The sequence below is a fragment of the Eumetopias jubatus genome, unplaced genomic scaffold, assembly GCF_037043125.1.
Source record: "Eumetopias jubatus isolate StellerSeaLion01/CBP00866 unplaced genomic scaffold, mEumJub1_p1.0 scaffold_14, whole genome shotgun sequence".
NCBI classification, from domain to species: Eukaryota; Metazoa; Chordata; class Mammalia; order Carnivora; family Otariidae; genus Eumetopias; species Eumetopias jubatus.
This window is the reverse complement of record NW_028274820.1, coordinates 31,291,905-31,363,993: the sequence shown is the minus strand read 5'-3', so window position 1 is coordinate 31,363,993 and position 72,089 is coordinate 31,291,905. Positions and strand designations below refer to the sequence as shown.

General features: G+C 36.9%; 1 pseudogene; it reads left to right on the top strand.

Annotated features, from left to right (window-relative positions):
• The first annotated feature begins 20,565 nt into the window (after positions 1-20,565).
• Positions 20,566-46,807, top strand: LOC148162493 (5'-nucleotidase domain-containing protein 2 pseudogene; annotated as a pseudogene).
• The last annotated feature ends 25,282 nt before the right edge of the window (positions 46,808-72,089 follow it).

The following is a 72,089-nucleotide window of genomic DNA, read 5'->3' as shown; positions in this document are numbered from 1 at the left end:
TCTAGTTTGCCTAGGTTTTTATGGAAGTCAGTTGTGATTCTCATCCTTGTTGCCATAGAGGTAATATGTGTTTTTCGTCTGGCTTCTTTTCAGATATTTTATTTGACTTGATTTTCAGCAGTTTGACTATAATAAGATATGCCCAAGACTCTGTGTGTGTGTATGTTTTAGTTTATCCTACTTTGTGTTCATTGAGCTTCTTTCATCTGGCTTCTTTTAAGGTATTTTATTTGACTTGATTTTCAGCAGTTTGACTATAATAAGATATGCTCGAGACTCTGTGTGTGTGTATGTTTTAATTTATCCTACTTTGTGTTCATTGAGCTTCTTGGGTCTGTGGTTCAATATCTGCCATTAATTTTGGAAAATTCTTGGATATTATTTCTTAAAATGTTTCATCCGATCTGCCTCATTTTCTCTCTCTTCTTTTTGAATTTCAACTATGCATATGCAAAACTGGTATTTTCTCGTAGTTCCTAGGTGCTCTCTTCTGTTTTCTTTTGTTCTTTTGTTTCTTTTCTTTTATGCTCTTTGTGTTTCATTCTGAGTGATTTTGCTGACTCTTTCCGTAGCTGTATCAAGTCTACCAATGAACCTCATGGAGGCATTATTTATTTTTTTTAGGTTATTATAAAGTTCTAGCATTTCCATTTTAAACTTTTCTTATAGTGTTCATTACTCTGATGAGATTATCCATCTGATCTTATAGGTTGTCTATCCCTTCCATTAGATTCTTGAACATATTAATCAGGTTAATTATAAAAAAATATTTCTTAGAATTAATCTAAGTCTGGTCTGATAATTGCTTTGTCTCTTGGTTTTGTCTTCTCTTGCCTTTTCATTTGCCTAATTTGTTCAAAACTGACACCTTCACGAGGAGCAAAGTTACTCAGGTACATGTGTTGGATTCTTAGAAAAACTTCTGTTAGGCCTTCTGTGTGTGGCTTTATGTGATTCTAATAGGGAGTTGGACTGGATTTGAAGTTTGTTAGTATGGTCACACTCAGTCACACATGTAGAGGTGTCACCAACTTCAAAGCCCTTACTGATATCTGTTTATCAAGTAGACTGCCAAAGCATTCTTGTCAATGACTATTTCCCCACACTGGTTTTGGATCTTTCCTTTTCCCTGTGCCTGAGGAATGAGGGATCTATCTTGCAGGACTCACAACTGTATTCCACTGTCTTTTATGCTATACTTATTATCTTTAGGATGGGAAGGACTAATGTTCTTCTGGGTTCTGATTAAGCCACAGCCTTAGGATGGTGCTGTGTTCCTGGGTCACAGTAGTATGGCCTTATAATACTAGCTTCTCCTACAACTTTAGAGTAAGGATAGCATGTATCCCTGGTCATTCTAGGAGATAATGCTTTTTTTTTTCCCCTTTTATCTCCTCCCACTGGAATGGTTTTCTACCAGTAACCTAAAGTGGTACTCTTTGCAGGCTAAGGCATTAAGGCTCATTTCCATGAGGGGAGAAGAATGTGTATGGATGGAGTTTTTGCAGTGATGTCTGTAGACCACTCCTGGCCCTCAACCTGGCAGAGCCAACACCTCTATAAAAGCTTTCTCAGGATTCTCCCTGATATTTCCTATGAGTCTGTGGTGGCCTTCGTGGAGGCAAAGCTTAAAACAGTGTACCTGTCCCCAGAGGCTTCATATTCCCGTTACCCTACTCTCAATCTTTAGCAATTACATGAAAAGTTTGAGCTGCATCTTTTTACAGGAAATATGAAGTATGGTGGTGTTTGGAGAATTCAGGTAAGCAAGTGTTCAGGTCCTATTTCTCCCTGCACTGCCTGTCTCTCCCTAGATTTCTGGTTACTTGGTTGCTCTGTGACTTCATTTCCCTAGCAGCCTAAAAATGTTAAGTAACTTTCAGGTCTGTATTTTTCCTGCTTGTAAAGATTGAAGTAGTGCTATTTCTCACCTGAAACACGGGTGATCGTGTTCATTTACTTAAACCCTTCAGGCTAAGACTTCAAGTTTTTTGTTTTTTTCCTAAAATGGGGGATCCCAAATCCCTTCTAAGGAATCATCCAACACTAACATTTTGGAATAGAGGATATTTCCAACAATCTACTTCAGGTTGTTTGAGAAGGCCTTTACTCCCATGTCCCTTCTATAGAAAGAAAATAATCAGGGTTCTGACCTCTTTAACTATTTTTTGTTAAATATGTCATTTCCCCCCCTTCAACATGAGACAAGAACATGTGGTGTGGATGTCCACATTTCCATTTGTTGTACATACACATCTGTACACAAACACATACATGCACAGTCACTGGAATCAGGCATTTAGATTGCACGCCAGGAGAGAACACATGTTAGGGCCATCTGTCATCTGTAAAATGTAATATAAGAAAATGAATGCAGTCATACTTACTGAATAAAAACTATTCTGGCACTTAATCAGATGCATAATGTAAACAGCACATTTTCGGACCATTAAATTAAGTTGCTCCTTATTAACTTATCTGGGATTCCCAAAAGGAATTATATAATTTGACTGGTACCTTCTTAGTCACTTCTATCTGCTACAGAAAGGACCAAGTAGATTAGAGTAATCCTGCAAGTATATTAAGGGTTCATTTTGCTATTAAATATTTTAAGAAACAGATAACAAATGAAGCAGGGAGATATTTCAAATATAGTGGTCAGCCAGGCAGCCTTAAAATATAGGTACATTATGTTGAATAACATGTTTTATCCCCCATGTCCATAAGTTTTTATACCACTTACAGTCCAAGTGATAAAGCAAAACATAAAGGAAGGTAAGAAATACATTAAAAAGCCTCTGATGTTAACTATGTATATATATATATATATATATATACATATACATATACACACACACACACACACACACACACACACACTTCCCACTATGTTTTATTCATAAAGTGTCATAACTTGGACATTTTACTTTTGAAAATAACATGACGAAGCAAATTGAAGACTGGTTTTGAAATTCAAAAATATGAGTGCCATGCAAGTTTCATTGTTCTCTTTCTGATTTGAAGTCTCATATTTTTTTCTGGAAGTATTTTGTGTGGCTTGATTTCTGTTTCTTTAAAAGCCAACTAATAGCATTAGAGTAGGTGGAAGGTATATTAAAATTCCTTGATGAAAACTTGAAACTGATACTTGTAATTATTTGATTTAACTGGCTAAATGAATTTCCTTTTTATAATGTGTTTAAATGGATTGATGGAAAATTCCAACTTTTAAATCTCACAGCCCCATCTAATAATTGAACTCATGCTGTTATTACTGGTCTACGACTTAATAATCAACAATTATATCACCTTTCTCACTCTATCAGTTGTGAAACAGTTTCCCTAGGCTGCAGGTACAAAAAATTACTGTGTGTTTCTCCCACATACATTCTCATCTTTGTCTTGAGTATTAGAATCTCTATTTGTGGTTACTGGCAAATTTTCCAGTGTGAAACTCCATGGGCCAGCCTCCTGGCAATGAGGGTGCCAAGAAAATGTAAGCAGTTCTTGGATGAAATTTTAGGGCAAGCACTTTAAAGACTTGAGACTCAGTTGGGAAGCACCCTTTATTGCTCTGTCCCATCCTAATTCTTGTTGCTTCACATATGGATGGACAGACCTACAGCAGCCATATTAGGACCAGGATGAAAAGGCTAAGGGAAACACAGAACCATAGCCCCTATATCCTGAACTACAGAAAGAATGCTAGTGACTGCCTATTTCTGGGTTTCTTGTTGTATGAGAAAAATACACTCTTTTATGTGTAGACCACTATAATCAGGTGTCTGATAATAGGAGTCACCTGCATTTTTTATCTAAATGTGTGACACTCAGATATGAATGAAAAGAACATACTTCCTCTATGCAATATCAGATGTAAGATTGTGAACAATTCCTGTTACCCAAGTCAACTCTTAAAGTATTTTATATTATTTTTCAGTTTTGTTTTCATTATCTGCATGTCATGTACAAAGCCCTTATATTTTAGTTGTTTATATTTTCTCTTCTTGAATTTAGTCAGGATAACCTATGCTTTATTTCCCAAATTAAAAAAAAAAAAAAAAAAGGCTTCCTTCCTAGATCCATGTCCTATTACTGGCTTTTTTATAGCATACACTGATTTTCTAGTTGGAAAGGGGTAGGAATATCCTGCGTGTATCAAATTGTAAGTAGGGTAGGAATATCTCAATCAAAAGCTGATGGTACTAACTTAGACAAATGATTGAAGGAAAAGTTTGTTTTAATATATCAACCAGGGCTATATTCAGTAGCAATTTCAGGTGTAAAAATTATTTGTAAAACCAGAGAAAATGGTTGATAATGATATTTCTGTATGAGTGGAAAAATATCTTATACATTTTTTGATAAAATTATTTAACATATTCAACCAACCACCGATTTGACATAATATTCCACAGAGAGTAATGTCTGGGGGCATACTGAGTCTTTTATTAATAATTCCCATCAAGAGTAAGTTAGAAGTGGACTCCCTTCTGAAGATGGCAGAGGAGTAGACCTAGATTTCGTCTGGTCTCAGGAATTCAGCTGAATAGGGATCAAACCATTCTGAACACCTACGAACTCAACAGGAGATCGAACAGGAGAGTAGCAACAACTCTCTGAACAGAGAAGCGACCACTTACTGGAAGGTAGGGCGTGCAGAGAAGTGAATCCGAGGCGATATTCGGGAGGATAGACGGCGGGGGAGGGGCCTCCGTCGGCCGCTTCTGGCAAGTGATAGAGCCGCGGAGCACAAAATTGGACCTTTTAGAAGTTGGCTTGTGGGAGGGACGTCGCTGCAGTGGCTAAGCGGGGGGTGGAATCCTCCCGGGACAGTGTGGTCTCAGGACCCATGGGGTCACAGAGAGACCGGGGGTGCCTGAGTGCACCAGAGCTCCCAGGTATCAGAGTGGGGAAGCCGGCTGCAGAGACGGAGCAGAGTCGCGGGCTCTCAGCTCAGGGTTGCCATAAACTGTGATCTGCGGCCCAGTTGGGGCACGGCTCCCCCAGCAGGGACCCAACAAGCAGCAGATCCGGGGAGACTCCCCTTCCTTCCCGGGGAGGAGCGGTGTGGGAACGCACTGCAGGGATCTGCTGGGTTTGGAGACTCCGTGTGGGGTCGGATGCCAGAGATAGCAACGCTCGATCACAGGCCGGGTGAGCACGGAGTGCGGCCGGAGACCGGGGAGACGGGAGTGACTGCTTTTCTCTGCGGGCGCACTGAGGAGCGGGGCCCCGAGTTCTCAGCTCCACTGAGTGGAGATTGGGAGGCCACCATTTCTGCCCTGGTCCTCCAAGGCTCTACCGAGAGCTTGCAGGGAACAAAAGCTCCTGAGAGCAAACCGGAGCAGCTTCCTTAGCCCGGACCGACAAGGGCAGGGCAATTCCGCCTCTGGCGGAGACATTTGGAAACCACAGCAACAGGCCCCTCCCCCAGAAGATCAGCACAAACAGCCAGCAAGCCAAGACCAAGTTGATCGATCAAGGAGAATGGGAGAACTCCAGCGCTAGGGGAATACTGCACATAGATTCATGGCTTTTTTTTTTTTTACCATGATTCATTATTTCATCAAAGTTAATTTTTGTTGACTGTTTTTTTTTTTATTTTTCTTTTTCCCTTTTTCAACCAACATCTTATCAATCCCTTTTTAAAAAAAAAATTTTTTTATTTTTCATTTTTAGAGTCATATTTTATCCCTTCATAGTAGTTACCCTTATTTTTGGCATATATATATAAGTTGTTCTCTCTTTAAAATTTTGAGGTACAGTTTCTTCTAACAGATCAAAATATACCCTAAATCACTAGTGTATGGCTTTGTTCTAGTCTCCTGCCTGATCACATTCTCTCCTTTTTTCCTTTTTTTTTTTTCTTTTTTTCTTAAATCTTCTTTCTTTTTACAAACAACTTATCTTACCAAGTCCTTTTATAAAATCTTTTATAATTTTCATCTTTACAGTCATCTTCCATCCCTTCATTGTATCAACCCTTATTTTGTACATATATGTCTTTTTCCTTTAAAATTTTAGGAGGCACTTTTTTCTAACAGGCCAAAATACGCCCAAAATCTAGTGTGTGGCACTGATCTATGCACTAGCCTGATCATATTTGATCATATTCTGCTTTTTTTGTATTGTTTTGTTTTTGTTTTTATCTTTTTTTTTCGTTTTCTTTTTCTCTTTCTTTTTTCTTTCTTTCCCTTTCTTTTCCCCTGGTTTCAGGTCTTTTCTGATTTGTATACAGTATATTTGCTGGGGACGTTGTAAACCTGTTAGCATTTTGTTCTCTCATTCATCTATTCTCCTCTGGACAAAATGACAAGACGAAAGAAATCACCTCAGCAAAAAGAACAAGAGGTAGTACCGTCAGCCAGGGACCTACTCAATACGGACATTAGTACGATGTCGGACCTAGAGTTCAGAATCATGACTTTAAAGATACTAGCTGGGCTTGAAAAAAGCGTGGAAGTTATTAGAGAAACCCTTTCTGGAGAAATAAAAGAACTAAAATCTAACCAAATCGAAATCAAAAAGGCTATTGATGAGGTGCAATCAAAAATGGGGGCACTAAATGCTAGGATAAATGAGGCAGAAGAGAGAATCAGCGATATAGAAGACCAAATGATGGAAAATAAAGAGGCTGAGAAAAAGAGAGAGAAACCACTACAGGATCACGAGGGCAGAATTCGAGAGATGAGTGATACGATAAGACGAAACAACATTAGAATAATTGGAATCCCAGAAGGAGAAGAGAGAGAGAGAGGGGCAGAAGGTATATTGGAGCAAATTATAGCAGAGAACTTCCCTAATGTGAGGAAGGAAACAGGCATTAAAATCCAGGAGGCACAGAGAACCCCTCTCAAAATCAATAATAATAGGTCAACACCCCGACATCTAATAGTAAAACTTACGAGTCTCAGAGACAAAGAGAAAATCCTGAAAGCAGCTCGGGAGAAGAGATATGTAACCTACAATGGTAGAAACATTAGATTGGCAACAGACCTATCCACAGAGACCTGGCAGGCCAGAAAGGACTGGCAAGATATCTTCAGAGCACTAAACGAGAAAAATATGCAGCCAAGAATACTATATCCAGCTAGGCTATCACTGAAAATAGAAGGAGAGATAAAAAGCTTCCAGGACAAACAAAAACTAAAGGAATTTGTAAACACGAAACCAGCCCTCCAAGAAATATTGAGAGGGGTCCTCTAAGCAAAGAGAGAACCTAAAAGCAGCAAAGAGCAGAAACGAACACAGACAACAGACAGTTAGCAGTCACCTTACAGGTAATACAATGGCACTAAATTCATACCTTTCAATAGTTACCCTGGATGTAAATGGGCTAAATGCCCCAATCAAAAGACACAGGCTATCAGATTGGATTAAAAAACAAGACCCATCAATATGCTGTCTGCAAGAGACTCATTTTAGACCCAAAGACACCCCCAGATTGAAAGTGAGGGGGTGGAAAACCATTTACCATGCTAATGGACACCAAAGGAAAGCTGGGGTGGCCATCCTTATATCAGACAAACTAGATTTTAAAACAAAGACTGTAGTAAGAGATGAGGAAGGACACTATATCCTACTTAAAGGGTCTATCCAACAAGAAGATCTAACAATTGTAAATATCTATGCCCCAAACATGGGAGCAGCCAATTATATAAGGCAATTAATAACAAAAGCAAAGAAACACATTGACAACAATACAATAATAGTGGGGGACTTTAACACCCCCCTGACTGAAATGGGCAGATCATCTAAGCAAAAGATCAACAAGGAAATAAAGACTTTAAATGACACACTGGACCAAATGGACTTCACAGACATATTCAGAACATTCCATCCCAAAGCAACGGAATACACATTCTTCTCTAGTGCCCATGGAACATTCTCCAGAATAGATCACATTCTAGGTCACAAATCAGGTCTCAATCGGTACCAAAAGATTGGGATCATTCCCTGCATATTTTCAGACCACAATGCTTTGAAACTAGAACTCAACCACAAGAGGAAAGTCGGAAAGAACTCAAATACATGGAGGCTAAAGAGCATCCTACTAAAGAATGAATGGGTCAACCAGGAAATTAAAGAAGAATTAAAAAAATTCATGGAAACCAATGAAAATGAAAACACAACTGTTCAAAATCCTTGGGATGCAGCAAAGGCAGTCCTGAGAGGAAAGTATATAGCAATACAAGCCTTTCTCAAGAAACAAGAAAGGTCTCAAATACACAACCTAACCCTACACCTAAAGGAGCTGGAGAAAGAACAGCAAATAAAGCCTAAACCCAGCAGGAGAAGAGAAATCATAAAGATCAGAGCAGAAATCAATGAACTAGAAACCAAAAGAACAGTAGAAAAGATCAACGAAACTAGGAGCTGGTTCTTTGAAAGAATTAACAAGATTGATAAACCCCTGGCCAGACTGATCAAAAAGACAAGAGAAATGACCCAAATCAACAAAATCATGAATGAAAGAGGAGAGATCACAACCAACACCAAAGAAATACAAACAATTATAAGAACATATTATGAGCAACTCTATGCCAGCAAATTAGATAACCTGGAAGAAATGGGTGCATTCCTAGAGATGTATCAACTACCAAAATTGAACCAGGAAGAAATAGAAAACCTGAACAGACCTATAACCACTAAGGAAATTGAAGCAGTCATCAAAAATCTCCCAAGAAACAAAAGCCCAGGGCCAGATGGCTTCCCAGGGGAATTCTATCAGACATTTCAAGAAGAATTAGTACCTATTCTCCTGAAACTGTTCCAAAAAATAGAAATGGAAGGGAAACTTCCAAACTCATTTTATGAGGCCAGCATTACCTTGATCCCAAAACCAGACAAAGACCCCATCAAAAAGGAGAATTACAGACCAATATCCTTGATGAACATGGATGCAAAAATTCTCACCAAAATACTAGCCAATAGGATCCAACAGTACATTAAAAGGATTATTCACCATGACCAAGTGGGATTTATTCCTGGGCTGCAAGGCTGGTTCAACATCCGCAAATCAATCAACGTGATAGAATACATTAACAAAAGAAAGAGCAAGAATCATATGATCCTCTCAATAGATGCAGAAAAAGCATTTGACAAAGTACAACATCCTTTCTTGATCAAAACTCTTCAGAGTATAGGGATAGAGGGTACATACCTCAATATCATAAAAGCCATCTATGAAAAACCTACAGTGAATATCATTCTCAATGGGGAAAGGGTGAGAGCTTTTCCCCTAAGGTCAGGAACGCGGCAGGGATGTCCACTCTCACCACTGCTATTCAACATAGTATTAGAAGTCCTAGCCACAGCAATCAGACGACAAAAAGAAATCAGAGGCATCCAAATCGGCAAAGAGGAAGTCAAACTCTCACTCTTTGCAGATGATATGATACTGTATGTGGAAAACCCAAAAGACTCCACCCCAAAATTGCTAGAACTCATACAGGAATTCAGTAAAGTAGCAGGATATAAAATCAATGCACAGAAATCAGTGGCATTCCTATACACCAACAACAAGACAGAAGAGAGACAAATCAAGGAGTCTATCCCATTTACAATTGCACCCAAAACCATTAGATACCTAGGAATAAATCTAACCAAAGAGGCAAAGGATCTGTACTCAGAAAACTATAAAATACTCATGAAAGAAATTGAAGAAGACACAAAGAAATGGAAATAAGTTCCATGCTCATGGATTGGGAGAATCAACATTGTGAAGATGTCAATGCTACCTAGAGCAATCTACACATTCAATGCAATCCCCATCAAAATACCATCCACTTTTTTCAAAGAAATGGAACAAATAATCCTAAAATTTGTATGGAACCAGAAGAGACCCAGAATAGCCAGAAGAATACTGAAAAAGAAAAGCAAAGCTGGCGGCATCACAATTCCGGACTTCCAGCTCTATTACAAAGCTGTCATCATCAAGACAGTATGGTACTGGCACAAAAACAGACACATAGATCAGTGGAACAGAATCGAGAGCCCAGAAATGGACCCTCAACTCTATGGTCATCTTATTTTTGACAAAGCAGGAAAGAATGTCCAATGGCAAAAAGACAGTCTCTTCAACAAATGGTGTTGGGAAAATTGGACAGCCACATGCAGAAGAATGAAACTGGACCATTTCCTTACACCACACACAAAAATAGACTCCAAATGGTTGAAAGACCTAAACGTGAGACAGGAGTCCATCCAAATCCTAAAGGAGAACACAGGTAGCAACCTTTTCGACCTTAGCCGCAGCAACTTCTTCCTAGAAACATCGCCAAAGGCACGGGAAGCCAGGGCAAAAATGAACTATTGGGATTTCATCAAGATAAAAAGCTTCTGCACAGCAAAAGAAACAGTCCACAAAACCAAAAGACAACTGACAGAATGGGAGAAAATATTTGCAAACGACATATCAGATAAAGGGCTAGTATCCAAAATCTATAAAGAACTTCTCAAACTCAACACCCAAAGAACAAATAATCCAATCAAGAAATGGGCAGAAGACATGAACAGACATTTCTCCAAAGAAGACATCCAAATGACCAACAGGCACATGAAAAAGTGCTCAACATCGCTCAGCATCAGGGAAATCCAAATCAAAACCTCCATGAGATACCACCTCACACCCGTCAGAATGGCTAAAATTAACAAGTCAGGGAACGACAGATGTTGGCGGGGATGTGGAGAAAGGGGAACCCTCCTACACTGTTGGTGGGAATGCAAGCTGGTGCAACCCCTCTGGAAAACAGTATGGAGGTTCCTCAAACAGTTGAAATTAGAGCTACCGTTCGATCCAGCAATTGCACTACTGGGTATTTACCACAAAGATACAAATGTAGGGACCCGAAGGGGTACGTGTACCCCAATGTTTATAGCAGCAATGTCCACAATAGCCAAACTGTGGAAAGAGCCAAGATGCCCATCGACAGATGAATGGATAAAGAAGAAGTGGTATATATACACAATGGAATATTATGCAGCCATCAAAAGGAATGAGATCTTGCCATTTGCAACGACGTGGATGGAACTGGAGGGTGTTATGCTGAGTGAAATAAGTCAATCAGAGAAAGACATGTATCACATGACCTCACTGATATGAGGAATTCTTAATCTCAGGAAACAAACTGAGGGTTACTGGAGTGGTTGGGGGTGGGAGGGATGGGGTGGGTGGGTGATAGACATTGGGGAGGGTATGTGCTACGGTGAGCGCTGTGAATTGTGCAAGACTGTTGAATCACAGATCTGTACTTCTGAAACAAATAATGCAACATATTTTAAGAAAAAAGAAAAAGAAGAAGATAACAGGAGAGGAAGAAAAGGGGAGTATGTCAGAGGGGGAGACGAATCATGAGAGATGATGGACTCTGAAAAACAAACTGAGGGTTCTAGAGGGGAGGGGGTAGGGGGATGGGTTAGCCTGGTGATGGGTATTGAGGAGGGCACGTTCTGCATGGAGCACTGGGTGTTATGAACAAACAATGAATCATGGAACACTGCACCAAAAACTAATGATGTAATATATGATGATTAACATAACAATAAAAAAATTAAAAAAAAAGAGTAAGTTGGAAGCTACTAAAATTACTGAGAACTTCTCTTTTAAAGGTTAGCCCAGACTAGCAGTTTATAGGCATATATGTTAAACATTTTTTCATAGATATGCTAGGCTGCTTTCTGTTAGAAAATGGGAATGCTTAACATGAAATCTCAAAATGTATTTTGAGGGTCTGTACTTTTTTGAGATACTTTATTTCTTGTGTGAAGTAATTTCGTATGACAAGTTTTCAGCTCTCAAAGAACCAAATTATGGAAGAAATATTGTAATGGTGGTTTTGACAACTTGAAAAACAGAAACATAGAAACCCATAGACTTAGTTTGAATTCCAATTCTACCAAAGAAATTTTGAGCACAATACTTATTATGAGATACAAAGTAAATAAATTCCACGTGGTACCTGGAATTTACTAGGTACTCAAAAAACAAGTTTGAATATCATCAGTCCTAGTTTTGAACTCTAGCTCTACTTAATAAACTGCAAGAGCATACACATGCCTGTTTTCTCACTGAAATGAAACTAAAAAGATTACCCAACAGTTTTTTTTAAGTTATTGTTAGTTTTAAATCAGGTAATATATTTAAGAAATTTAGTACTGCGGTTAGTGGCAATTATTCAATTTCCAATCTAGGTTGGTTATCTTTATTTAATTATGAACAATATTTTAGAGCTATAAACAACTGGGTACTTCTTAAAAAGCACTTTCAAGTATGCTACCTATTTTAACCATGTACTTTTTTTTTTAAGATTTTATTTATTTATTTGACAGAGAGAGACACAGTGAGAGAGGGAACACAAGCAGGGGGAGTGGGAGAGGGAGAAGCAGGCTTCCCGCTGAGCAGGGAGCCCGATGTGGGGCTTGATCCCAGGACCCTGGGATCCTGACCTGAGCTGAAGGCAGGTGCTTAATGACTGAGCCACCCGGTGCCTCTAATCATGTACTTCTATAAGATAAAAAGGAAAACTTTTCTCATCTACACACTTATGGAGAAGGAAACTGGGGAGAAGATTAAGTGCACTATCAAGCTAATTACACAAGTGGCAGATGATTTAATTCTAGACTAAGACCTCTTAATTCTCTCAACATTGCCCTCACAGCATTGCTTTCACAAATGTTCTGCCAAACTTATATCCCTTTTCATCCATCTTCTGAATATTATAAAATTCAAGGAGTCAAAATTCTCTGCAGTGCTGTTCAAAGGGTTTTATGTGGTAAACTTGCCCCAGAGTTCATCCGTGACCGTTCCCTGTTCTCGCCCACTGGAACCCCCACCCCTGCTCGTCCCCGTATTGCTTCCATGTGGTTGCTCTGATTTCTGGTACTCTCTGTGAAATTCTGGCTCATTCATTTTTGGGAGATTTAAAAAAAAAAAAAAAAACTTTGTGCTTAAACGTACAAGACCGATCTGAAAAATAGACCAATCAAGTGAAAAATGACCAACATGGCTTTTATATACTTGCCTTTCTTCTTAGTTTTTTGTTGTTGGTGTTACATTTTATGGATATCTATGCGGAATCTTTGAAACTTTTAAAGTACATTTTTATTACCCCAATGGTTAAAAAACAGCCATGTAAAAAATATAAGGAAATGGTCTTGTTTGAAAGACCTGAGTGAAATCAACATGTGTTGCCAATTGAATGTGGTACAAATTTTTAATTCAATGTGTTAATTCAAAAAAATTACTTGAAAGACTGTCTGGATATATATTTTCAATGTTAGTAGAACTTCTATATGGTAGGAAATGAAGGAGTACCTGGCAGGGAAAGAATAAAGCAGGGAGTCACCTTCCATTATAAAAAAGACATTAATTTCTTAATTACTAACTAGATCAGAGTACTTTAGGCTTAAAGAATCCGCAGTGATATTCTACTCCACACCACAACTCATTTTACTAAATCTCCAAAAATAAGTGATTTATACAAAATCAGAACACAGAACTTGAATTTTTTTTTAAACACTGTTTTGCCAATAATTATGATTTCCATGTGTTTGGACTTACTCTCCTAAGGCAGTCTTTTTCCTTAGGGTTACACAAAAGAAACAGTGTAGACAAACAATGCATTTCTTTTAATCTTTCATTATAATAGTTTCACTCAACTGTTTATATAGCGTTAATCAGGAAGTTAACCTAACCTAATGACCATCACCACCACCGCCAGTAACTTTTAGCAAATCTTTTTGAAAACCTTGATACAAATGTTTATAAGACTGCATAGTCTATTTTCTTTGGAAAGTCCTTTCTTCTAACTTTTTATCTACTTTCTAACCTATTTTTCATTAATTTAACTTTGAATCTTACACTACTTAACAATATCCCTAAAAAAAAATCAAAGCACAAGTAAAAGCTTTCGAATGAAAGGAAAGCATTTGTAACATACCAAGATAGTTTTAAAACTCAAACAATTTTGAGCTATTCATCAGGCAAGTCCTTAAAAATCCCTCTTTAAACAACACTGACTATAACCACCCCTATGGGCTCAATTTTCAAAAGGAAAATATCACACGAACACTTCTGGAATGAACTTCGTAAATGGGTTCATCTACCCAATCTAAAAACAGATCTTGGGAAACAAAATTAGAGGGTGTGAAAAACATTTTTAAACTTTATTCTTTGCACCAAAAGGCCAAATCGTGGCACAGTGATTGGAAAAATAACCCCAGCTATAATTAATGCCCTTCATATTAAAAGAAAAAAGCCTGGCATGGGTATAAAGCAATTAGATACTTGTAACTTTCCAGACTCTTCAGTTTGACCTCATTTTTTCTTTCCCTGGTCTAGAATTTCATTCAAAAATCTACCTAGAGGCTGAGAGAGATGATTCAACCAAGGCTCAGAGAACAACAAGAACTATCATTACTCAACATTTTTCTTAAATAAAGACAAAACCTTGCTGTAGCACCTCTCAGATTTACCATTCTACTTTTTTCCCCACTTTCTTTCACAGTTAGGGAGAACAAGATCAAGAACAAGGATTTCCCTGAGCCATCATTTTTTTTTTCTATGAAATGTTGCACCAAACAACTTTGTGCATCTGTGTATGATATTCTAACTAGAAATTTTATTTTGAGTCATTACTTCTTGTTTGCAAATCATTAAAATTTATTTTAATAAGTTTCTAAATGCTGGGATACCAACTTGAGATTTCACTTTACAAGGAAAGAGGGCAGAGAGATTTGAGAACATCTTCCAATTTTCTATTGAAAGATCATTGTGGTTAATAATAATGTGAAAGATCGCTTGCAAGAAAAAGATCACTCAGAAAGCCCTCTAGCCAGTGTAAGAGAGATTCAATGCGCACTTGAGCTAACACACTGGCAAAGCGGATGGAGAGAGAGAAAATGGTCTAAAGCTGTGATTCCTCAAACTTCAGTGGGCAGCAGATTCAGAGTTTCTGATGTTGAGATTGGGCCTGAGAATGTGCATTTCTAATAAGTTCCAAGGTTACATTAATGCTGGTAGTACAGGACCATCCCTTCCAAAACAACTGGGCTAAAACTTTTCTACTCAATGTGTGGTCTTTGAACCAGCAGCACTTATTAGAAACTTATTAGAAACAGAAACTATTAGGCCTAACTCCGGTCCCACTGTATCTAAATCTGCATTTTTACAAAATCCTTAGGTGGTTCCTGTGAAGATTAAGATCTGAGATGTAGTGCACTGGTCTCAAATGAAGAACAGGTAGGATCGATGGAGTTTGGAAAGAATAAAAGAGAGGGTCTAGCATGACCAGAGCTGCCACCTCAAGAATTAAGTAGAGAGTGGTAATGATGTTTAGTAAGCTTCTCCTACTCACGGGTGGAGATCTGACAAAATTTAGTAATTTAACAAAATTTTCACAAACACCAAATTCTAACATAAAAGATAATGCACAAGGCTAGCCCCCAAAATACACAGGTTAAGTGTGTCCTCTTCTGAAAACTGAGAATGAGAACCAAGCTTTCTCTAGCAAGTCCTTGCTCTGCAAATAGGAAAAAAATTCAGTTTCTGGCTCTGATTCTGGACTTAGATTTCCATCAGTTCTGGTAAGAGATCTAGTCTCAGGCCGGATAGCTAAATCATCTCCTTTCTTCCCACAGGTTAGCCAATCTCTTGCTTTTTTTATGTTAACAAAAATGGAAAGTAACCGCACTCATTTTTTTTAATGAGTAAATGGATTATTAAATTAAGCAACGAGGTTCAAACAAAACACAAAAGCAGGGCTGCTCCTCTGCTCTATAAATGTGCTGCTCATCAGAACTTTCTGTCTTGGGAAAAGATGAAATGTTGGCCAACTCATCTGTCTCTGAGAACAGGACTCAGTAAATGATGTCAGGAACCAAGAATTATAGGCAGAAACATTTTTGAAAGATGAGTGGCTAAACATACGCTCTATTCATTGGTGGAGTACGGCAGGCACTGAGCAAACAGCCCACATCCAAATGCAGGCCCCCTGCTAAGTGGCTGTGAGATTTTTGGGAATTCACTTCATGTCTCTAAATTTAAGGCTTTTCATATCAATCTTATATTAACCCTAACACATGGTTTATATGAGAATTAAATGAGATAATATGCAAGAAAGCATAGTACCTGAAAGCTAATTTATCAGTATTTTTAGGTATCTCCTGTTTTTTTCTTATCCATTGGCCATAAGTAAATACAGCATAAATAAATATGCCGTATTTTCCTGGCTATTGCAGAAAATCTGGACTGGATCAGAAGCAGCAGGGCAAAATTGTAAGCTTTATAGTTTTCAACCACTGGGCTGCATACTGAGGTGCCAGGAGATTTTCTTTCACAGATGAGCTTCTCCACTGCTACCAAAAACAACACATAAACGGTTGCTTAATGTGCAAACCTTTATAGTGGTGGTTATAAGACAAAACACTGAAATGAGTGGGCCATGTGATGCGCTAACGCAATTAGTTCTATTTACAAACAAGAGACAAACAACTTTGCAGGATATCAAACTGCCACAAAAGATATGTGAAGTGCTTTTTTCAACATATTAAAACTTTGCTCTGTTAATATTCAACAGAGCACTGTGAGGGGGAAAAAGTTCTTTTCAAACAGTGACATAGCACAGAGTTGACCCAAATATTTTGATTGATGGTGTATTTATACAAACTATCATGTAGTTATTCTGTAATAATCATAGAATGTTAATTTTTGTAGACTTTTGAGCTGTGTTCTGAATCTCTAAATTCTTTAACTGAAAAATCTAGTGTCTGAGAGTTTAAGGGGAAAAAATAGAGAAAGAGAGAGAATGAGAACTCTGTCAAAGTGTCTCTCTGTTGAAGAACAAACCAGAGAAATGATGAGAGCAACTGAGACCAGAATTGCAGAGTGATAATACAGAGATAGATCTGTTCCCCTGTCCACACCCAGAATGCTGCCTTCCCCTTGACCAACTTTAAGACAAGGTGGATTTTGTCTGGTGCTGTGAATATTCAGGGGCCTCTCACCTCAGCAAGGTTAGGGAGGGTGGAGAAAATTAGAGAGACAAGATTGTGCCAAAGCAAATATCCACAGAGAGGACATGCTCTCTTTGACCCACACAGGGAATTAGGTGAAGTAGCTAGGAAATGTACCATTACATGATATGGTGGCAAAGGAATACAGTGCTTTTCCTTTACCATTACATTTCTGGAAATAATTTACCTTGAAATATTCCCTGAAGTGTGGTTCTCTTACCATGTCAGAGGAAAATATAAGGTACAGAGAGTATACCTGAGAACATAAATGACTATTAGAGCCAAGAAATGCAACATTACCTTGGGTTTCTTGTTGCCCTGTAACGTACTTACATTTTCTCCCTCCCAATAAAAATAAATTACCTCTCTAGACTGTAGAGCTCCACTCTGAAATTCTCTCGACCCATCAAAGTAAAACTATTAGGAGAAAAAAAAAAAGAGCTAGAAGTGGATAGACTGCTAGTGGGAAGAATTCTCTAGAGTGTGTGGGTCTGGCCAGAGCCTATCACGTGCATATGACCCTATGTCTGTCGCTATGAGTAAGGTTACAAAGTCACTTGCACTTGTCACTGACTTGGGTATTAGTAACGTCAATCAGAGTATCAAGAGTTTAAGAAATTTCAGCATAGGAAAAATAAAATATGGATTTAATAAATGCTAAAACTTAGGAATGTCAACTTGTATGAGTAAGAAAAACGCTAGATCCCTGTTTCTCTTTTGGGGAGATAAAATATTCTGGAAAGTTGTATGTAATGAAAGCAAAACGCTTTAGGAGCTTGTCCCTATAATTGCTAAGCAGAAGAAAATCAAAATATTTCAGATCATTTAAATTATAAGAGATGTTTGTTTTGTTTTGTTGAAATTCTCATCTCTGGGCATCACTGATTTTTTTCCACACTGTAATAAGAAAGGGGGTATGTATGTATAAATTATAGGTAAAATTCCACTTTTGAACCACAAAATACATATATATTTTAAGTAAGTCTTCAAGTTTTCAAAATCTTTCATTTTCTTTGTCCAGTATGGTAAGGGAAAAGCCAAGTAGACTCTCCTGTCTCTCCTCTACAGTGAATTTCCACCAGCCAACCACAAGTGGAAAGGATTTCTATGTTTGCAGCACTTTGTAACTACACAGGTTTTTGTCCTTCAAAGAATAAGAGCAGAATGAACATTTATTGCTTTGAGATGGTGGTTCCTGGGGATTCAGTGCACAGAGGCATGCATTTTATCACCTTAGAGAATGAGAAGATCACATTAGGTAAATGAAATATTGTCTAGCCACATTTTATTTCTTAGGCACATGTTCTCTATGTGCACTTTTTAAAAAACTGGAACTAATTTTGTCACCAAAAGGCAATTTCAATTTGTACTCTGATTTTTAAATTTTCTTTAAACACCTTTCTGCAAATATTTGGTTTCTATGGATGCTCACCCTCAGTGTTTGCATGAGGGGTTTGTTGCCAGAGATGAATGAAGCAGAAATTTGCTGACTATATTGGCCAAATGGAATGGTGCATTTCATCTTAATCTTTGACAATGCCAGGACATATTTATTTGCACAACACCAAAACATGGCACTATGCCTCATAACAAACTTGTCTACAACAAAATCAATACTGTCTGGTAATATGGAAGAAACGTTTTAACACCAGACTTTCTTTTTTATATAGTTGTGTGGAAAATAGTTTCATAAAACTATCACAGGATGTGGAGTCTGTTGAAGTGAATGGAAAGCAGAAGATGGATCCTTGGCAAAAAAGAAACTGTAAAGTGTTTCTGCTTGGATGGAAAGAGGGCAAAAACTGAGGAATGGGAGAAATAATAAAACATTAGAGAGAATTTAAGGAAAAATTCACGTTTTGCTTTAAGCATCTCTATTGTCAATTATAGAGTCTGTTTAATATTTGATGAAAGACTGAAAAGGAATATATAAACTAGTCTAGGAAGTTTAGAAAATCATTAAAAGTGATTTAACAAATTATGGCTTGTGGGTATATAACAAGGAATTAAGAACATTTAAGATGAATTTCTGGCTTAATAAATGAACTAAGGTGGCCAATATGGGAAGAAAAGATGTGGATATAATGGCTCTCTACTGAGTTTCATGGTCCCAACAAAGAAAAACATAATTATTGCAGAGAAGAAGGAAACACAAATTAGAGGAGAAAAATAAAGGAAGTTTTCTATGTAAAACATCGGGAACACTGCCTTCTCTTTTAAGATTCAAAGAAGTTTGTTTGAGATTCTTAATACCAATCTGTATATGAAATAAAAACTGTTCACCATACTCACTACAAGACTCATTTTTATAAATGTATGAAAGTTCAAGGTAGAAAGTAAAAACAAAAACTGATTCACAATAAATCATATAATTCCTATAAAAATAAAGAATATGGGTTAGTAACAAATAACTAATATTTATTGAGCAATTAGTATGTGCCGGGCATTTATTTAAGCTTCACAGCAATTACATATGGGAGACACAATTACAGCCGCAGTTTACAAAAAGAACTGAAGCCAGAATTGGTTAAGTAAACTGTCCAAGTTACAGATCCAGTAATGTCAGAGTTGCTTGCCTATTTCTGTAACCACTCCGTTAATACCACCCCTGCCTTAACCACTTGCAGTATGTGTAGGATTAAGTAACCGTTTTCTTAAGAAAACCTCACTTCCTTTTTGTAGGCCTTAAAATTTTTTAAATGTGAGTGGTTTGAAGATAGACCAAAAGAAAATTAACACAAGTATTTCATTTTGAGCAACTTGAAAGAGAACGGTTTAATTTTTCTTGGCATTATTAATGTATTAAAAATAACTTGATAATTATTGATTTTTATACTACCTTTATATGTTTCATCTGGTCTTCATCTGGTCTTCTCATGTCAGACCTGAGAATTTGCTCCTAGAACTGCCTCCCTAGAAGGCTTTTCTTTCTCAACTTGATGTAAAAATGACAACAGAACTTTATACACTTCATTACTTCTAAGCAGGTAAAGTGATGTTTTAAGAAACAGACAATAAGAAACTGATTTATACAGAAAGGAAGGAGTTGAAAAAAGAGAAAAGAGAAAAATGAGTATATTTCAGGCACAGTTGGGAAGAAATGTCAATAGCCCCTGGGCTCAATCTGTTGTAGAAACACAAAAAGCAGTAAGATGCTGAGGAGGACCTTGGCTTTTCTTGTTTAGATGTCAGGTGTGAGAAAAATCAGCATAAATACACTCAGGAGTACATAAGCCATCCTTAATTTCAATTTTGTTTTTACTCCTAAATAGCCTAAATAAGAATCTCACGTCTATTTACCTGACGTGACTTCTCTGGAGTACATTACGCTGTTGAACATTTTCCCTTTTAAATCTTTCTCCCCCTCAGCTTCCATGGCATCGTGTCTTTCCATCTCTCTGATTCTTCTCAGGTTCCTGATTTCTATTCCTCTGTAATCTCTGTAAATTTTAGCTTCCCCCAGAATTCCAGCTATATATATATATAAGGAAGAGCAAAAATTTTGAAGTCACTCCAATATGCAATCATATTTCTGCTCCTCCACTCACAATGAACATATGTGGTCTCTTTATAGCCTCTTCATCCTCCTTAAACAGCCTACAAGCTCCTCCAGCGGTGCGGGTTTGGCTCTTGCTTATTGAGCCAACCTCATCCACTTCATCAGTAACATCTTTCCTCATACCTTCAAGTTCAGGTTAGGGCAGCCCCTATATATATATGCCTAATGCTCCTATAGGTAGGATGACTATGTAATTTATCTTCCAAACTTGTACATAATTGAGGGTTAAAAAGAGGTGCTATTATAATTCTGCCAGTGAAACAAATAGAGCTGTGACTACTCTACTTGCTGCAAACTTTGCTTTATCAACCCTAACATTGTTAATTCGCTAATCAATTCTCTGTTTCTAACACAAAATACTCCATGAGGAATGGACACAGTTGCCTTCTTTTTCTTTAAACTTCTAATATTTATCCTAACGATTGGTGCATAGTATGTACCCTACAATAGATATGCATATTTTGTCATATTTCCTATAAGACAGATATTTGTAATATAATTATGTTTCAAAAATTACATTTTCTTTATGTTTGCAGTTTACAGACATGACTTTTTTCTTTTGAATGAATGAAGTGCATCAACAGTACTAATTTTTTATTTAAATTCAGTTAACATAGTGTTATTAGTTTCAGAGGTAGAGTTCAGTGATTCATCAGTTGTATGTAACACCCAGTGCTCATTACATCATGTGCTCTCCTTAATGTCCATCACTCTGTTGCCCCATTCCCCCCCCCCGCCCTCCCCTCCCCTCCAGCAGCCCTCAGTTTGTTTCCTATGGTTAAATGCCTCTTACAGTACACTCTCTGATTATGTCTTGTTTTATTTTTCCCTCCTTTCCTCTATGCTCCTCTGTTTTGTTTCTTAAATTCCACAAATGAGTGAAATCATATGAAAATTATTTTTCTCTGATTGACTTATTTTGCTTAGCATAATACCTTCTAGTTCTATCCACATCCTTGCAAATGGCAAAATTTCATTTTTTTGATGGCTGAGTAATATTCCATTATATATATATATATATATATATATATATATATACACACTTCTTTATCCATTCTTCTGTCAATGGGCATCTCAGCTTTTTCCATAGTTTGACTATTGGGGACATTGCTGCTATAAATATTGGGGTGCAGGTGCCCCTTTGGATTACTACATTTGTATCTTTGGGGTGTATACATAGTAGTGCAATTGCTGGGTCGTCAGATAGGTCTATTTTTAACTTTTTGAGGAAACTCCATACTCTTTTCCAGAGTGGCTGCACCACCTTGCATTCCCACCAGCAGGGTAATAAGGTTTCCCTTTTTCCACATCCTCGCCAACATTTGTTGTTTCCTGACTTGTTAATTTTAGCCAATTCTGACTGGTGTGGGGTGGTATCTCATTGTGGTTTTGATTTGTATTTCCCCGATGCCAAGTGATGTTGGGCATTTTGTGTGTGTGTCTGTTGGCCATTTGTAAGTCTTCTTTGGAGAAAAGTCTGTTCATGTCTTCTGCCCATTTCTTGATTGGATTATTTGTTCTTTGGGTGTTGAGTTTGATAAATTCTTTATAGATTTTAGATACTAACCCTTTATCTGATAAGACATTTACAAAAATCTTCTCTCATTCTGTAGGTCATCTTTTGGTTTTGTTGACTGCTTTCTTTGCTGTGCAAAAGGTTTTTATCTTGATGAAACCCAAAGAGATCATTTTTGCCTTTGTTTCCCTGGCCTTTGGAGATGTGTCTAGCCCGAAGTTGCTGCGGCTGAGGTCGAAGAGGTTGCTGCCTGTGTTCTCCTTTAGGATTTTGATGGACTCCTGTCTCACATTTAGGTCTTTCAACCATTTTGAGTCTGTTTTTGTGTGTGGTGTAAGGAAATGGTCCAGTTTCATTCTTTGCCATGGGGCTGTCCAATTTTCCCAACACCATTTGTTGAAGAGACTGTCTTTTTTCCATTGGCGATTCTTTCCTGCTTTGTCAAAGACTAATTGACCATGGAGTAGTACTGAATTTTAATTAAAATACTTTGGTGGTAGTTCTCTAAAATTTCTATATAGAAAATCACATTTGTGAAAAATAACATTTTTGGTCTTTTCCAATCCTGATGCCTTTTTTTTTTTTAACTTATTGAATTACCTAGCATTTCTAGCACATTAATTAAAAACAATGGTATTGGTAGTCTAGGACCTAATAATATATATATATATATATATATATTAGCAATCATATATATGTATATATATGCTTATAAATAGTATTAAATATATATATTATCAAAAGTTTTGAAAGCTAGTTTCTGCCATGTCTAAATATCATCCATATTTTCTAAATATTTGTCTACTTGTTCTTTTTATTCTGAAAAATAGCAAATACAGAAAAATGCATGAGCCGTACATGCCTAATTTATTAAAAAGCATAGTTATATGCACAATTTAATAAAAATGTAAAATGTACATAACTCAAGAAATGTATATAGCTCAAGAAATAACACATTGACAATATGTCAGTTATCCACATTGCTCTTTCCCCTTTATCATTGCTATTGATTTTGTTCAATGATATGCTTACCACCTATGTTTATCCAAACAAGATATGTATGTTGCCAAAAAGTATAATGTTATTTTGCATGTCTTTGAACCATGCACGTTCCCTCTATAGTTGGTGTTGATTTTGTGTAGATTTATAGGCTTCCCACATATGTGCACCCAAATAAGATATATATGTCGCTAAAAAACAATTTTATTTTGCATGTCCTTGAACCATATAAGTATGGAATAAAGCTTTATATCAATTGTATACTCTTTACTTGAGCTGGATTTTTTTACATTGATGTTTGCTAAACAACTTGGATGTTTTTAGTAAAGCAGTTACAAACTTAGTCCTTTGACACTTTTTATTCAGATACACTCTTGCAACTGGGCAAAATAATTTTCAGTATATCCAATGACTGGCAATGCTGGGTCATAGGTATATTGATATTATCATGTCTAGTAGATTACACCTATTTTTCATGGTTATTCTGATTCACATTCTTGTCAGAATTGTGTGTCAGTGTATGTTGCTACACATTATTTTTAAAACATTTTTAACAGCTGAGGTGCCAGGGTAGCTCAGTCAGTTAAATGTCTGACTCTTGGGTTCAGCTCAGGTCATGATCTCATGGGTGGTAAGATCAAGCCCCCTGTTGGGCTTCGCACTCAGCAGGGAATCTATTTGAAGTTTCTCTCCCTCTGCACCCCCCTACTCTACTCTCTCTCAAATAAATAAATCTTTAAAAAAATTTAAGTTTTATTGAAGTTTAATTTATATAACACAAAATACCCTTGTTTTCAAGTATAAACAAATTAAACATTTTCAGTAAATTTATAGAGTTTAGCAGTACCTATCATCAATATGGTGATATGTACTATCACCATTACACAATTTTAAAACATTTCCTTCACCCTAAGAATATCTGTCATGGCCAACGCTGTTCTTCTCCATTCCCACTTGCAGTCTCAGGCAACAACTTCTGTTTCTATCGCTACAGATGCACTTTTTCTGAACATTCCATATAAATAGAACCATGTAAGTTGCTGCTCCATGTTATTAACAACATTGTCAGACATTGAAACTTTGACAACCTGAAGAATGTGTAATTTATTCTACAAACTTTTTTTGCAATCTACCAATTTTTTTTTGCAATCTTCTGATTATTTATGTGGTTACACAGTTCTTATATCTATTATCTACTTAGTGTAATATTTTGTTAAACTTTATAGTTTTCTTTTCCATAGTTTGTTCTGGAATTCATCTGTAACTAATTTTTTATATATTGTTAGGAAATCATTTGATACCATATTCTTATATAAGTATACCCAATTTTTTCAGCATATTTTTTTGAAAAGACCCTTCTTTTCTGGCTGATATACCATGCCATCTCTGCCATATGTCAGTTGTCCATGTAGGACCGAAGGCATTTTTCACTGTTAAGTATTATAACTACATCACAGAACTGTCAGAATGTACTGTTTCTTTATTGTTTATTCAAAGTATTTTTAAATTTTATTCTGATTTTTCCACAGCCAATGATAATTTGTATATTCCTTAATTTCCAATAGAAAGCTTTTCCTAATTTTGTTTATTGTTACTTTCAGACTTATTTGTACCATTATGAAAGAAGTTGCTCTCCATGACTTAAGTCCACTGGAATTTATACTAATGCAAAATTGATAGACTTTACTGGTAAACTAGGTTTTAATTTTCAATGACGTGACATCCTTTAAACTAGGTTTTTATTTTCAATAATGTGACATCCTTTATCTCAAAAAACAGAACTACACTATATTTCTTCTGGTTGGTGTTTGGTTGGTATACCCTTCCAAGTTTTACTATCAACCTGTTCCCTACTGTGTACCATGTGTCTTTTTTGAATGTTGCATATTTGGAGTTTTTAATCTAAACTGTGTATTTTTTCTTTTGTTTTAACTGAAGGCTTTAGTCTACCTTCATGTACTGAAGTTTTTGATATATTTAGATTTAAATCTTTCCTTTTATTTTATGCTTACTATTGTTCTTGTCCATTCCATGTTTTGCTTTTTTTTCTTTCATGCTGAGTATTTTTTTCTTCACCTGTTTGAAGTCTTACTCATATTCCAACTTTTTCTTCACTCAATAAAAAATACGACACACATAATTACCAATCTAAAATTACCACCTCCACTTCCTCAAACAAAAACCTTAGGACATACCAGCTGCATTTAAACTCTTTTCAAACCATTTGTCATTGTTGTTTTATATTTTCAATTCACTTGCCTTTCTAAAACCTCCACTAGGTGTTGTTATATGTAGTTTATGTTTATTTACATAAACATACATTCTATAATTATCACTTTTTTTTTTGCTTTTTACCATCTCTTACCTCAAATACATTCATTGGAACTTTGTCTAGTAAATGTCTGCTGGTCCCAGACTCTCATTTATGTGTTCTCAAACTATTTCATTTTCATTTGTTGAAGTTATTTCCTTTTAGGACATTAAAGAGCATGTTACTATTCTTTGATCCCACATTTCCTTGTGAGAAGTTGTTAAGGTTAACTTTACTTCCTGTAAGATAGATTTCTTGGTAACTTCTGTATAAGATTTTTTAATTGTTTTGGTTATTAGCAGTATCACCACACTGTATCTGTGAATAATAATTATATATAATTAAAATTTAGTTTTTTGTATTTTTTTTAAGATTTTATTTATTTATTTGACAGAGAAAGACACAGAGAGGGAACGCAATCAGGCGGAGTGGGAGAGGGAGAGGGAGAAGCAGGTTTCCCGCTGAGCAGGGAGCCCGATGGGGGCTCGATCCCAGGACCCTGGAATCATGACCTGAGCCAAAGGCAGACACCCAATGACTGAGCCACCCAGGCGACCCAAAATTTAGTTCTTTTTTAGATCTGCATTGTGATTTTATAGTTTCTGATTCTCTGGAGAAATTTCCCTTTCATTTCTTTAAAAATATTAAATATGTATATATTTTAGCATCCGGTCTAATAACTTCAGTATCTTTTTTTTTTTTTTTTTTTTTGTATTAACTCCTTCTCTTTAACATTTTTGCTCAGGTTCAGTCGTAACTTTTTGCTGTGTGCTTGGTTTTCTTTGCCTGGTGCTCTGTGATGACTTTTCACAATGGCTTCTAGGTGCGTACTAATGTTTAAAATAGGTGTCTTTTCCAGAGATTATTTGCATTTTCATTTGCTTTCACCAAACACCTGAGGTACTACCAAATAAGAAGAGTTTAAATGAATCCAGGCTTGAAGATTCTTTGACCACTCAAACAAGCAAGTTTGAGCTAAAATCAATGTGCTATCTGACCAGGGGTTCAAAATCTCTTGGAGAAAAGATTTAACTTTGCTTTGTTTTGTTTTTGTGCTCAAACTAGGACTACAACTTTTTCTGAATGGACAGCTGTAATCTGTTATTGTCTTCAAGGGTATAGCCCGCATGTCCCCTTGGCTATTTGAGCCTTCACAACCACAGCTCAGTTTTTCAGCTGTATTTCATCATGATTGGCAAATACGTTCAGAGCAAAAACAACTTCTTCAAATTACTTTTTGCCTTGAAATTCTTGCTATCTTCATAGATATTCCTACTTCTAAGAAAATGTTTTGTTTTTCGTATGTTCATCCCACATATTAAGCTATTTTGTTATCAGTACTGGCCTAAAAATGTAGTCTGCTATCAATGTTACCAGAAACAATAATCCTGTATTTAAAATAAGAATGATGAGGGCGCCTGGGTGGCTCAGTCATTAGGCGTCTGCCTTCGGCTCAGGTCATGATCCCAGGGTCCTGAGATCGAGCCCCGCATCGGGCGCTCTGCTCGGCGGGAAGCCTGCTTCTCCCTCTCCCACTCCCCCTGCTTGTGTTCCCTCTCTGGCTGTCTCTCTCTGTCAAAAAATAAATTAAAAAATCTTTAAAAAAATAAGAATGGTGATATGATTCTAAAACATGTTTAGCTATATAGAGAAACCATGAACTAGAGAAATGAATTCAACCAGGGTTGAGATTATCCTAAGGAAGTATCATTAGGTTAGACTGATTAAGAGAGGTGAAGTTGTAAATAAGGGCTGATGAAATCCAAAGAGTAAGTTGATAATGTAAGAAAAGTAGGAAACAATAAAATTTGATTAATTCTATGCTGAATTGAGATTGCTACTGAAAATCAGGAAATTGGGAGAGTGAAACTATACTTTTAGAGAATTAATAGTTATTGGAATGCCAAAGTCTAAGTTTTTAACTTGGCAGTGGTGGCCGAGGTATGGTGGAGAATAAGATCATTAGGAAATTAGGCTAAATGTGCAGAACACAGACTACTTTTTGTAATGGCAAACCATTAAACTAGATGTCCTATTGCTAATAAGTAATGGATCCCACCTCTGCAAAGGTTGTTTACATTATGCGTCCTATTTTGACTCTCCCTTGAGATAATGATGTCTTTCACTGCCATAGAAACCCTAAAACCTAAGCTCCATTTATTGAGGTATAATGATTGAACCTCTACTCCTCAAATATACTATATTATTAATTACAAATAGGAATTGACTGAATGCCCAATTTTAACTTTTGACAAACTGATTAAACAACAGGATATAAATGTCTTAATAAATGATCTATTGAATAAAATGGATTCACATTATGTAGTATGGCCCTATGTTGATGTAAATATAAGAAATTCCTTTTCTTAAAAAGATTCCTCCAACCTTCAATTTTAATGTTTTTCTTCCCTTTCCCTATTATTTAAAATTGACTTATATCATCAATTAGGATTCCTTCCTGCTTATTCTTTCACCACGTTTTACTACTTTTTTTCTTATTTTAATAGTTTCTTTCATTTAAAGATTACAAATAGATGTATTTGAAATATATATATTGAGATAACTATTATTTTTAGTAGATAATTGCTTCTCTATAAAATAATCCTATCTGTTGTCTTTCTGACCATTTAAATGGTCTAGAACTCACTTCCTTCATAAAATTATGGGGAATGGAGAGTTTTTCTTGAACTACATACAAGCAGTGCACAAATGCATGAAGATTTAACTTACATATAAAAGATTCAGAGTCATAGGATTTGATACTGAGTTCATCTCTGCAGAAACCAGACACATGAGCTATGACAAGTCCCTTAAGTTTTCTAAATGTCCTATTTTTCATCTATAAAATGGATGGCTTATTTATTTTATTGCCACTCTCAAAGGACAACATACTAAAATGGGACAAGTGTAGGAGTCAAAACTGTATAAACTAAAAACTATTATGGATGTGAATTGTGCTCCTTATGTATTGTCAGCCATTCACAACTCTGCCTCCTCAATGGGCTATATGAAAAGTCGTTTTACAATAACATGGATGGTTCTTAAATGAGCACAGCACTGGTAACTGGAGCAAGATGGCAGAGGAGTAGGAGACCTAAATTTCATCTGGTCCCAGGAATTCAGCTAGATAGGGATCAAACCATTCTGAACACCTACAAACTCAACAGGAGATCAAAGAAAAGAATAGCAGCAACTCTCTAAACAGAAAAGCGACCAGTTTCTGGAGGGTAGGATGTGCAGAGAAGTGAATCTGGGGCGATATTCGGGAGGATAGACGGCGGGGGAGGAGGCCTCAGTCGGCCGCTACTGGCAACTGATAGAGCCGCGGAGCACAAAATCGGAACTTTTAGAAGTTGGCTCCACTGAGGGACGTTGCTCCAGTGGCTAAGCGGGGGGTGGGGGGGGTGGGGGGGGTGGGACCCTCAGGGTCACAGAAAGACTGGGGGTGCCTGAGTGTGGCAGAGCTCCCAGGTATCAGAGCAGGGAAGCCAGCTGCTGAGACGGAGCCAAGGCACAGGCTCTCAGCTCAGGGTTGCCATAAACCGTGATCTGTGGCACAGTGGGGCCACTGCTCCTCCAGCAGGGACCCGACAAGCGGCAGATCCAGGGAGACTCCCCTTCCTCCTCTGGGAGGAGCGGCGTGGGAGCGCACTGCGGGGATCTGCTGGGTTTGGAGACTCCACACAGGGACGTGCGTCAGAGATAGAAACACTTGGTCACAGGCCGGTTGAGCACGGAGCGCAGCTGGAGACTGGGGAGATGGGAGTGATTGACTGTTTTTCTCTGGGGGCGCACTGAGGATTGGGGCCCCGAGGTCTCGGCTCCTCTGAGGCAGAGATTGGGAGGCCACCATTTAAACTCTTGTCCTCCAAAAGTGTATGGAAAGCTTGCAGGGAACAAAAGCTCCCAAGAGCAAACCGGGGCAGATTACTGAGTCCAGACTGCAAGGGCAGGGCAATTCCGCCTCCGCAAAGACATTTGGGAACCACGGCAACAGGCCCCTCCCCCAGAAGATCAGCAAGAACAGCCAGCCAAGACCAAGTTTACCGATCAATGAGAACAGCAGAACTCCAGCGTTAGGGGAATACTGCATGTAGAATTCATGGCTTTTTTATCAGGTTCTTTAGTCTTTCAAAGTAAATTTTTTTAAACTTTTTTTTTTGAATTTTTCTTTTTCCCTTTTTCAACCAACATCTTATAAATCCCTTTTTTAAAAATATATTTTCTATTTTTCATTTTTAGAGTCATATTCTATCTCTTCAGAGTAGTTAACCTTATTTTTGGTATATATATATAAGTTGTTCTCTCTTTAAAATTTTGGGATACAGTTGCTTCTAACAGACCAAAATATACCCTAAATCTCAGGTGTATGGCTTGGTTCTAGTCTCCTGCCTGATCACATTCTCTCCCCCCCTTTTTTAAATCCTCTTCTTTGTTTTTTCAACCAACTTCCTGTCTTAATTCCTTTTATAAAATTTTTATATTTTCATCTTTACAGTTATATTCCATCCCTTCATTGTATTTACCCTTATTTTTCTACATATACAGGTTTTTCTTTCTTTAAAATTTTAGGAGGCCCTTTCTTCTAACAGACCAAAATATGCCCAAAATCTAGAGTGTAGCACTGATCTATGCACCAGCCTGATCATATTTGATCATATTCTGTTTTTTTTGTTTGTTTGTTTGCTATCTTTTTCTTTTTTTTTCCTCTTTTTTCTCTCTTTCCCTTTCTTTTCCCCCGGTTTCAGGTCTCTTCTGATTTGATCAGTGTATATTTTTGGGGGGGCACTGCTACCCTGTTAGCATTTTGCTCTCATTCATCTATTCTCCTATGCTGTCTGCAAGAGACTCATTTTAGAACCAAAGACACCCCCAGATTGAAAGTGAGGGGGTGGAAAACAATTTACCATGCTAATGGACACCAAAAGAAAGCTGGGGTGGCAATCCTTATATCAGACAAATTAGATTTTAAATCAAAGACTGTAATAAGAGATGAGGAAGGACACTATATCCTACTTAAAGGGTCTATCCAACAAGAAGATCTAACAATTGTAAATATCTATGCCCCTAACAGGGGAGCAGTCAATTATATAAGCCATTAATACCAAAAGCAAAGAAACACATTGATAACAATACAATAATAGTGGGGGACTTTAACACCCCCCTGACTGAAATGGACAGATCATCTAAGCAAAAGATCAACAAGGAAATAAAGACTTTAAATGACACACTGGACCAAATGGACTTCACAGACATATTCAGAACATTCCATCCCAAAGCAACAGAATAAACATTCTTCTCTAGTACCCATGGAACATTCTCCAGAATAGATCACATCCTAGGTCACAAATCAGGCCTCAACTGGTACCAAAAGATTGGGATCATTCCCTGCATATTTTCAGACCACGATGTTCTCGAACTAGAATTCAATCATAAGAGGAAAGTTGGAAAGAACTCAAATACATGGAGTTAGCTAAAGAGCATCCTACTAAAGAATGAATGGATCAGCCAGGAAATTAAAGTAGAATTAAAAAAATTCATGGAACCCAATGAAAATGAAAACAACTGTTCAAAATCTTTGGGATGCAACGCAGGCAGTACTAAGAGGAAAGTATATAGCAATGGAAGCTTTTCTCAAGAAACAAGAAAGGTCTCAAATACACAACCTAACCCTACACCTAAAGGAGCTGGAAAAAGAACAGCAAATAAAGCCTAAACCCAGCAGGAGAAGAGAAATAATAAAGATCAGAACAGAAATCTATGAAATAGAAACCAAAAGAACAGTAGAACATCAACGAAACTAGGAGCTGGTTCTTTGAAAGAATTAACAAGATTGATAAACCCCTGGTCAGACTTATCAAAAAGAAAAGAGAAAGGACCCAAATTAACAAAATCATGAATGAAAGAGGAGAGATCACAACCAACACCAAAGAAATACAAACAATTTTAAGAACATATTATGAGCAACAATATGCCAGCAAATTAGATAATCTGGAAGAAATGGATGCATTCCTAGAGATGTATCAACCACCAAAAGTGAACAAGGAAGAAACAGAAAACCTGAACAGGCCCGCAACCCACTAAGGAAATTGAAGCAGTCATCAAAAATCTCCCAACAAACCAAAGCTCAGGGCCAGATGGCTTCCCAGGGGAATTCTACCAAACATTTAAAGAAGAATTAATACCTATTATTCTGAAACTGTTCCAAAAAATAGAAATGGAAGGAAAACTTCCAAACTTGTTTTTTGAAGCCAGCATTACCTTGATCCCAAAACCAGACAAAGACCCCATCAAAAAGGAGAATCCTTGATAAACATGGATGCAAAAATTCTCACCAACATACTAGCCAAAAGAATCCGTCTATCAAAAGGATTATTCACCACGACCAAGTGGGATTTATCCCTGAGCTGCAAGGTTGGTTCAACATCTGCAAATCAATCAGTGTGATACATTAATAAAAGAAAGAACAAGAACCATATGATCCTCTCAATAGATGCAGAAAAAGCATTTGACAAAGTACAGCATCCTTTCTTGATCAAAACTCTTCAGAGTATAGGCATAGAGGGTACATACCTCAATTCATAAAAGCCTTCTATGAAAAACCCATAGTGAATATCATTCTCAATGGGGAAAAACTGAGAGCTTTCCCCCTGAGGTCAGGAACATGGCAATGATGTCCACTATCACCAGTGTTATTCAACATAGTATTAGAAGTCCTGGCCACAGCAATCAGACAACAAAAAGAAATCAGAGGCATCCAAATTGGCAAAGAAGAAATCAAACTCTCACTCTTTACAGAAGGTATGATACTATATGTGGAAAACCCAAACGACTCCACCCTAAAACTGCTAGAACTCATACAGGAATTCAGTAAAGTGACAGGATATAAAATCAATGCACAGAAATCAGTGGCATTCCTATACACCAACAACAAGACAGAAGAAAGAGAAATTAAGGAGTCGATCCCATTCACAATTGCACCCCAAATCGTAAGATTCCTAGGAATAAATCTAACCAAAGAGGCAAAGAATCTGTACTCAGAAAACTATAAAATACTCATGAAAGGAATTGAGGAAGACACAAAGAAATGGAAAAATGTTCCACGCTCATGGATTGGAGGAACAAATACTGTGAAGATGTCAATGCTACCTAGGGCAATCTACACATTCAGTGTAATCCCCAACAAAATACCATCCACTTTTTTCAAAGAAATGGAACAAATAATCCTAAAATTTGTATGGAACCAGAAAAGACCCCGAATAGCCAGAGGAATGTTGAAAAAGAAAAGCAAAGCTGGCGGCATCACAATTCCGGACTTCCAGCTCTATTACAAAGCTGTCATCATCAAGACAGTATGGTACTGGCACAAAAACAGACACATAGATCAACTGAACAGAGTAGAGAGCCCAGAAATGTACCCTCAACTCTATGGTCAACTCATCTTTGACAAAGCAGGAAAGAATGTCCAATGGAAAAAAGACAGTCTCTTCAACAAATGGAGTTGGGAAAATTGGACAGCCACACGCAGAAGAATGAAACTGGACCATTTCCTTACACCACACACAAAAATAGACTCAAAATGGTTGAAAGACCTAAACATGAGACAGGAGTCCATCAAAATCCTAAAGGAGAACACAGGCAGCAACCTCTTCGACTTCAGCTGCAGCAACTTCTTCCTAGAAACATTGCCAAAGGCAAGGGAAACAAGGGCAAAAATGAACTACTGGGACTTCATCAAGACAAGAAGCTTTTGCACAGCAAAAAAAAAAAAAAAAAAAAAAAAAAAATCAACAAAACCAAAAGACAACTGACAGAATGGGAGAAGATATTTGCAAATGACATATCAGATAAAGGGCTAGTATCCAAAATCTATAAAGAAGTTCTTAAACTCAACACCCAAAGAACAAATGATCCAATCAAGAAATGGGCAGAAGACACGAACAGACATTTTTCCAAAGAAGACATCCAAATGGCCAACAGACATATGAAAAAGTGCTCAACATCGCTCAGCATCAGGGAAATCCAAATCAAAACCTCAATGAGATACCACCTCACACCAGTCAGAATGGCTAGAATTAACAAGTCAGGAAACGACAGATGTTGGCGGGGATGTGGAGAAAGGGGAACCCTCCTACACTTTTGGTGGGAATGCAAGCTGGTGCAGCCACTCTGGAGAACAGTATGGAGGTTCCTCAAAAAGTTGAAAATAGAGCTACCATACGATCCAGCAATTGCACTACTGGGTATTTACCCCAAAGATACAAATGTAGTGATCTGAAGGGGTATGTGCACCCAACTTCTGAATCTTAGTGTAACCAAGGGTTAGCCCTCCAATCCTGCCCTTTTCTACCTACCCATACTCTTTATGCTATGGCTTAACTACCATGAGTGAGATCCAAGGAGAATAGGCAAATGCTTCTTCCCAAAGAGGACAGAGCAGAAGCAAACAAGGTCCAAGCTGCTTCTTGGTGCCAAAAATAGTTTTAGCTCATTCCTTTCATCAATTAACAAGATGTCCTTAAACATTTTTAAAACTCCTTGCTTAGTCACAGCATGCACCTTTTGTGCCCCTTTGTTTTGTGTACAACTTTCCAGATTTAATTCTCTACCTGTCTCACAATACCCTTCCATGTTTAGTAAATTATTCAGGATTTTTTTTTTTTTGATGTAAGTTTGCTTGTGTCACTTTGTTCTTCTGATAATTGTTTTACATAATTTACACAATTATATAAATCACTTCTCATTCTTAGTTCAAAACAATAGGAATATCACTACTAGTCATCTCTGGCTTTCCACATTATTCCTTAAAAACCTATGAAATTAAGCTGATCAAATTTCAAAGTATTTAAATTATTGATACAATTGAAATCTAGATTATTTGTCTTTTTAAACTTTTTTCTTCTTCTTTGTGATTTATAGGATACTAGACCAAGGATATGGACCTAAGAAGTCATGGATATTTTCTCAACTGATTTCCTAGGAATACATATAAATTATGTACATACATTAATTTAATGAAATCAGAGGAGAAACATACTGTTTTAAGATGTTAGAAAAGATCAACTCTTTTTGCAGAGTATCAGGAACATCACCAAAAATATGGCATTAAAAAAAAACTTGATGAAAGCTACCTACAACCCAAAATGTAGTCATTTGGGAGAGTCTTGCAGCAATCATGAAGTTATTTTAGTATCTCTTCCCACATTATTTCTCAATTTCATTTTCAAGCTTAAAATATCTATCTTTCCTTTAGTATTATAAATTTCAACAAAAGTTAAGATTCAAATTCCATGACATTATTGCTCCAGAATGAACAAAATTTCAAGAATATTTGAAAAACTGAATGTCATTTACTTAAAAGTACACCATAAAAAAATTAAAAAAAGAGTAAGTAAAACAACATGTATGATTCATTTCTACCAGTTGTAATTATTATCACTTCCAAAACTCAAATTTTTCTACTTTTAGCATGAACATTCACTTCAAATTAGTTCCTGGTCCTTTTGATGTGACCCTAAAAATCTTTGATATCTTTGTTACAATCCTGTGTGACACCATGTTCCATGCTTAACTTGGACATTTTCTGCTTCAGAATTAGAGTCAGCCATTTCTCTAAGAGATACTCATTTCCCATAGTAGGAAAAATAATGAAGACCCCAATCTGGGAAATAAAAACTCTTAATACTCTTATTAATACTCAGTTGGCCCTTCTTCTTACACCTTTACCGTGAACTAAGTAAAGAAGCTAAGTTGATGATACTTTTTTTTTTAAGATTTATTTTTTTATTTGACTTAGAAGAAGCAGGGGGGTAGTGGCAGGCAAAGGGAGAGGGAGAATCAGGCTCCCCAGTGAGTAGGGACCTGATGTAGGGCTCCATGCCAGGACTCCTGATCATGACCTGAGCTGAAGGCAGATGCTTAACCAAATGAGCCACCCAGGTGCCCTAGACAGACACTTTAAAGAGATCTAAGGCTTCATGAAGTCTTATTGATACCACTTCCATTCAAATTTAGGACTACCAGACTTTTTATAGATCTTCTACATTACATTCCTATCTCCCTTCTTTTGTAACTAGAATCCAAGTTCTCTAGGGCACACAAGATAATAGAGTTTTATCCCACATTATACACATATTCCCAGAAAAATGACATTAATTCTTCCATCACATAAGTAATCACTGAGAACAGTTTAACTTTTTGCATGTGTTTTCCCAATTTCTCACAGTTTCAATAGTTGTATTATATCTACAATGTCTGGTCATGCAATCATTGTTTACTGTTCTCCTTCATGTTTAAGCCTTGCTCAATTTTAATTCTGTGAGTAACTACATGCTTAACTTTCACCACCCTCCTTGTGTCAATGCCTTTAGAGCCATTTGGTTATCTGAAGATTGTTCTCTAGATTTCTCTGGAAGGCTCCAGAAAAAAATAATCCCCGAGTTCTTCCATGTTGATACAAATTTGTTCATGCCTTTATACTAGAAAGTCAGTTTTGGTGGATTTTATGTTGATTCAAATATTTTTGTTATTTTCTTGAATGTATTAATATATTACTCCATTATTTTTGTACAAAAATAACCTTACTGTTGAAAATGTAATGATAATTTAAGATTTGTCTTGATACCCAATTGAGCTTTTGCTTTTAAAAATCTTTTCAAGTGTAATGATTTTAATAAAATATGTCTTGGGGTTAGTCACTCTGGATCTTCTTTAGTATGAATTTACACTATTTTAACTTCAGGGAAATTTTCTTAAGTTATAGTTTGTTTTTGTGTGTTATTTTTCCATGCTTTGGGTTTCTTCTTTAGAAAGTCATATCATGTGTATTTTGATTTTCTTTGCTTGGCTTCGGTAACCAACACTTTTCATTGAAACTTTTTATTTTTGCTTTTTAAAATAGTCAAATTTTAAAGTTCAAATTTTAAAAAAGGCATTTTCTACTTTATTTACTTGTTTTTTAAATTATGCTGTCATTTTTTCTTTTAATTCTTTCCTGAGTAATATCACTTCAATTACGTTTATTCTAATTCTCATTTATGTTATTTTATATCTACTATCGTTTTCAATTGGCTTTTAACTTATCCTAAAATTTTTATTTTCGATAGGGATGTTATTCTCTACCATATTATCTTTTTTTCTTATAATACATATGTATGGAATTTGACCTTGATAATTATGTTGCTTGTCATTATGCAAAATAGTTTTCTGAACTTTTAAAAGGAGACATGGTTCTGAAACTTTTTGAATTTAGTGCTCCATTTTGTTATTTTTTTGAGTGAGGAAAAAAATACTAGCATGTTTTCTGAGATTTACTGGGTCTCTTAACCTTTACCTACTTTTATCTGGACATTTTCTTCTTTCCTCTCTGTTCTTATCTTGCTTAATTTTTATTACTCTCAGCAGTTTCTCTTCAGGGTAGTCAGCTTGCAGAGCTCTTAAAGACTTTAGTGCTTATGGTGGATCCAACGTACTCATCCACAATTTCACTCGGCAGACCTCCTCCCCATGGCAGCTAATGTTCTCAGGTTGACTCACAGCAATTTCTACTGCTCTTGGGTGGGTCAGATGCCTTGCAGCTTCCCTTTGCTTTCAGCCTCACATAGGTGGATGCCATGCAGGTTTGGTGGGGTTTTTTGTTCGTTTTTTTCTTTTTTAATTCAACCTACTTGTATTTTGGGATTCACAGGGGTAACTTGCACCTAGTTATGTTGTAAATACTTTCCATGAGTTTTTGTTTTTGCTAGATAATTTTACTGTTTTTTTTTTTCAAATATGAGAACTGAAAAAGATTAAAGCATTGTCACTACTACCATTTGTCAAGAATCCTCCATAGTTAACATTTCCTCAAACGTTTAATGTATTCCTTATTGGGAATCTTTCTCTGGATATCCAGGCAGCTCTAGTGCTAAATACAAAACTTCTTTCTAGAGATTTAAACTTTCTGAGATTACCTAAATATTTTTCTAGTATTTTTTCTGTTGTCTAATTTTTTATTGGATAATTGTTTTTTTCTGCTTGCTTTATACTTGTTTTGCTACTTGATTTTTTCCTTTTTACATGCTAATTTGAAATTATCATTCTCATTTTCTTTTTTAGAAGTCACTTTAAAGATCTACTGATTTTGTTTACTCTAGAAGTTCTCTTTAATTGCATGGTTGAGATGGTGGGAAAATGAGGAAAAGCCCCAATGTCCCAGAAAGTTAAGAAAATACAAACCCACTTCCACCACACTGCCACACATATAAAATATATATAATTTTTGTAATAATATATAATTGTAATAATATATAATTTTTCCAACTTAGGTTTGTGAGTTTATTTTTTGGTTTTTAAAATTATAACCAAATCAATAGGCATTGTATAAGTTAGGTTAAAGAACCTGTTAAATAAATAATACCCAGAGTAATAATCCTAAGACACGACAGACCACCCATGAAAATCAAAATGGATATTCCAGGTTGGCTGACACTTCCCTCTCTAATCTCAAAAGGTTTTCAAGAATGCCCTGGTTATCACTTCCAAGTAGGCAGAGGAGAGAAGAGGTGGTAGAGAAAAAGCCCAACTTCTTCTAAAACACCTTGGGTCACATTTTATTTTTGAGAACCAGTACTATGCCTGGAGATGGATATGATGGAAAATGTAGTCCCCATCTATTCAGCTCCTTTCTAATATTCTACACTATAGCATGGTACAGTCTTGAATCTCTGTCAAGTGTTTTGGATTACTATCCAAACATTCATGGGCAGTCAAATAAATGTGATTAAAGTGATCATCACTAGGGATGAAAAAAACACAACTAAGCCAAGATAATGTTTGTTTATTCTCACTCTCATTAGCAGCTCAAGGTCTCTTAAATGTCTTTTTAATCTTAAAAAGATTTATTCAATGAAACAAATTTATTTTGTCAAAAGAACTAAAGAACTCTAGCCTAGTTGGACTGTCATTGATCTGACATCAACAGAGTGCCTGGCTTGGCCATTTCCTAGCTTTGTTTCCTTGGACAAATTATTTGATCTTTCTTTGCTGCATTCTCTTGAGCTGTGAAATAGACCTATAAATAGGACTTAACTCACAGAGTATTAGTGAAAAATAGATAAATGATTATTTATAAAGCACAAAGAGACTGGTGCAAAAAAAAAAAAAAACCCACTACCACTAGTTGTTTTTGTTTTATGATTATTATTGTTGGACATTCTCTAATTACCTATAAAAATTTGTGTTGGGAATTAGATGAAATAGCATTTACAAAATATTTTGGAAAATAATAGATTCCCTGCAAATGGAAAGTATTCTTACCACAAGTCAATGCTGTTTAGCTGTGACAAATACCCTGAATTTCCCATTCATTCTTTTCACTCACCCTGATTCTTTAAATTGGTGGCAAGTGGGTGCTCCTGTCTTAATAAATTAATCTTGGACAAGGCTCCATTCCCTGAAGGCATGCACTAGTGTGAGCGTGTTTCTTCTTATAGATCTCACTAAACACATGGATCTTGTTAAGTCCCAGGGTGAAACAGTAACAGAAAGCATTAATATAAAATCTGCATATTTCCTCTGTGAACAATCTATTTCAAGAATGATATCAGCCATTCCTTGAAATAGTCCATGTGGTACATAATAACCCTGCTGTATCTCAGAATAGGATTTCTTTAGTCATTTACATGATAGTTTCGAAGGACATATATCGTGTGAAGCCAGAGCACAATTTTAAGTCTTCAAAGATAACCACTACTTTAGAGGGAGGCATAACAAAGAATTTAACCAAGATGATGACACAGCCCTGCAGGAATAGATCCATACAAAGTTTGTCATAATTTACACCCAATCTCTACAAACTGCTTAAAAAAAAAAAAATCAAAGAAGATACAATAAAATAGTTGCCAAATGGAATAGTCTGCGTGCTTTAGCTTAGTGGTATGGTAAGTGGTTTACAGACTGATTATCTCTGAAAAGCGAAGGCTCTTTTTATATTCTCCAAGGAAATTTAGGCAGTCAGATGTTCTATTATCTCCTATTATATTATTAAAGTCAGGAATTGGAGACGTGGGATGCATGAATTTCCCTATTTTGTAAGAAGTCATGTAAACTTCTAAAATATAGTTCTCAGTAAAAAAAATATTATCTTTGGAATGCCATTAATATTGTATGCTTATTTTTCCAGTACCTTCTAAATATAAGTGTTCCCTATAGAGTTGGCTCTGTTTAAGTGTATGTTCTCCCAATTGCCTATTTCTTATCAAAGAGTTTAGAACTTAGTAGACAGCACACTTCTGGATCAGACTAACTCTTTTCTTTCACTATACTGAGAAACAATCTGTGGTTCAGAGGAGTTAATTACCAAGAGTGCAAAATAATGCCTTAACATATGCTCAAAAGCGATCTTACCAAAAACATGATTGGCTTAGTGTCACCTACTCAATGGAAAAACTGGCATAGAATACATTTTTGCTCTTGATCCTTACTTTCTTGATTAAAAACTTAATGCTCAGGTTCCAGCCTTTTGTCATGATGTAATATGTTTTAAATAGAGGTGTAAAGCCAATCTAAGTGAACAATGATTTGCATATCTTGGTTTGGGCTGTCAGAATGAACTGTGGGAACATAACTTCAGTGCTATGATTTTTCTATATTTTATGTTTCCCCCCTATGGTAAACAATGACATTTATGTTTGCTATTTCCTTTGAACTTTGAAAGAACTTTGTGAGACGTAGACGAGGGCAGTTATTATTATGAGAAAAGTGAGAATCTGGGGTGTTACAAAACCTGCTAGGAATTTTAGGGGGCATTTTCATATAGCCCTGAATAGTTTATTTTTCTTTTACTCATTAGAAAGTCAGAACAATATTTTATGTATAAATGTAAGTATATTACACTTTTATGTATGTATATAAGTTGAGGACAGTGAAGATGTGTGACTCTCTTTTATCATAATCTCTTTACTACTAAGATTCTGCATGTCTAGATGTGTGTATTGGCCTCTTCCAGGAGCTTATCTATGGACAGTCTACAAAGCCTACTGGGATATATCATAATTCAAGAAAACAGAAAAACTATTGAAAATGAAAGTATTAAAAGACTGATAAAGGCATGAAGACAAAATATATTTGTCCAGCTAATCTTTAGTGACTTGTGTCTCAGCGCTCTGAAGAAAATTAACTAAAAAACAAAACAAACAAGACAAAAAAAAAATACTTTTACTATTTTTCCTCCCACCACACAAAAGTCCAGAACCAGATGGCTTCACTGGTGAAATGTACCAAACATTTTAGGAAGAATTAATACCACTACTTCTCAAACTCTACTGAAAAACAGAAGAGGAGGAAACACTTTTTAACTTGTTTTACAAGGTCAGCATTACCTTGAGATGAAAACCAGACAAGGATGCCACAAGAAAACAAAATTATGGGCCAATGTTCCCAATGACAATAGATGCAAAATCTTCAACAAAATAGGAGTAAATTCATTTCAACCATACACTAAAAGATCAAGTGGGATTTATTCCAGGCATGCAAGGAAGGTTCAACATTTCCAAATCAATCCATGTGATACATCACACTAACAAAATGAAGGATCAAAACCAACAAAATGAAACAAAATGAACAATGAAATAAAAAAATCATATGACCATCTCAATAGCAGTAAAATCATTTAATAAAATTAGATGTCCATTTATAATAAATGGACATCTATCAAAAAGTAGGTATAGAGGGAACTACTTAACATAATAAAAAGCATATTGGTCTTACATCTAATGTCATACTCTGTAGTGAAAACCTTAAAGGTTTTCTTCTAAGATTAGAAACAAGACAAGGGGGTGCCTGGGTGGCTCAGTTGGTTGAGGGACTGCCTTCACCTCAGGTCATGATCCTGGAGTCCTGGGATCAAGTCCCACATTGGGCCTTCCCTTGCTCTGCAGGGAGCCTGCTTCTCCCTCTCCTTCTGCCTGCCACTCTCTCTGCTTGTGCTGTCTCTCTGTCAAATAAATAAATAAAATCTTAAAAAAAAAAAAAAGAAGTAAGACAAGGATGTCCATTCTCACCACTTCTATTTAACATAGTAGTGGAAGTCTTAGCCAGAGCAATTAGGCCAGAAAAAGAAATAAATGAATCCAAATCAGAAAGGAAGAAGTAAAACTTTCTCTATTTGTAGATGACATGATATTATATGGGGAAAACTCTAAGGATTCCACCAAAAAACTGTTAGAATAAATGAATTTAATGAAGTTGCAGGACACAAAAATCAATATATAAAAATCAGTTGCATTTTTATAGACCAATGACAAACTATGAGAAAGCAAAATTGAGGGAAAAAAATCTCATTTACAATTACAAGAGAAAGAACCAAGTACCTAGGATTCAATTTAGCTAAGGAGGTAAAAGGCCCATACACAGAAAACCGTAAGACACTGATCGAAGGAACTGAAGATGACACAAATAAATGGAAAGATATTCTGAGCTCATGGATTAGAATTATTATTATTGTTATACTACCTAAAACAATTTATAGATTCAATGCAATCCTTATCATAATTCCAATGGTATTTTTTCATAGAAATAGAACAAAGAATACTAAAATTTGTAATGAAACAAAGAAGATTCCTCACCCCCCAAGTAGCCAAAGTAAACTTGGGAATATTGAAGATGATTTTTTTGGATTTGACAGCAAAAAGCAAAGACATCACAATCAAAAATTTAAAAAGTGGGACAAACTAAAAACCTTCTGCACAACAAAGAAAACCATCAACAAAATAAAAAGACAACTTACCAAATGGGAGAAAATATTTGCAGATTATATACCCAATAAAGAATATCCAAATACATAAAGAACTCATAGAATAAAAACCAAACAATCTAATAAAAAAGAACATCTGAATGGACATTTTTCCCAAAGAAGACATACAGATGGTCAAAAGGTACATGAAGAGATGCTCAACATCACTAATCATCAGGGGAAAAAAAAAAACAAAACAAAACCACAATGAGGTATCACCTCACACGTGTTAGAATGGCTATTATCAAAAAGACAAGAAAGATCAACTGTTGGTGAGGATGTGGAGAAAAAGGAATCTTTTTGCACTGTTGGTGGGAATGTAAATTGGTGCAGCCACAGGGGAAAACAGAAATAAAGGTTCTTCAAAAAACCTCAAAATTGAACTGCCATATGATCCAACAATTCTACTTCTAGATATTTATCCAAAGGAAATAAAAACACTAAGGTGAAATGATTTCTGCATCTCCATGTTCATCGCAGAATTATTTACAATAGCCAAGACAGGGAAACAACCTAAGGTTCCATTGAATGGTTGAATGGATTAAGAGAATTTGACACACACACACACACACACACACACACAACTGGGGTATTATTTAGCCATTAAAAAATGTAGGAAATCCTATCATTTGCAACAATATGGATGAGGGCATTATGCTAACTGAAGGAAGTCAGAGAAAGACAAACGCCTTATGATTTCACTTATATGTGAAATCTAAAAGTCAAAATCACAACAATTAAAAAAAAACCAAACAGGACCTGTCCTGTGACAGCAATGCTATCAAGACTGGCTGGAAGCACCCAGGGATTACCATTAAGTAGTTGGTCTTATTATGGTAGTGTAACAGCAAACTAGAGGTGTCTTGACAGATGGGCACTATTCTGGGCTTTGGGATCAGGGGAAACCTTGCTGACCAGTAGATGGCTCCAAGGTCAGAAAAATTGGGAAAACTTGTCCAAGAAAACACCTCTAAGTAAGAATAATTTTGAAGACAATTTCAGGTCTTACTGAACACAGAGAGTAGAACCAAAAGACTCATGAATATGTAACTCAGGGTATGAATTTAGCCCTGCTATTTCTTGGTACAATTGCCTACAGATAGTTGAGATCAGATAAGAATGGTTATAAAAATAAAATAAAATGCTTTATTATACTTCCATTTAATACAGTAGATAAATACAATATACAGGAAAATGGTCTTAATAAAACTGAATAGAAAAAGAAAATGAAAAGAGATCAGTGACATCATTGACATGGCAATTGTAGATGATAAAGCATGGAATTGAAATCAAATAGATTCAGAAGTAGTATTGTTTGTTTTCTAGTTCTTAATTCACTACTTTTTCTTTTTTCGCCAACTCTATGGCATCAGATATTGTGTGCTTAGCTTTGGCAATTCCACATTTTTTAAAAGAAAACATTGTAATTTTTATACAACTCAGTTACAAAAACAGCATAGTAACTAAGCACATTTAGTGTAGAAGGATTCAATTTTTAAAATTCAGAGAAATCATTCCTTTTTCATTATAAAAATATATGCTTATATAAAAATACCAAAACACATAAAAATTTTAAAATGAAAAGTAAGAGATTCCAAACACCACCAGCCTCCAAAAATATCCTCGTTACTGGTTTCTTGTATATGTGTCCAAAAATGTTTCGTGAACAATTGTATTTTTGATACAAAGTCAATCAAATAAACATAGTTATGCAATTTTTTCCTGTAACGACTTAAACTGTCTTGGGTCTATTTCCTGGTATAAAAATAAATATATGAATGTATTATTCCATTAAGTACATATTTTTCTACTGCAAAGAATGCTGCCTTCAAAATTGTTTTTTATAACTTCCCATGGAAGTATGATCATAGAATAATCTACTGAAGATGGAATTGTTGGGTTAAAGGTATGTGAGTTTTCAGTTTTGATAGTTATTGACAAAGGGCACTCTAGGTATGTTTAAATTTCTGTCCATAGTATAGAAAACCATTTCTTAGTAGTTTCAGCATTCACACACATGCAGGGTCATGCACGCCTGTGCATGCATGAGTGCATGCACGCGTGCGTGCGCACACACGCACACGCACACACACAGAGTATTTCCTTGAATCAGTATGAAGGTCTTTCATTGTATGTCAAGTGGTACATATGTTCATGTAGTTTGGGCCGTTTTCTTCTTCCTGTGAAGTACATATTGTAATCCTTGAACATATATGCCCCATTCTATTTACTCGAAATGGAGATCTTTGTTTTTCAAATTGACTAGTGAGCTTTTATAATGTAGGAGTCTTTTCTGTACATTTTTTGCAAATCCATTTCCTGATTTTCTTTAAACAATGTGAAAATGAAAAGTATTGCAGATTTGTAAGATTTATTCACATATTTAAAAATTATATAGTCTATTTTTTTCTAATTTTTATTTTATTATGTTATGTTAGTCACCATATATTAGTTTTTGATATAGTGATCCCTACTTCATTGTAAAGTCTACCATAAAATCCTTCTAGTATTTTACGATGATCTTTAAATCTTTGATTAATCAGAAATACAGTAAGGTATACAACTTATTTTCCCCAAAGTACTCTCAATGTAGAAGCATACTTCATTAAATAATTTATTTTATCCCCAGTGATTATCCCCTGTATTTGCAATTTTCTGTCAACATTTCTTCATTACTAAAGATTACCAAGTGATTTTTTTATGAAGGAAATTAATTGCATATCATATCAGATTTTAGTGATAATAATCCTTTTATTATTATCAAGTTGTTTCTTCTCTTGAAAAAAAAATCACTTATTGAAAAACATACAGCTAATTGAGGAGAACATAGAAGAGTAAATTTATGACTTCAGGGGCGCCTGGGTGGCTCAGTCGTTAAGCGTCTGCCTTCGGCTCAGGTCATGATCCCAGGGTCCTGGGATCGAGCCCCGCATCGGGCTCCCTGCTCCGCAGGAGGCCTGCTTCTCCCTCTCTCACTCCCCCTGCTTGTGTTCCCTCTCTTGCTGTGTCTCTCTTTGTCAAATAAATAAATAAAATCATTTAAAAAAAATTTATGACTTCAGGAATAAGTAATGATTTCCTAAACAGGACAGAAAGTTTACCCATAAGGAAAATAAATGAGAGTTACATTAAAAATTAAGTATTTCATTTCACTAAAATACAGCAATAAAAAAAAAAAGCAAGACATCAAGTGGAGAAAAATACTTGCAGTACATTTTACCAAAGAAAACTCATATAAACCTCTATAAATCTAAAAAAAAAGGGTCAAAAGAAAAATCACTTTGATAAAGATCATAACCAAATGGTTAATAAATATAAGGAAGGATGTTTACCCGCATCACTTATTTCAAATGCAGAGTTATACTCGCAGCTAGAGAGGTGGACTGGCCTATCCACCCACCCAAGAGGCAGCCCATTTGGCTCTCAGCAGGCATGCTGGGTGTGGGGTTTTGGCACTTGCTGACACTATCTGCTGTGTAGAGGCCATAGAGGGCCTCCAGCTGCCTTCTCCTTGCCTTCAGCCATGGCTGCAGCCTCCTCACTCCAGAGACCTCTGTCTGGGCAGGCCATGCTCTGTGCCTGCCAGCAGCATCAAGCTTGACACAAACTTGTAGGTTCTTTACCAGGACATACAGAGACTGATGCATAACCTTTTGCACCCCCCTCCCACTCCTAACCCCCCAGGTCTTCAGTCTCCTGAAACCAGCAGGCATCTACACCAATAACAAGATGAGCCTGAGTGATGCTGAGATGTATAGCTTCAACTCTGACTATATGCTGGCATAGCACACAGATGCACTACAATGGGGGATGTTCAGTGCCACACCATGACATCCTGCTTGAGCACAAATACCCAAGGGGGATTCAAAGGGATGACTACTACTCCAACTTGCTATCTGCATACTCCAAGACATTCATAGGGGCCTCCAGATAAAGACAGAGGCCTTCCATTATGTGCAACTGGGGATTACTTACAGGGGCCTCTAATTGAGCAGGAACGGAAGTGACTGATCTATATGGGAGCATCGAGCACACTCCACTGCAGCAGATTGGTGGCTTCTAGAGCAAAAGTCCCTCCATCCAGTAGTTCACGGACATCTTCCTGTTGCCAGAGATAGCATTGCTCTCCTGCCTGGTGGACCACTATCTGGCCCATGACATGGAGTTTGTCCAAGTGGGCCTCTACAAGGATGTGATACATGTTGGTTGAGATGTGCCACAAAGGGTCTCATATACCAGTGGATCCAGCGAAACATGGAGAAGTTCCTCCTGAGAGAGGAGGAAATCTTTGCCACCTTGAGCAGCCTGGTGGCCCATGGGAAACAGGTGGCCCTCTTTACCAACACTTCCTTCCGCTTCATGGACAAGGTGATGTGACACATGGTAGGTCTCAAATGGTGTCAACTCTTCAAGGAGATCATTGCCCAGGTGGACAAGCATAAATTTTTCACTGACAGTTATAAGCTTTCAGAAAATTCAATGAGAAATTCTCCCACCAGTAAAAAAAGGCCAAGATCTATTGGGGGGTGGGAACTGTTGGGCTCCCTACACCTGGTTTATGGCAACCCTTGTGTGTTCTCCTTCAGAGACCACCTCTACAGGGAGCTGGCCGATCGGCTGCTGCTGAACAGCTGATGCCAGGCCACTGTCATCTCCAGCCTGGAGTGGGAGACCCACATCATCGATGCAGAATGGAGCCTATATTCATGGACTCAGCAGCAGTGCTTACTGGACTGCTAGAGCACAGACAGACCTTCCAGGACACAGAGTCACGGCAGGTGCAAGGTGTCTGGATGAAGGAGCAGGAGGAGCTGAGAGGCATCACTAAGGTTTTAACATTCAGGTGGGACTGTCTTCCATAACCCCACCTACTTCTTGTGGTGCCTCCTGCACCTCTGACCTCAGCATGCCTCCCTTAGTTACCTGCTTAACTGCATGGATTTCATCACCTTCCTGTATCACACACCCCTGCTGCACAAGTGCCCAGCTCCGTACCCACTTCATACATTCTTTCTGGGTGATGTGGCCCATGTTTGCTAAGGGTGACATTTTCAGGAACTGGCCCCAGGCTTCCTGCCCTGCCCACTCTGGGCATCTGTTCAGTGGTCTCCCTCCCAGAAAGAAATAAATTAAAAAATTAACAATAAAAATAAAGAAGCACCTTTCACTGCACAGCATCAAAATGGCTAAAACAAAGAAGATACCGAGTGCTGACAGCATATGGAGAAACTGGAACTCTCCCACTCTGCTAGTAGGAGCGTAAATTTTATATCCATGCTGAAAGACTGTTTGGCAGTATCTACTAAGGCTGAATATACAGAATCATCATGACCAAAATATCCATCCCTAATATTGACTCAAGAGAAATACATTTCATTACCCTAAGTTGTACCTAAGGAAATCCATAGCAGCATTTTTTGTGCTAAATTTGACTGAAAATAACCCAACATCTATCAACAGCAGAGTTGGACAAAAGAACTGTGGCATATTCATAAAATGGCACAGTATCTAACAAGAAAACAAACTACTGTTGATAGAACTGTAGACTTCACCCACAAACTGTAGCACAACAGGAGTCAAATACAAAAATTACGAGAATTACATTTATATAAAATCTACAACAGATGAAACTCATCTATAGTGCTGGAAATTTCGTTAATATTGAGGGAGGAGGTGGTATTAGTGATTGGAAGGGGGCACAAGAGGTACTTGTGGGTGTTGGCAATATTCTGTTGCTTGGCCTGTGCATTTCTGTACATATGTTACAGTTAAGTTACTAGAAAGCAAGCAAACAAGCAAGCCTGAGTATCTCCATTAAGAAGAATATCTGATTGGCAAACTCCTGTCTGTATCCTTAGCCAAACCCCACAATATCTTTCAGTGAAGCTTGAAAATACATGAAAGTAAACTTCAATTTGCTCCAAAAAATGGTTGATAACAAGAAGGAGTTACTGCTCTGGCTCTGCTGAATAGGAGTTTCTAAAACTCTAAGATCTTTCCACCTTAAAAATCTTTTCATATCTTTAAATATTCCAGAAGAATTGGTGTAGTCTTTTTGGGAATGCATGGATTCTTTTTGTTTCCCAAAAAGTAAATCTAAAACCAACGTCATTAATCTTATCTGCCAAGTCAAATGTGCAACCCGAACCATTTTTAGACTGAAAGGGGGGGGGGGGGGGAAACGCACTTAAGTTTCCAACCTCTTTACAACTTCAGCTCTAAGTGGGACCAAACAGCTGTGTCCTTCAAGAAGTAATCATCCAGTTGGAGGTGCCATAGCTCACAATTTTATGATGTAATGCACTCAGGGACAATTACCTTAATTTTCCATTTTTGTCACGTGAAATGCCAACTATGCTGTCTCTTTATAGACTGTTCTCCTGGATTATTGGCACCATTTTTATACCTGTTCCTAATTCCCCAAATGATAACATGAGTAGTTTCACTTAGCTTGTATTTTTTTTTTCCTTTTTCCACTGTTTTCCCAATCTGATTCATCCCTTACAAGGCTCCTTTTTGAAATTCTGAGGCTTCTTGCCTTCTTAATACTGCAAAGTGTCTACATTTAGTGGACGGGAATGATGCAAAGCGAGAAACGAACTCTGGTATATGCATAGACACATATAGCCCTGCAGCACGATTCTTACGCATTTTAGGCATGGCAGGCTGGCGGCAAGCTGCCCTTGTGAGTCTGGGGACTCTAGGCCCATCTGGAAGAGGCCTACAACCTGGAGCTGTGTGACAGCAATGCTGGCGGTAGGCTCAGGGCATCCGACTTATACCACTTCCTTCCTCACTCATCAGTCTAACACAAATGATTTAGGCTCTCAGCAGGACTTCCCGTGGGGAGACCCAGGGATCATACATTGTAACATTGCCTGTGTCATTTCCTTTAAAAGTCTTTCCCGCATCCTAGTGAACAGAACACCTTCTTGTCTTTTTCGCCAATCCAATAAATGGGTGCCACCAGGGAGGCCATAAAGACCTGAACCTTAAAGCTCAAACTCATTTCGAAACCACTCAGGCAGGAAACGTAAAAGCCGGAACTACATCCGGGTCAGCTCACCTATTTCCTCCATGAAAACACAAGCTGCAGAGCCGGTTGCAAAGCTGGGCAACGCGGCTGACCTTGGAGTGGACGGTACTTTTTAGTTCAACGAGGGGGTGTATTTTTACATTCAAGACTGGTGGAAAGAGCATTTATTACAGCCAGATAAGAAGTAATCCTTTGGCGGTGATTCAGATGGATTTGCAAAGATTTTCTTGGAAGAAAAGTGAATCCCTTAACTGTTTTCTTCTGCCACCACCGCAGCCCTAACTGTGATTTACAGCAGCATGTTGCCTAATTTTCCATCTGTATATTATTTGGAAAGGGTAAAACTTATGGTAACGTAATGTGTAAATGAGTGAAAACAGAATTTGTTTGCTTTCCGTCCTCCCTACACACAGTCAGGGGTTTTTCTGTGTGATGCACAGAACATGTTTGCTTGACGTGTAAAGCTGTGTCTCAGTGTGAGTTCCGGGTGTGGTTCACCATCAGGCTGCTGGGAAACTTCGGGAATGTATCATAGGTACAACACCTCTGCCTCTGCCATTTGAGGTTATAGTAAGACAAAAAGATAATTTTCTTCGGTAGCATTTTTCAGCCCCTTGAGAACTTAGAGGTTCGGAGGATGGAGGTCGAGCAAAGATGGTGGGATTCTCTCTCTACTATCTAATTATTCAACTGGATGTGTTCCTCTCTTCTCTCCCTTATGTATTGAAAACATGCTTAGTTGGGGATACAATTATGAAATTTCATTTGAAATTCAGTCTCAAACTTTGCAACTTACCAGATGCAACAAATAATAATAGATGAAGAGAAAAGAAATTGAATTCCATGCAGGTCTTTGTATCTCATTGTTTAGGACAAAAATCATATAATCAGCACTATGGATAATTATCACTGTGATATACTGATTATTCCTTTAAAGCTTCTCATGAATGATTATCCTTTTAATGTCTCCTAATGAGATTACTAAATCATATAGAAAAGAGGTAAATTGAATATTACATATTTGGAAAATAGAATTCCATTGAGTAACCTCATTCTACTGTTCTCCCTTCAGCAGCATCAAATTTCAGGAATTTTTTTAAAGATTTTATTTATTTATTTGACAGAGAGAGACACAGTGAGAGGGGGAACACAAGCAGGGGGGGTGGGAGAGGGAGAGGCAGGCTTCCGGAAGAGCAGGGAGCCTGATGCGGGGCTCGATCCCAGGACCCCGGGACCATGACCTGAGCTGAAGGCAGACACTTAACGACTGAGCCACCCAGGTACCCCCAGGATTATTTTTATCTGAGCTCAAGATATAGCTTGCTATCCTCACTCAAACCACATGCCAAGTGCTCTGCTGCCTGTTTCAAGACTTCACTTAAGAAAGAAGTCTTCTGGCTCAATGGAAATGGGACACAGCATTTCAGTATTTCTGCAAAGTCTTCAGTAACTAGCGTGCAGTGTTTGTGTGCTGTGTACATGGCCTACATTAGTTTGCACTATTATGGTAAGAGGTGTAATTACTGGATGAAAAACAGAATTACCGGCACAGACTTATGTTGATTTTCTTTAATTTGAGGAGAGGTGATTCTTCAGAAGTAACTGGAGATTAGAAAGCACTGCAGTTAACTATTTTAGCATTAAAGTTAGCCCTTGTGGGTCCAGTAAGTCCTGCAATTCTGTGAAAGTAATCTGAACTTACTGGCTACATCATGAAAAGAGAAGATAATAACACCTCCTTGTCCCAGCTTACCAGTTCAGTCTTTCATCATTTTACAGATGTGCCAAGTCACTAGGGAAACATGGTGGTCTCAAAGGAAGCGCTCTGGAGCTAGGCGTACATCAGGGAATGTGATCAATGGTTACATCTAGGGATACATGTGTTCTGGCTCATCTGCCTGGTGTATCAATGTGTGAGGGCTATTTCTTGAACTTGGCTTTAGAGAATATGAGCAAATTCTAAGTAGCTTTTTTTTTCTAGATCTGTATGTTTAACATTAAAAGAATGAATAATGTACCCAGAGAATAACTCCATCAGCAGCGATCTTAAAATTAACATCTTAAATGTAACTTATTCTATATACTTGGGGCATTTTTTTATAATGAAATTGTAATTCATTATTATTTCTGTCAAGGAGTTAAACTTGACCTTGGCTGAAGCAAACAATTTTTCATTATGTATCAAATATCTCATGAGATGGTCTCTTATTCAGAAGTTCTTAGCTTGAGGTACAAAGATATAATTCAGCAAATTCACAAAACTTCTAAACACACACACATACATACACACACAGAGAACCCTTAGGTATATGGTATATATTCAGGGTTTTTTTTTTTTTTTTTTTTTGCTAAAGAAACCATGATTTCTACTCTAAAATGAGTTATACACTGAAATGGATTAAAAAAAACCCACTGATTTGTAATGATTTTGTTATTACTAATGGTAGTACTAAATTCACATTTTGCTGATGAATCCAAACTAAAATTTGTAAAACAAATCTCCATCTTCATGGTTTTTTTTTTTTTTTTATAAAAAACGCCAACATGTTATATCTTGATACCTATTAGGATGATAACAGGGATTCCAAAGTAGTTCATCAAAAGTTTTCCCCAAGGCTTTGTATTCATTCTCTCTCTTCTGTCTCTCTGTCTCTCTCTTGTTCTGTGTCTCTCTCAATAGATACAACATGTCTTTTAGAACACAGAGAAGACAAGCTCCCAAAGATGTGAGTAATAACATTAATCAGTTATGTAGTGACTCCTAGTTTCCTGACACTATTTGAAATGTTTCACAGACTTTATCTAATTTCATCTCCAAAACAACCTTAGGAATTAGGTAATATTGTTTTCATTCCATTTTTACAGATGGTAACAGAAACACAGAAAAGTTGCATGCTAGGCTCACAGTCCAAAGTTATTAAGTAGACTGGCCTCAGAGTTTGCAATTTAACTGCCACAGTTACCCTGCCTTGAGAATCAAAGTTAACATAGCATAAGGAATGGTACATAATTCAAGGTTCATGTCTCAGACTAGAGTAACGCAGGAGTCCTTTTACATTTCCTTTTTATCAGCAATACCAGATCTTCCCAATTCCTGTTTCCACAGTCTCTGTAGCTCTCAATCCTCAGGCACATCAATGATTTTTAGTGATGTGGAGCAAGTTTCATTGTCTCTCCTTTTGTTTTATTTCCCTCAACCTCCCCAGAGGGGGAAAAAGGATTTTATAGTCAATGTCATAAATGAGGATGATAACCCCATCTTATATCCCTTATGCTATGGCATGATGGCTACAGCACCCAGACTTTCATATTTCAAGTCAACACAAACATGTCTATGAAATGTACCTATGAAATTTTGTGAAAAATTCAGTGCACACTCCAGCTTTTCTTAGTTCACTCATTAGTGGTCAGAAAATTCCAATTTAGAACAGTTATATGGTTTAATGATGCCATCTATGGTATGATAATATCCCTGTTTATGTTTACTGGATAGAAATTTAGTTTGATTTTGTTCATAAGTAGCTATTCTCACTAAAAGAGAGTGGAAGTTTCAGCTCTTCATAGCTGCAAAATGTGTAAGAATGAAGATTAACTGCCAGTCAAATGAGAGATGTGCTGAATAAACACATATTTCTCTGATTAACAAGTAAAACAGGCATCCAGGAATTGACAAGTCATACTGAAACAAATTAAAGCCTCCACAAAATCTAAACAGAGGGTTTCTTTTTATTAATATGTTTTTTTCCAATTTCTGGATAAGTGCATGTATACACCACACTTTTAGCAATTGCTTTATCAGAGTGTGAGGAAATCACGCAAATGTAAAAAGGACACGGAGTGATAATTCCCAGGACATCTGGCATGGAGGAAAAATTTGTCATACTTAAACATGAAGAAAAACAAAAAGTTGGCCTAAGAATGTATTACTCTATTTTTACTTAGTTTTATATTTAAATTCTGTTATGTACTTTGAGGAACATAAAATATAATGCATGGTCATTTAGCCAAAGTTAAAATAATCTCTGATTTGCACACGGCCTTAAGGAAAGTATCTTTTGCAAAACTGAGCTCTTCTCAATTATAAAATCACAGATTTGTTAAATCAATCTAAAGTAGTAGTTAAATAAAATTGTTTATTATATTGGAAATAGTGTAACCATCTGCTTCCCATTATCCAGGTGGTTCAGTTTTATAGAGAAAATGATCAGGAACAATATTTTTAAGACTTGGTATATAAAATGTATTTCTCTCCATCCTCAGAGAAAGGGGAACCCTCTTACACTATTGGTGGGAATGCAAGTTGGCACAGCCACTCTGGAAAAGAGTAAGGAGTTTCCCCAAAAAGTTGAAAATAGAGCTACCCTACAACCCAGTAATTGCACTACTGGGTATTTACCCCAAAGATACAAATGTAGTGATCCGAAGGAGACTATGCACCCCAATGTTTATAGCAGCAATGTCCACAATAGCCAAACTATGGAAAGAGCCTAGATGTCCATCAACAGATGAATGGATAATGAAGATGTGGTGTGTATATGTATACATACATACACAAAGGAATGCTAATCAGCCATCAAAAAATGAAATCTTGCCATTTGTAATGACATGGATGGAACTAGAGGGTATTATGCTAAGCGAAATAAGTCAATCAGAGAAAGAAAATTATCATATAATCTCACTGATATAAAGAATTTGAGAAACAAGACAGAGGCTCATAGGGGAAGGGAGAGCAATATGAAACAAGATGAAACCAGAGAGGGAGACAAACCATAAGAGACTCTTAATCTCAGGAAACAAACTGAGGGTTGCTGGAGTGGTGGGGGGTGGGAGGGATGGGGTGGCTGGGTGATGGACATTGGGGAGGGTGTGTGCTATGGTGAGTGCTGTGAATTGTGTAAGACTGATGAATCACAGACCTGTACCCCTGAAACAAATAATGCATTATATGTTAAAAAAAAAAAAAAAAAGACAGTAGGAAGGGAAAAACGAAGGGGGGGGATATTGGAGGGGGAGACAAACCATGAGAGACTATGTACTCTGAGAAACAAACTGAGGGTTCTAGAGGGGAGAGGGGTGGGGGGATGGGTTAGCCCGGTGATGGGTATTAAAGAGGGCACGTACTGAATGGAGCACTGGATGTTATATGCAAACAATGAACCATGGAACCCTACATCAAAAACTAATGATGTAATGTGTGGTGATTAACATAATAAAATTTTAAAAATGTAAAAAAAATAAAATTTATTTCTCTCAATGTGATTCCTTGTTATTATGAAGCTATACTTAAAGATGCTGACAACAGGGAGCAAGACGGCAGAGGAGTAGGAGACCTGGATTTCATCTCGTCTCAGGAATTCAGCTGAATAGGGATCAAACCATTCTGAACACCTACGAACTCAACAGGAGATCAAAGAAAAGAATAGCAACAACCCTCTGAACAGAAAAGTGACCACTTTCTGGAAGCAGGGACCCAACAAGTGGCAGATCCACGGAGACTCACCTTCCTCCTCTGGGAGGAGCTGCGCGGGAGCGCAGGTATCTGCTGGGTTTGAAGACGCTACACCGAGTCGGTGATAAAAAGACGCTACACCGAGTCAGAGATAAAAACGCTGGGTCATAGGCCGGGTGAGCAAAGGGTGCGGCCGGAGACCGGGGAGACCAGAGTGATTGACTGCTTTGCTCTCGAGGCGCACTGAGGAGTGGGGCCCCGAGTTCTCGGCTCCTCCAGGGCGGAGATTGGGAGGCCGCCATTTTCACTCTCATCCTCCAAAGCCGAATGGAAAGCTTGCAGGGAACAAAAGCTCCCAAGAGCAAACCCGAGCAGATTACTTAGCCCGGACCGACAAGGGCGGGAAAATTCCACCTCCGGCAAAGACATTTGGGAACCACGGCAACAGGCCCCTCCCCCAGAAGAGCAGCGAGAACAGCCAGCCAAGACCAAGTTTACCGATCAATGAGAACGGCGTATCTCCAGCGCAAGCGGAATACTAAACATAGAATTCATGGCTTTTTTACCATGATTCTTTAGTCTTTCAAAGTTAATTTTTAAAATTTTCTTTCTGAGGTTTTCTTTTTCTCTTTTTCAAACAACAGCTTATCAATCCCTTTTTTAAAAAAACATTTTTATTTTTCATTTTTGGAGTCATATTCTATCCCTTTATAGTAGTTACCCTTATTTTTGGCATATATATATATAAGTTGTTCTCTCTTTAAAATTTTGAGATGGTTTCTTCTAACAGATCAAAATATACCCTAAATCTCTAGTGTATGGCTTTGTTCTAGCCTTCTGCCTGATCACATTCTCTCCCCCCTTTTTTTTCTTTTTTTTTAAATCCTCTTTTTTCAAACAACTTCTTATCAATTCATTCTATAAAATTTTTTATAATTTTCATCTTTACAGTCATATTCCATCCCTTCATTTTATCAACTCTTATTATGTACATATGTAAGTCTTTCTTTCTTTAAAATTTTGGGAGGCACTTTCTTCTAACAGACAAAAATACACCCAAAATCTAGTGTGTGGCACTGATCTATGCACCAGCCTGATATTTGATCATATTCTGTTTTTTTTTGTTTTGTCCTGTTTTTGTTTGTTTTTATCTTTATCTTTTTCTTTTTTTTCCACCTCTTTCTTTTTTCTTTCTTTCCCCCCAATTTCAGGTCTTTTCTGATTTCTTTAGAGTATATTTTCTGGGGACGTTGTTACCCTGTTAGCATTTTGTTCTCTCATTCATCTATTCTCCTCTGGACAAGACGACAAGATGGAAAAATCACCTCAACATAAAGAACAAGAGGTAGTACCGTCTGAGAGGGACCTAGTCAATATGGAGATAAGTATGATGTCAGACCTAGAGTTCAGAATCATAATTTTAAAGATACTAGCTGGGCTTGAAAAAAGCATGAAAGTTATTAGAGAAGCTCTTTCTGGAGAAATAAAAGAACTAAAATCTAACCAAGTCAAAATCAAAAAGGCTATTAATGAGGTGGAATCAAAAATGGAGGCACTAACTGCTAGGATAAATGAGGCAGAAGAGAGAATCAGCGATATAGAAGACCAAATGATGGAAAATAAAGAAGCTGAGAAAAAGAGAGATAAACAACTACTGGATCATGAGGGCAGAATTAGAAAGATAGGCAATACCATAAGATGAAACAACATTAGAAAATTGGGATCCCAGAAGAAGAAGAAAGAGAGAGAGGGGAAGAAGGTATATTGGAGCAAATTATAGCAGAGAACTTCTGTAATGTGGGGAAGGAAACAGGCATCAAAATCCAGGAGGCACAGAGAACCCCTCTTAAAAATCAATAAAAATAGGTCAACACCCCGACATCTAATAGTAAAACTTACGAGTCTCAGAGACAGAGAGAAAAATCCTGAAAGCAGCTCGGGAGAAGAGATATGTACCTATAGTGGTAAAAATATTAGATTGGCAACAGACCTATCCATAGAGACCTGGCAGGCCAGAAAGGACTGGCATGATATCTTTAGAGCACTAAACGAGAAAAATATGCAGCCAAGAATACTATATCCAGCCAGGCTGTCATTGAAAGTAGAAGGAGAAATAAAAAGGATCCAGGACAAACAAAAACTAAAGGAATTTGCAAACACAAAACCAGCCCTCCAAGAAATATTGAAAGGGGTCCTCTAAGCAAAGAGAGAGCCTAAAAGCAGCAAAGATCAGAAAGGAACACAGACAATGTACAGTAACAGTCACTTTACTGGCAATACAAAGGCACTAAATTCATATCTTTCAATAGTTACCGTGAATGTAAATGGGCTAAAGGCCCCCAATCAAAAGACACAGGCTATCAGATTGGATTAAAAAACAAGACCCATCAATATGCTGTCTGCAAGAGACTCATTTTAGACCCAAAGACAACCCCACATTGAAAGTGAGGGGGTGGAAAACCATTTACCATGCTAATGGACACCAAGAGAAAGTTGGGGTGGCAATCCTTATATCAGACAAATTAGATTTTAAACCAAAGACTGTAATAAGAGATGAGGAAGGACACATATCCTACTTAAAGGGTCTATCCAACAAGAAGATCTAACAATTGTAAATATCTATGCCCCTAACATGGGAGCAGCCAATTATAGAAGGCAATCAATACCAAAAGCAAAGAAACATAATGACAACAATACAATAATAGTGGGGGGACTTTAACACCCCCGACTGAAATGGACAGATCATCTATGCAAAAGATCAACAAGGAAATAAAGACTTTAAATGACACATTGGACCAAATGGACTTCACAGATATATTCAGAACATTCCATCCCAAAGCAACGGAATGCACATTCTTCCCTAGTGCCCATGGAACAATCTCCAGAATAGATCACATTCTAGGTCACAAATCAGGCCTCAACTGGTACCAAAAGATTGGTATTATTCCCTGCATATTTTCAGACCACAATGCTTTGGAAACTAGAACTCAATCACAAGAGGAAAGTTGGAAAGAACTCAAATACATGGAGTTAGCTAAAGAGCATCCTACTAAAGAATGAATGGGTCAACCAGGAAATTAAAGAAGAATTTAAAAAATTCATGGAAACCAATGAAAATGAAAACACAACTGTTCAAAATCTTTGGGATGCAGCAAAGGCAGTCCTAAGAGGAAAGTATATAGCAACACAACACTTTCTCAAGAAACAAGAAGGGTCTCAAATACACAACCTAACCCTACACCTAAAGGAGCTAGAGAAAAAAAGAGCAAATAAAGCCTAAACCCAGCAGGAGAAGAGAAATAATAAAGATCAGAGCAGAAATCAATGAAATAGATACCAAAAAACAGTAGGACAGATCAATGAAACTAGGAGCTGGTTCTTTGAAAGAATTAACAAGATTGATAAACCCCTGGCCAGACTTATCAAAAAGAAAAGAGAAATGGCCCAAATCAACAAAATCATGAATGAAAGAGGAGAGATCACAACCAACACCAAAGAAATACAAACAATTATAAGAACATATCATCAGCAACTCTATGCCAGCGAATTAGATAACCTGGAGGAAATGAATGCATTCCTAGAGATGTATCAACTAGCAAAACTGAACCAGGAAGAAATAGAAAACCTGAACAGACCTATAACCACTAAGGAAATTGAAGCAGTCATCAAAAATGTCTCAACAAACTAAAGCCCAGGGCCAGATGGCTTCCCAGGGGAATTCTACCAAACATTTAAAGAAGAATTAATACCTCTTCTCCTGAAACTGTTCCAAAATATAGAAATGGAAGGGAAACTTCCAAACTCGTTTTATGAAGCCAGCATTACCTTGATCCCCAAACCAAAGACCCCATCAAAAAGGAGAATTATAGACCAATATCCCTGAACATGGATGCAAAAATTCCCACCAAAATACTAGCCAATAGGATCCAACAGTACATTAAAAGGATTATTCACCATGACCAAGTGGGATTTATCCCTGGGCTGCAAGGTTGGTTCAACATCCGCAAATCAATCAACGTGATACAATACATTAACAAAAGAAAGAACAAGAGTCATATGATCCTCTCAATAGATGCAGAAAAAGCATTTGACAAAGTACAGCATCCTTTCTTGATCAAAACTCTTCAGAGTAGAGGGATAGAGGGTGCATACCTCAATATCATAAAAGCCATCTATGAAAAACCCACAGTAAATATCATTCTCAATGAGGAAAAGCTGAGAGCTTTCCTCCTGAGGTCGGGAACGCGGCAGGGATGTCCACTATCACCAGTGCTATTCTACATATTATTAGAAGTCCTAGCCACAGCAATCAGACAACAAAAAGAAATCAAAGGCATCGAAATCGGCAAAGAAGAAGTCAAACTCTCACTCTTTGCAGATATGATACTATATGTGGAAAAGCCAAAAGACTCCACCCCAAAACTCCTAGAACTCATACAGGAATTCAGTAAAGTGGCAGGATATAAAATCAATGCACAGAAATCAGTGGCATTCCTATACACCAACAACAAGACAGAAGAGAGAGAAATTAAGGCGTCTATCCCATTTCCAATTGGACCAAAACTCATAAAATACCTAGGAATAAATCTAACCAAAGAGGCAAAGGATCTGTACTCAGAAAACAATAAAATACTCATGAAAGAAATTGAGGAAGACAAAAAGAAATGGAAAAATGTTCCATGCTCATGAATTGGAAGAACAAATATTGTGAAGATGTCAATGCTGCCTGGAGCAATCTACACATTCAATGCAATCCCCATCAAAATACCATCCACTTTTTTCAAAGAAATGGAACAAAAATCCTAAAATTTGTATGGAACCAGAAAAGACCCCGAATAGCCAGAGGAATCTTGAAAAAGAAAAACAATTGTGGCATCACAATTCTGGACTTCCTGCTCTGTTACAAAGCTGTCATCATCAAGACAGTATGGTACTGGCACAAAAACAGACACATAGATCAATGGAACAGAACAGAGAGCCCAAAAATGGACCCTCAACTCTACGGTCAACTAATCTCTGACAAAGAAGGAAAGAATGTCCAATGGAAAAGTCTCTTCAACAAATGGTGTTGGGAAAATTGGACAGCCCCATGCAGAAGAATGAAACTGGACCATTTCCTTACACCACACACAAAAATAGACTCCAAATGGGTGAAAGACCTAAACGTGAGACAGGAGTCCATCAAAATCCTAAAGGAGAACACAGGCAGCAACCTCTTCGACCTCAGCCGCAGCAACTTCTTCCTAGAAACATCACAAAGGCAAGGGAAGCAAGGGCAAGAGTGAACTATTGGGATTCCATCAAGATAAAAAGCTTCTGCACAGCAAAAGAAACAGTCAACAAAACCAAAAGACAACCACAGAATGGGAGAAGATATTTGCAAATGACATATCAGATAAAGGGCTAGTATGCAAAATCCATAAAGGACTTCTTTAACTCAACACCCAAAGAACAAATAATCCAATCAAGAAATGGGCAGAAGACATGAACAGACATTTTTCCAAAGAAGACATCCAAATCGCCAACAGACACACGAAAAAGTGCTCAACATCGCTTGGCATCAGGGAACTCCAAATCAATACCTTAATGAGATACCACCTCACACCAGTCAGAATGGCTAAAATTAACAAGTCAGGAAACGACAGATGTTGGCGGGGATGCGGACAAAGGGGAACCCTCCTACACTGTTGGTGGGAATGAAGCTGGTGCAGCCACTCTGGAAAACAGGATGGAGGTTCCTCAAAAAGTTGAAAATAGAGCTACCATATGATCCAGCAATTGCACTACTGTGTATTTACCCCAAAGATACAAATGTAGGGATCCGAAGGTTATGGGCACCCCGAAGTTTATAGCAGCAATGTCCACAATAGCCAAACTGTGGAAAGACTGAAGATGTCCATCAACAGATGAATGGATGAAGAATTTGTGGTATATATATACAATGGAATATTATGCAGCCATCAAAAGGAATGATATCTTGCCATTTGCAATGCCGTGGATGGAACTGGAGGGTGTTATGCTGAGTGAAATAAGTCATTCAGAGAAAGACATGTATCATATGACCTCACTGATATGAGGCATTCTTAATCACAGGAAACAAACTGAGGGTTGCTGGAGTGGGGGTGGGGTGGGAGGGATGGGGTGGCTGGGTGATAGACATCAGGGAGGGTATGTGCTATGGTGAGTGCTGTGAATAGTGCAAGACTGTTGAATCACAGATGTACCTCTGAAACAATATATGTTAACGAAAAAAAAAGAAGAAGAAGATAGCAGGAGGGGAAGAATGAAGGGGGGAAATCGGAGGGGGAGAAGAACCATGAGAGACGATGGACTCTGAAAAAACAAATTGAGGGTTCTCGAGGGGAGGGGGTTGGGGGATGGGTTAGCCTGGTGATGGGTATTAAAGAGGGCACATTCTGCGTGGAGTACTGGGTGTTATCCACAAACAATGAATCATGGAACACTACATCAAAAACTAATGATGTAATGTATGGTGATTAACAATAAAAAAAAATTTAAAGGAAAAAAAAGATCCTGACAACAGCTTCATATGATTTTCAAATTCAGTTCCTCGAAGAAGATATATACACTATCAGACAGTCTCTAATACTATCAGAAATTCTGAAGCATTGCTAAGGCTGCTCACTCCATTAATTACACTTCACAGTAGTAAGTAAAAGAGTGAGGGGCATGTGAAGTGTGCTAGCTACTGGTTTTTGTTTGTAAATAAAGCTTCATTATTTTGCAGTAACAACCTCAAGACTTTATTACTTTTTCTGTTACAGTGCAATTTTGAGCTTTAGAAAAAGTCCTACAGTAAGTGTGCACTTGACACTACATCAAAGTAATGCCTAAAGAAGGCAGGATTCTCCATGACCACATGTCTAAAATGATACCCAATATTAAACTTTTATTTTCAAAACTACTTGATAGAAATTATAATGTAAGTTTCCACCTGTTTTATTTTAATAGTGTTATTCATCAAATCCAGTAGTTTACTGTACATAGATCTGCAAACACATAATATACTACACAGCTTTATTTCATAGCAATAATTATTTTAGAATAGCATTGTATGATTAGACTATCATAATATGTGATTAGACTATCATAATATGAAAGTATGTAATAAGTGTTGATGTGCATATGGGTATATCATGTATTTAAGTCTGATAGAATATATGGCTTAACCAATCAGTCATTTTGAAAAAAAGTCAAAACTTGAGGAAAATGTGAGTCATTTTATCACCACATTCCATCTAAATATTTTGACACAGACCCATCTGGATAGAATCCTGGGCAACTTATTTCTGATGACCTATAATTTTGATGTTTGGACAGCAATTTTACCACAATTACATAAGTCCTTAGGTTGGCACACTGAGGTTTCAAATAGAGATTGAAGAGCCTGCTTTTACAGATGCTTATATGCCCAATCAGTTCAACAGGGAATGAAAAGCAGCCAGTGGAAACATGGAGTAAAGGTGGTAAAAAAAAAAAATTTAATGCTTTAGAAAAAAGATAAATAGATCAAGTGAGCAAAAGACAGAAGCACTGTGGTGGGGAAAATAAAAAAAACAGACTGGATCTATAACATAAAATGTGAGCTAACAATAAAACAAATTCTATTTAGAAACAGATGCAACACTCAGCCTTGAAATAAGTATGAACAATTACATTGCTATATACTAAGCATATTTACTTGATTGTCACCAGAATTTAAGCTTAACATGAAAGCATTATGTGTATGTACAATATATATGCTATACATATATATACTTTACACACACATTTATTTATTTATATTAAAATTTGGACCCTGAAGCAGCTATTTCAGTAATAAAACATATGGTCTTTTTTTAAAAATAAAAACCTCAAAGCTCATTGGGGAACATGATAGTAACTCCTGGGAATGGAGTAATCTCAACCAACCATAAGTATCACACTCTTCTCTAGGTACATAATTTATTAGGCACACAGGCACACTCCTACCTTAACAATTTATCAAGTCATTGACCAAATTTCTCTCCACAGTTTCTCCTTTAAGTCTCCGATTTAATTTGAATGTAACTACATCAGTCTCAAATACATTTTTAAAGTTAGATTCTGACTAGATTTTCCTGTGTCAAGTACATACATATGTAACATATTTCAAAGGAAGAGACTAGCCTTTTAATGAGAAACCAAAATCCAGAATGCTATGTCTACTATATTGTTTAAATTGCTTAAAATTCAGAAAGCATGCTAACAACCCTTAAGTAAAATCCAAACCCTAGATTATCCTAGCAGGGAAGAACCGGATGGTCAAAACAATCATAAATACACATCCCATATGAATATGTACTTGATGTTCAGCAAAGATAACACAAGATGATGAAATGATGTGAGTCATAATTAAAAACACTCCAGCAATCATCTATAAAAGGTTTGTGGTAATGTGAGATGTCTCGTTTGCAGAACTATCATAATTCAGACTTGGCATATGGCTTTTCCTTGGTCACCACAAGTCTGTTCTAGGTTATTACTGCGCAGTCTATAGACTGAGTTGCAGCAATGACAGAAGCCAGTTTCCATGTTAGTTAATGGACCATTAGCTTGGGACGTAGCCTAGATCCCACAAAAAGTGATCTTATTGGGAGGAGCACTGGATTTGAATCATCAAAAGACTTTTCTTTCTTTTGTTGATCCCTTAAGTGCATGCAAACACACATTACAAGCAGCTTACCAAAGCACTTTAAAATAATGCCCCTAATTAAAACAAGCCACTTTTATTATTTGATGTACAAAATGTTTCTATTAGGAAGGTCTATCAAAAAGAGATTATATATTGAATATCAAAGTGGATTTTCTTTTCTTGAGCTGGTAACATATTTCTACCTTGTATTTTGGCATTGTAGATTGTGTGAAACGTGTGTGCTCGATCCCTTTGTATCCTGGGATTCGTGGATAATTTATATTCATCGACATTGTTGATATAACACAAGATCATTTAAAAATATAGCCAGGATAATGACTTTGGGACCAAGTTAATTTGGTTTCGTCCCTTTTTCATCAATTCTTTGTAAATGCAGTCTAATTTATCATGCCCAATTTTGAACTTAAATCCAGTGAAATCTTGAGTTGCATTTCCTTAGGTAATATGGTATAGGAATGTGATGGTGTGTATTTTTTCCTATCTAATGGTGTGTTTCTAAAATTACCCACTGTATGTCAGATAATTATAGGACTTCTTTTTCACACATAATTTATATATTAAATGATAATACTTTTCTAAAAATAGTTCAGATTAAGATATATGTTATTATATTCTGTGTTACGGCACAATAGGCCTTTGTTAAGTCTGCATTTGGTGTAAAACCATTTTTAGATCATTGTCTTGAAGGAAAGGTTGACCCTGATACCAGGTACTTTTATACTTATCCCAGTTAGAGGTCAAAACATGTTTTAAAAAAATATTATTAAATGAAGGGCAAAAATTACAGTCTGTTATTTGTAATTAAATCCCCATACTTGACAATTGATATCTAAACAAAAAAAGGCCTATTTTCAATTAAGTATTCTAGGCAGGTGTCTAGAAACTGTATCAAGAGGTATTTACTGACCAACTCTATAAAAACTCAGGACAATGAACCCTTGAAAGATATATTCTAAGGGAATATTTCTCAAACATTAATCTGCTCTGATTTTGCTCATATGTGTAAATCACATCTGTATAGGATACTTATTATTTTCAGAAAAGGTTAATAATGTGAAAGTATGCAATGCGTGATAATTTTCCTTTAGATGGACATAAAAAGTATCAAAGTCAAGACACTATTCCTTTACTGTAGGGTAAGGATATAGATTATTAGGATTCCATTATCTACCCTGATCTTGAAAATGACTTACTTACCAGGACTTTCAAAATTGCATGTTAATATATCCAATATATGGGGCACCTGGGTGGCTCAGTCGGTTAAGCATCTGACTTTTGATTTTGGCCCAGGTCATGATAGGGTCGTGAGATTGAGACCAGTGTCAGGCTCCATACTCAGTGTGGAGTCTGCTTATCCCTCTCTCTCCCCCACCACTTGTGCTTGCTCTCTTTCTCCCAAATAAATAAGTAAATAAAATTATTAAAATATCTATCCAGTATGATTACCAAAAGCTATGCATCTAAGTCATATTAGGTTAGCAAATTATAAAGAAATTATGATTTGATATTATATTTCAACATTAATAGTATTCTGGTTCTCGATAAGATGGAGTGAACATACTGTACTCAGAGTCCATTCAATGAAGCTAAAATTCCTAAACAGAATGCATCGAACAGTAGGTGAACTCCAAAAAGTAAATAGTAACAGGAAGTCTGGGAGGAAAGAGGAAATAGAGGTTACATTGAATCAATAATCAAGCCACCCTGTGTTTTTTCCTCTAGGATCCCTTGGCCTAAGTGGAAGGTAGCATTGGCATATGTACAGGTTACTGTAGGATCACTCTTTAGTTCAGGCCTATAGATAGAACAAGAGGTTTTCTGTCAGCAACATCAAGGCAACAGGAGTCCATGGTCATCTAGAACTCTGAGGAAAGTGAACCTTCCTCTCTGGGGGAGACTGGGGAAGCTGTGGCCCCAGCATGCGTGGCACATTCCTGTCGATCTTTTCTCTTTCTGTCCACTTGATAATTGGTGCTAGATGCTAGTACTGTGACAGGGACTGTGCAGCAGTACGAGGTAAATAAAGTGCCAGCATTCCAGCTGGAGAAACAAAACTGGGGGGGGGGGGGCTCTAGAGAATTGGCAGATATCATGGACATCCAATAAAAGGAAGAACTTGAGAAAGATAATCTGTGAAGTTGTTACCAGCTCCTGGGAGTATCCACCCTCCTATACATGCCAAGGTATGCATGCATGCATGGATCTGTCCTAAAAAGTAGACAAATCATCTTGGGAACCAAACTAAAAGACAGACAACCACCCAGTTCCTAGACTATTGCAGTGTGTTAGGGACACTTTGGAAATAAAACAAAAATAATGTTGAAAACACAATTCAGAGTTGGCTAGCTAGAACAGTGGCCTAAACCCAAGTCTGCTAAACAAAATATAAACATTACCTACAGGTTTTAGAAGCTGTGAGAGTCTCATAATACAACATTCTAGATGTCCAAGATACATTTAGAAAGTTTTCCATACACAAAAGACAAGGAAAATATCAACAGGCATGTGATACAATAATCAATGTATGTCAGTAACATGATACAGATGTTGGAATTATTTGACAAAGATTTTAAAGCAGCTGTTAAAAAACGTTCCAAAAAGTCAAGTGATCACTTTTGAAATCAGTGGAAAGCTAGAAATGCTCAGAAAATAAAGAGTATAGACAAGGCTCAAAAGGAAATTCTGTAACTTAAAAATAACCTCCCAAGTAAAACCTCACTGGATGTACTTACTAGCAGAGTGGATATAACAGAGAAATGAGTAAGTAAAACTATAGATAGATTAGTATAAATATAAATGACAGACAAAAAACACATTAGAAAAAAAATATACAGAGCTTAAGGAACATATTGAACAACACCAAATTACACTAGGAGAGGAAAAAAACATAGTGCAGAAAAAAAATTTGAGTAAATATTGATTGAACACTTCCCCAATTTTATAAAAGTCATGAACTTACAGCTTCCAGAAACTTATCAACCCCAAATAGAATAAACCCCATGAAATTTATATCTGGTGTAATAAAACTGCTAGAACTTAGAAACAAGGAAAAAACATTTTCAAGGCAGTCAGAAAACAAACAAAAACCTGCCATCATTGTTAGAGAATAATGATTTGAAGGTTGACAAATTTTATTTCAGAAATAAGGGAGGACAGAAAGAATGAAATAAAAATTTTAAAGGGCTGAATGAATACAACTTTTACCCCAGAATTCTATATCTAGTGAAAATAGCCTTTAGGAATGAAGGGGAAATGAAACACTTTTAAATGAAATGAAATCAAGAGAAGTTGTTGCCAGAAGACCTGCCCTAAAAGAATTACTACGAGAAGGTTTTCGGCCACAGACACCAGACATAAATTTGGATCATTAGGAATGAAGGAAGAGCAGCAGCAGAAATAGTTAAGTACTGGGTAAATGTGATAGACAATTTGTATGTCCTCGAGTTCTTTAAGATACATTTGATGGTTGAATGAAAAAGTTTAACATTCTCTGATGAAATGTAAATGTTATTATGGCAAATACAGTCTAAGGGGAGAGGTAAGGAATATATATTCTGTTAAGGTTTCTATTTCCACTGCAAGTAGTAAAATATTGTTTCTAGCAGAATGTGAAAATTTATCATTAATCCCTTTGGAGAATGATCATAAGAACTATGTAAAGAGAAACTATACAGGGCGCCTGGGTGGCTCAGTTGGTTAAGCAACTGCCTTCGGCTCAGGTCATGATCCTGGAGTCCCGGAATCGAGTCCCACGTCGGGCTCCCTGCTCGGCGGGGAGTCTGCTTCTCCCTCTGACCCTCTTCCCTCTTGTGCTCTCTGGCTCTCATTCTCTCTCTCAAATAAATAAATAAAATCTTAAAAAAAAAAGAGAGAGAGAGAAACTATACAAAGAACAAAGAGGAGATCAATTTAAGTAAAATGATAAATGTGCAATTAACTCAGGAGACAAAAAGAGGAACAGAGTAAGGGAATGAGAGAAAGCAAACCAACAAACAGAAATGCTATACCTACTTTTAAAAAATATCAATAATTGTATTGAATTGAAACATCTAAACACTCTGATAAAATGACAGGGATTGTCAGAATTTTAAAAAATATGCAACAATTATCTTCTGTCTACAGCAAGGCATGTTAAATATAATAATACAGAGAAACTAGTTTCCAGAATGGCAGTGTGGGGAGCTCCATGGTAACTCTTCTCCATGCAACAACTGTAATAGGTGAAAACAACCATTCACAATCTCTGCAAAGAGTTCAAAAGGATTTCAGGAAATGGACAAATAGGTATTCAGGAAAATCTACTAAATCTGGGTGTTAACAATGAGTTTCTGATATTTGAGTCACAACGTCCTCCTTTCTTCCCCCACCCCAGCTGGGGAAGTTCTATTCTAGGCAGGTGCAAGCAAGAAGACAAGGCTCCCTCTCTCTCCAACTCTCAGTCATGAACCACGGTTTCTCTCTGGCCACCAGCATCTATCATTCCTCTCCCACCTCATCCAGTTGAGTACTGCAGAAGCTCTCCTCTAGGCAAGTGCAGCTGGATGTTTGCGGCTTCCTTCCTCCCCTCAGCCCCTAACACTTTTATAGTGGAAGCCCTACCCCAGATATGGCAGAGTGCCCCAAACACTCTAGCACCAGTTCACGTTTAGCAGAGGCAAGCTGAGAAGATTGAAGTGTATCATCATTACAAAGCATCCGTATGTAGAGCAGGGGTGTCACTTCAAGAAAAGTAGTGGCTTAATAGCGGCAGTGAAAAGGTTCTGCCTAGGGACACACAACAGCTCAACATCATAGATGAATCTCAGAAATAGAATGTTGGAAAAAAAAAAGCAAGGCATATAAAACTATAGAGCTGAAAACAATTTAAAGGAAGTTCAGAGACAAAATCCTATTACTTAGGTGTGGTAAAATTATTTTAAGAAAACAGCAAATGATACAAACAAATCTTGGAAGAGTATTAATTACCCATGGGGACAAAGGAGAAGGTAATAGGAAGGGGAAACAAGGACATTGTTTTAGTACTGATATTCATTGGTTTTAGTAATATTCTAATTTGGAAGAAAAGGAGCTAAGCACAAGCATTTACTTACTATTCTTGATACAAATATACATACATCTAGAATACTTATGATATATACATTTTGATGTCATCATGTTTCTCTAAATTACATGACAAAATAAAAAATAAAGAGCAAAAAATAAATAAAAATTCAAAAAAAAAAAAAACTAAGATGATGGGCAGGCAGAGCTCACAATCCCTAACCCTTAAACTTCTCTTAAAATTCCAACAAAAAGTACAATCCATGTTCTGAGTGAAGATAGAATACTGATGATAAGGAAGTGAAAACAGTAAAATAGATCCTCTTCATGTCTTTCAATTGTTTACTCTCTCAAACAGTTTGAATACCAGGATTGTAAAATTATAGGAAGAGAGACAATAGGATTTTCTTATGAAATTCCAATGATCGTAGCTAAGATGGGATTGTGTGGATTCCCCTTCCCTGATGTTTCCTTAACAAAGTATTAAATTTGTCAGTTCTCTAAACTGCTTTTGTAACATTGTGTGGTCTTCACCCCAACATTTGAAAATTTCTGCTCTCATTATCTTTTTACAGAAACCACAGTCTTCTGATCCATTTTATGTTTCAACAAAGGTTTGTGGTTCTGAAGGAAAAGTTTCATTGAATAATTCAAGTAAATACTAGGCTTAAATAAAGTCATTCATACTCATTAGCAATAATAAAACCCAAGAAAACAAAGTGGCAATGACATAGCTCTTCATGAAATAAAATTCTAGCTTTTAGTAAGTGAAAACGCTATTTTCACATTCAGAAATATAAAAATGACCCTAAGTCGCAGAAACCTTATGATATTTCCTTTCTCTCTAGAATAGCAATTTTCTGTCCTTTCTAATTAGCATTTCAACTGATTGTAATCCTTGCAAAATGGGAATAAAGAAATGGACTTGACTGGAGTGTTTTCCTTTCATTGAATAGAAAAGAAAAAGAATACTGCTCACTTAAAATAATTTTTTCCGTTTTTTTCCAGTTTTAGTAAAGGTTATTAAAATTGTATTGACATTTAATTAAAGTTGCATTTTCTTTCGTAAGTTTATATATGTTACAGTGTATATAAATAAATGTAATATTAGTGTTGAAGCCATCTACTGACTGGATCTATTTTTGTTTTCTTAGGGAAAACAAGGACCCTTTCCCTCTCTCTAAACCAACCTTGATGGGAGTAGCTTGTACATGAGGCATAAGGCAAGAATATATCTTCTTTGCCAAGGCCTCTTTAGAACAAGAAACCCTTGACAAGTTACATCATAAAAAAATAAGGATATATACATTTTAAAATATCACAGGTAGAATAAACTCTAATTAGAGGTCCACTGGAATTTTGTCATCAAAGAAAGAACATAAACCACCTCGAGAAGGGAAACTTAAGATACTTTTCATTATTAATACTACATGGGAGAAGGTCAACCCCGAGTCCCTAAGTGACAGGTAGTAAAAGGAAAGCAATGAACCGTTCAAGCCTGATCCAAATCATTGAGATGGTGACCTGTTATCCTTCCATAATAAAAATGTTTGTAACATACTTTTTTTAAAATTGTTTTTCATTATGAACTTTGCAGGTACTAATGTTTTGTCTACATACAGTAATAAAAGAGCTCTATTATTTAATATTTTGAGTTCTTGCAATGAACAAAGTTCTTTGATAAATGTAGACAATCCTAACTTAAACTTAGATAAATCTCTGTGGACATAAAGATGTTTCTGGGTTCTGTTAATGGGGGCTATTTAATCAGGTTTAGAGAATCAGAAGTTTTCTTAGGCTTGCTAGATTACAAAGCACCCCAACACTAAGTCCAGTCTCTTTTCCAGTTGAAAAACAATCTAATGTAACAATCTCAGTTTAGGTGGTTCCAGAAACAACCTTAACGTGTTAGACCAGCAGCGTGCACCTGGGTCACTGAAAATAGTTTTACCTCAGGATTTGCATTTCAAATACCTGCTTCAGACTTCTGTTCCACTTTCTTCTTACTTTTCATTTTCACTCCTCATCTAGGTCTTTGTTACCCTTATCCTAAACTCTTGGCAATTCCCACTCATTCATGTTCCTGCAGCCCTCCTTTATTCTGCTACCATCCCCAGTTTCATGTCCTATGTCTACCCTTTCAAAACTTAATTGTCTTGTACCCATTCACTTGGCTTTCCCCCCCCCCATTGTGTTTTCACCATCTTAATGCTCCACATTATGTAAGGGAAAGACTCTAAGTTCTCCAGGGGTGTCTGGAATTATCTTTTCCCATTTTATTAGATACATTCCAGAAAGGCTGAAACACTGGGTAAAGATCATAGAGTTTATTAGTGAAGAGAGAGAACTCGGTAATTGTATTATGACTCCCAGTCCAGTATGTTTTTATCCAATCACAAGTATTGATATATCACGGGAGAGGAGGGGAAAATTAAAGTATTATTAAATTTTGGTGATTTTAGAACTGTTTTAGTTTTTAGGATTTTTTTGCATTCCTTTATGACTATTTTAGAACCTACTCAGGTTTTGGTAAAAGTAATATCGAAACATAAATGTCATATTTCCCTAAGCTTAGGCACTGATTTGACTGTTTTCAAAATATATACTGGTAATAACTTCTCTCTACAACTTTATCTACTATTGATTTCATTAATATATTTTTATGTGCTAAACTCAATTTATTAGTGATTTAAAACACTGATGGATGTATAAATGAAGACTTTGTCTTCTCCTTCTCACTCTAAGGAAACTTGATTAGAAAAAAAATCCTCTAAGAGTATCAGTTCTGCCTTTGATTCTTTCTGTCATCCCATTTTCAACCCTTTTTCCTGAACTCCTGAGCAAATATTTTCTTGAAGTGGCCATCATTTTGCAACACCAGTATCTTTTTTTAAAATTTTTTATTGTTATGTTAATCACCATATATTACATAATTTGTTTTGGTGTAGTGTTCCATGATTCATTGTTTGTTCATAACACCCAGTGCTCCACGGAGAATGTGCCCTCTTTAATACCCATCACCAGGCTAACCCATCCCCCCTCCCTCCTCCCCTCCAGAAACCTCAGTTTGTTTTTCAGAGTCCATCATCTCTCCTGGTTCGTCTCCCCTTCTGACTTACTCCCCTTCATTCTTCCTCTCCTGCTATCTTCTTCTTTTCCTTTTTTCTTAAAATATGTTGTGTTATTTGTTTCAGAAGTACAGATCTGTGATTCAACAGTCTTACACAATTCACAGCGCTCACCGTAGCACATATCTTCCCCAATGTCCATCACCCAGCCACCCCATCCCTCCCACCCCCGACCACTCCAGCAACCCTCAGTTTGTTCCTGAGATTAAGAATTCCTCATATCAGTGAGGTCATATGATACATGTCTTTCTCTGATGGACTTATTTCACTCAGCATAACACCCTCCAGTTCCATCCACGTCGTTGCAAATGGCAAGATCTCATTCCTTTTGATGGCTGCATAATATTCCATTGTGTATATATACCACATCTTCTTTATCCATTCATCTGTCGATGGACATCTTGGCTCTTTCCACAGTTTGGCTCTTGTGGACATTGCTGCTATAAACATTGGGATGCATGTACCCCTTCGGGTCCCTACATTTGTATCTTTGGGGTAAATACCCAGTAGGCAACACCAGTATCTTTTTAAATTTTTTTGAGAAGGAGGGGGTAGGGGCAGAGAGAGAG